Consider the following 70,366-nt stretch of genomic DNA (forward strand, 5'->3'; position numbering starts at 1 on the left):
CCCTCTGCGCCTGGCAGAGCTCCCTTCCTACAATCCAGAGTCCAGCTCACAGATCTTCAACCCTGGAAGTGTTCCCCACCTTCTTGTGGCTCCACCCCACAACATTCACCCTAGGTGGGGGTTCACCTGCCACATGCACAGAACTAGGTTCGGGGTCAAGTCTGTGCATCTCTGTGTTCAGGGGGTGGCACAGGGTGGGCACGGTGACGTCAATGGCTAGATGGTGAGTGGCGAGATTTTCCAGACAGGCTTGCCAGCTGGCCCCACATGTATGCACGTCCCTCCACACAGCAGCTGGTCTAGGAGGGCTGCACTCGCTCTCCCTCCCCCAGGCCTTTGTCTGCACTACTCCGCAGGGCCAGGAGCCAGGAGTCCCTGGCAGATGGAATAGATGGGAGTGGGAAGGAGAAGGAGAGGTTGAGGCTGAAGCCACCACGCATCTGTAGCCTGTCTAAAAAAATGGAGCTCCTTGGGGGTCTGATGGGAGGCCCTGTGATCTGACCAGCTTAGCAGGCCCTTTATCTTCCTCTCCCCTGAGGGTAGGGCAGGGGCTTTTGTCTGAAGTCTTTGATCAGACTGTGTGTCCTTCCCCCACCATGAAAGGAAGCAAAAAATATGATCCCATGATGGTCCTGTGAGGAAGCAGCTGGCTTTGGGAGGTGAGGTAGATATGGAGGGTGTGTCTGCCTTCGCTGGAAGGCTCTTCTGGGCCTAGGTAACTCCATAACTGACTAAGGAGATCGTTCCCTGTCCCCTGCCTTTTGCCTGCTTTATGATGTCACCATTATCGGCTCTACCTTTACCTTACTGGAGAAGCTCCGAGAACTCTTCCTACCTGGCATGAGCTCCTCAAGACGGGAAGAGTCACTGTCCAAGGGGAGGGGTCTCCCTGCCACACTCATTTGAGGAACACAGATGAAAGATAGCCATGGTAGGGCTGACCCATGTCAAACCCAGTGGTCAAACCCAGTGGTCATTAGCACCCTCCGCTCCAGCCAAGGAGGAGGGTTCAGACTTTCTTAACTCATTAACGAAGGTCCATCCGTCTTGTCTCTCTGTGGTGACACGTCCATTGCCCCAGCAGCTGACACATTACCCTCTGTGAAGGGGTGGGGGTCGGTGAGCTAGAGAAGGAAGAATCTGGAAAATTTCCTTATTGTTTCACCCGCTTTGAAATCCCAGAATGCTCTGGGCTGGGTTTGATGTGAATTGCAACACTTCCCTTCTGTAGGACCATAGGCAAGCCACTTCTCCTCTCGTGGGACTTCAGCTTCTGCCAGTGTATAATTGGGACACCAATCTAATCCCTTGATCGGGTGTTTTTAAGGTAAGGTAAGACAATGGAAGGGAACTGTCTACCTTCAAGACACCAGGATTATTACTTGCATGTATAATTGGTGTATGTGTGTGTCCATGTTTCTGTGTGTGCATATGTGCATGGCTCTCAGTACTGGAATTACAGACTCACCACCATGCCTGGTTTTTTTTTTTAGGATGCTGAAGATCCAGCTCTAGCTCAGGCTGACCTGGAATTCACTTGTAACCCAATCTGCCCTCAGTCTGGGCCACTCTCTACCTCAGCCTCCTAAGTGCTGGCCTTATAGGTGTGAGCCATCATGCCCAACATAAGCACGCATTTTTAAGTAAAAACATGTTGTAGAAAATTAAACAAAGGAAGAACCCTCTATTTGCATGTTTATATTTCCCTCTGGCTTCTTCCTCCACGTCTGTTCCAGATGCTCACACGGCGACATATTTCTGAAGATTTTTCCTCCGTTTAATGACATAGGCAGTTTCTATGCTGCTGTATAATATTCACTTCACCTTTTTTTCATCTGTTTATTTTACACCCTGGCTGCAGCCTCCCCCAACTTTACTTTTTAAAATAAAATTTCAAAACTCATACGTTGAGACTGGCTGTGGTGGTACACAGCTCTTCTTCCAGCTGCTCTTGGAATGCAGTTTAAGAATCTTGTTAGCCCAAGAGTTTGAAGCAGTTTGGGCAACAGTGGTGAGTCTTCATTTCAATAACAATAACACATTATGATGATTAAGAAAACTCGCTATTGTGAAACTTCACATTCTCTCCTAAAACACTCTATTAATTCAATTCAAAACCAATCAAAATGCTAATAAGATTTTTCTATTTGGCAGATTGGCACTAAAATTTTTATGGGTGAATAAATGCATAAGGATAGCTAAGGCAATTAGGAAAAAGAAGAATAAAGAGAAGGAAATTGCCTCAAGATGGGGAAAACTGTGTTAATGGTTTAGTAGCTTATTTTATTTATCTTTGAGTCAGGGGCTCTCTGTTATGTTCTGGATGTCCTGGAACTCACTATGTAGACCAGGCTGGCCCTGAACTCACAGAGATCCATCTGTTCTGCCTCTCAAGTGCTGGGATCAAGGGTGTGTGCCACCATGCCCAGCCACTTTAGTAGTTTAAAGCCATAGGAATTGACACAGAACAAACCAGATCAATAAAGAGTTCAGAGATGTATCGTGCAAACATATGTAAAAATGAAGTGTATAAAAAGGAGTTCTTCAGAAATAGTCCGTTTAGAGGCTAGAGAGACAGCTCAAGGGATGAATGGATTGCTGTGTGAGCAATGAGGACCAGAGTTTGGATCCCCAGCTCCCACATGATCACAGGCTGGGCACTATGGCCCTCCTGTAATCTCAGGTTCAGACAGGATCCCTGGAGTGAGATGGCTAGCTAGACTAGCCAAGTCAGGACGCTCTGGGGTCAAGTGAGAGACCAGACGAGGTGGAGAGAGACTGAGGAAGACACCTTACATGTACATGCATGCTCGTGCACATGTGCACATATATGCAAACACACACATGCATTCAGCACCACATATATATGCAAAAATTAATAATGTGTTTATATAATGGCCAAATATTCTAGAACTACACTAATTCCTCTGCCTCTCCTGCTGGCTTAGGAGTGGACCATGACATTATTATGAATGGGTACAAAGCCATTGTTCCCTGCTATGGTATGTTCAGGAGTCTCCTATTTATTTGTGTGTGTGTGTGTGTGTGTGTGTGTGTGTGTGCATGTGTGTGAGATGGGGTGGGAGTGCATATGTCATACCATGCATTTAGAGGTCAGAGGATAGATTTGTAGAGTCAGTCCTCTTTTTCCACTTTTACATGTGTTCTAGGATCAAATCAGGTCATCAGGCTTCAAGGCAAGTGCTCTGATCTGCTGAGCCATCTCACCAGCCCAATTTACCTATAAAACAAAATAAAAAAAACTATTAAAGACCTTGCATAGAGCAGCTATGCCTCTAAAGAACCCCCCACCCCACTCTCCCACTGCACACACACACACCACCTGATTTTAGATTGTTTCCTTAAGAGTGGGATTGCTAGGCCGGAGGGTAGGGACATGAAAAGGCTCTTAGCAAGTAACCCTGAACTGCTCCCCCAAAGGCATGGCTAGGAGCCCCCCCTTCATCATTCCCTGCTTCCTTCTTTCCTTCCTTCCATTGAGCTCATGTGCTAGGCTGCATTTTAGAGCTAGGGATCAAGGTCAGGAATAGAACTTAAAATTCATGGGCAGAGAGACCTGGAAATGATGATCCTAAGGTCAGCAGAGTCCCAAGGAAGGCATCTGAGGGCCAGGGACATTTCCACTGGCTTGCCTTTCAGAGGTGGGCATGGAAAGCGGGCAGAGGCAGATCACAGAGGGCCTTGAATGCCAGACCAAGGAACTAGAACTGTGCCCTGTGGCCATGGAGAGCCACAGACAGTGGAGGAGCTGCTGAATGAATTCTCACCAGATCATAGGACACCAACTGGGGCTGCTGGGAGCAGCTCCTCTAAATGGAGGGCCTGCCTGGCATGTGTGCGTACCACTGTACCTACCTGACACTCTGCAGCAAGACATCCTCCTACATCCAGAAGCCAGCTTGGCTTCAGGCTCAACTCTGCAAGTCTAGAAAAGGACAAGAGCCCTCTCTGTCCCTTTCTTATACCCCGCCCCTACCTCTGAACCTTGTCTCAGAGTCATCATTGTGTTTGGCTGGATCTGTGCCAGGAGAGTATGGTGTCCATGGGGTTCATCACGTCAGTTCTCAGCCTGGTCCTGCTACTATCTGGAACTGACCGTATCATGGGCTAAGTCTGAATGAACCAGTCTGAGCAACATTTGCCTGCATTTACACCCTAAATCCAAGCATCAGCTTTAGCGGGGCAGCCACTGCAATGGGGCAGGCTGAGACCCACCTGACTTGTACGACTTTCTGGGACTGCTCATCCCCACTGCTTCCTCCCAGCTGCTCGAGTTAAGCCTGTTTGTTCTGGATCTATCTGCACAGGTGGGCACAGGCTGCTTTCTTCCCAACACCCGGCCCGAAGTCTGTTCTGGGGCCCACATGTCCCCCAGGCTGCAGAGGCCTAACGACAAGCCTCATTCATCTTCCCCACTCACCCCATAGACAAAGGGCCCGATGTGTGTGCAGATGGGCCTGCCCCTCCATCATCCCTTACAACCAGGAGTCGATAATGTGCCTTCAATGAGTCCCACGTGGCCACTGGCTGACCAAGGGTTGGCCAGGCAACGAGGCATGCAAACTCAGGGACTGGATGACAAAGCGAGCCTCCAGGGGAGGGGAGGGAAGGAGAGGGGAGGGGAGGGGAGGGGAGGGGAGGGAGGATCACAACCCCATGGCGGATCCCATAACTCATTTCTGACTTGGATACATTAGGCCTTTCAAAGACCACTTGCCCCTGGACACTTAGCTGCCAAATTAATTGACAAGGGACCCTTGGAGGCAGCGCTTACAGAGCAGGAACCCCTATGCCCAGAGGCCTGGCTCAAGGAGCCATCATTCCTGGGAAGGCCAAATTATGACTTGCCAGGCCAAAGCCCATGGCCCTCCTAAGCTGACTGAGACCATGGTCACTGCAGGGGCCTCACACATGTGATCAAGAAAACTGGATCTCAGGGACCGCAATGCACTTCAAGTGCACAGGGTTTGGACATTGGAGCTGAGGCTGGAGCCCAAGGCTTTTTCACCCCCTGGTGGCCAAGCTGGCCAGGCCTCTCCATCCTCTGAGGCGGTACCACCGTCTTCAGCCCATTCAATCCCGCAAAATCAGTGAGTCCCTGGTCTTGGTGCAGACATGGGATGGCCTCTTAAAAGATGTAGATTCAGGAAGGATAGGTAGGGAAACCATGGATGTGTTCCAGAGTTTTAGGGTCAGGGCCTGGGCCCTGGCAACCTGTGCCCAATTAAAACATAGTTGTGAATCAGAAAGAATGGAGGTTCATTTACTGGGAGGAGAAACAATTAAAGAGGTCTAGATATTAGCTTCATTTGAGTCTGTCTTTGGGGTCCTGACATGAGGGTTAGCTTTAGATAGAGAGCAAGTGGTATACCTAGCTAAGCCGTCCTGGTGAAGGTGTGGTCCCAGCCATGGGGACCCATCCTTATCTCTGCTCCAGTCTTTCCTGCAAGTGGTCAGGGAAATGGTCAGAACTGTATAAATCCTCTCCCCGGAGAACAAGCTAGTACTGATTGGCACCAGGGTCCTGGTTTTTCTTTCCCAGCATAAGATTCTTGGGAGAATTTTAAGAAACCCTTGAGCCTGGCGGTGGTGGCGCACGCCTTTAATCCCAGCACTCGGGAGGCAGAGGCAGGCGGATCTCTGGGAGTTCGAGGCCTGCCTGGTCTACAAGAGCTAGTTCCAGGACAGGCACCAAAGCTACAGAGAAACCCTGTCGCGGGCGGTGGTGGCGCACGCCTTTAATCCCAGCACTCGGGAGGCAGAGGCAGGCGGATCTCTGGGAGTTCGAGGCCTGCCTGGTCTACAAGAGCTAGTTCCAGGACAGGCACCAAAGCTACAGAGAAACCCTGTCTCGAAAAACCAAAAAAAAAAAAAAAAAAAAAAAGAAACCCTTGAGGTCCATTGTCTCAATATCTGAAGGCTGCAGAGACATGAGTCCTCTTTCTGGAGACTCTCCACTTCTGCCAGGGTGCTTGCAGAGGGAATGCTGCCAACAACCGGGAAATCACAGCTTGAAGGTCACTGAGCCAGGGCCCAGGCTGGAGGGTGAAGAGGGAAGGAGAGATGCCTGGTCACATTCCTGCCCTGTTGTTGGCAGGCTCTCCCATCAGCCACATCTTCTCTTTAGAACTGGGTTTGCATTTAGCAAAATGAAAGATCCCAGACAGGAGCCAGAGACGCCACCACTAAGCCTCCTCTCATGGAGTACTTTCTGTGACCCAAGTGCTGAGCGACATGCTATGGATTCTGGGGAACGAAATCTCACCAGTACCCCAGGGAAAGGAGCTCTCTATTATACAGTGGAGGGAACAGGCTCAAAGAGGTGAAACCACCTGTAAGAGGGCAGGTCAGAAGGCAGCTTTTCTTCCGGCTTATGGACAAAGGTAAGAGAAGACCAGAGAAGAGGGCCCAGGTCCAGCAAGAGAAGGAAAAGTCAGGTGAGTTCCAGAGTGGGGATGCTATTTGGTTAGCCGGCTGTGGAATACAGCGCAAAGGGGAAGCTCATAGCTTCACCAATTCAGAACTGCCAAACTCACTTCCTGCTGAGACAATCCCCCCCCGCCCCCCCCCCGCCCCTGCAAGCTCCTCCTATAGGGCTACACTTTCCCAGGTAGCCTCTGTCTGGTTGCCATAGAAAACTGAACAGAGCTTGGCCCAGAGAGCAGCCTTTTCCGGCCCTGCTCTACTTTCCCCATGAGTCCTTTCCTAGTTGCTTGTTTTGGAGCCATGTCTCGAGGCCAGGTTGCCTACCTTAGGGATCGTCTGCACCCAAAGCCCTTGCTGGTTATCATGAGGGCTTCAAATGGAAGACTGGGGCTAGGGATTCAAGGATTCCTGGCACTACCTGAGCAGAATAGCAGCCTGGATTTGGAGGCTCGGAAGGAAGGCCAAGCATGAAGAGATCGTGTTAGGAAGTCTGTGAACGCTGAGCCAGAGAGAAGGGCCTCATTCCAGACCATAGTCTCGGCTCTGGAATGTTGTCCTCTGAACAGACAGACTACCTCCTTTGGCAGAGCAGCTAGGACTACATGCAAGGGAGCCTCAAGATTGATCTGACCTGTTGACCTCCCCTCATAGAAGGAGGGGCTAGGGAGGGTCATTAGCCCCTACCCGAAGTTCCAGCCCTTTCTTCCTGTGCCTCTCTGCAGGCTGCATGTAATTTTCTGCCCAGTTACAAGTCCTGTGGTCTCAGTACTGAAGTATATGAAGTGTGGTAGGAAAACTGAGGGGAACTCTATACGCAGGTATAGGGAGAGCCTCATCCACACTGGGATGAGACTTCTTGATGGTGCAGCTGTTTTGGGGTCACTCACACTCCTGTGTAACTGCTCTCCCATGCTCGTGTGAGTAAGCCAAACAAACTCTTTGGTTCGCCAAGTGTCACTGGGGTGGAGCTGTTCTTTTGATCTGTTGCTGGTGTCTGTTTGTGGGGACAAGGGACAGATATGCATCTGTGGTTCTCCAAGGATATATATGCCACCGTCCTCACGCTCCAGGGGTAGCTCCCTGATTTTAACAGTTGTGCCCAGCAGGAGGCCCCAGGGCTGGTTGCCGATGGGGAAGGTTATAGGCGAGAGCCTGGTGTGGGCTTGGCAACTGTTCTAAGATGGAATCCAAAGCGCAGAGCCTGTCTGATTCTGAGGCTCCCGCTGTCTTTTGCAGTCCTCGTGACAACAGCTTAGCAATGAGAACAACCTGAAAGCCATGGCAGGAAGTGGTGTGGTGGCAGGAAGGCCGTCTGTACTAGTGTCCACCCTGCTGGTCCTGTGCTTAAGTGTTCAGACGCAGCACATACATTCATCAGGACAAAGTACGGATGAGGCAGCCGCACCCTGGGTAATGCTCCTGCCTGTATTCCTGCACGCCAACGACCTGCTGTGGCTGGTCCCTTGGTCTTGGCCTGCATTGAGGTCAGAGCCCTCATGTACCACATCCCTCCAGCTAGGATCTCTGTGCCTGCTGAGGAGGCTCAGCTCCCATTCAGTCCTGCTTCCTAGGCTCCTGCAAGCAGAGACACTGTAGCTGGTTGGTCTTGGTTTTTCAGTCATTTCTTGGGACTCAACTGTCTTGCCCACATACTGACTTTCTTCTGGGCATACATAGACAGGTTCTTATCTCCTCGTTGAGCAGTCTTGGCAGATGCCTGCAGGCTGGGGGCCTCTCTCCCTATTCCCTGGTCCCCATAAACTCTGCAGAGGTCTAGAACAAAGCCAGTGGAGGACGTAGGTCCATCCCCTCCACATCCAGCTCTGTTCAGGAGAACTTGTTCAGCAGGTCCCCAGTGACAGCAGGGAAAACCAGGGCCAGCCTGCCCCACTTGATCTGCTTTCCCACCTCAGTTAATCCAAAGCAGAAAATCCCTTGCAGGCATGCCTGGCAGTCTGGGCAACTAAAACAGCCGATTCCAGATGGAGTCAGGTTGATGACCAAGATCAGCCATCACAGATACAGAGGCTGCCACTGAGCCAAGAAGTGAAACTGAAAGGCCACAGTGTGGTAACACACAGAAAGCGTCCTGCACCATGAAGAATAATTAATTGACTAGCAGGTGACACGGTCCAGGTGACTATTCTAGTTTGGTTTATATTGCTGTGATAAGACTGATCAAAAGTAAATTGTGGAGGAAAGCGTGTATTTGGCTTATGTCCGGTCACAATCACTGAGGAAAGTCAGGCAGGAACTGAAGTAGAATCCATGGCTGCTAATTGGTTTGTTCACAGGCTCATGCTCAGCTTTCTTCCTTTTTCTTTTCCTTCCCTTCCCTTCCTTCCCCTTCCCTTCCCTTTCCTCCCTCTGCCCCCAGCCCTTTCTTGGTTTTCAAGACAGGATTTCCCCATGTGTAATCCTGACTGTCCTGGAGACCAGGCTGGTCTAGAACTCAGAGATCTGCCTGTTTCTGCCAGCCAAGCACTAGGATTAAGGTGTACGCCACCACTGTTATGCCCAGCCAGCTTTCGTATATAACCAAACCCACCTGCCGAGGGATGGTGCTGCCCACAGTGGGCTGGGCCCTCTCTCACCCACATCCTTCGCCCATCAAGACAATCTATCACAGATGTGGCCACAGGCTAATCTGATTTGAGCAATTCCTCAACTGAGGTTCTTTCTTCCCAGGTGACTCTAAGTTGTGTCAAACTGACAAAAAAATAAAGCTGAGTGGGGGGTGGCATATGCAGGTGGATCTCTGTTACTTTGAGGACAGCCTGGTCTATAAAGCAAGTTCCAGAACAGCCAGGGCTACATAGAGAGCCCGTTTCAAAAATAATAATAATGATAATGATAATAATAAATTAGAAAACCACTAGCCAGGCTATTGACACACCAGTGGAAACATTCAGCTCAGGTGAATTGGATGAAAACCAGAAAGAGCTCAGAGCCCAGGGCCTCTCACTAGACAAAGAACTGAGGAAGCTGAGGCCCACAGAGGGCTCATGTTAAGGCTATCTGCTCCCTTCCAAAGCCATGCAGGGCTCACAGTTAGGGCCCAGAAGTAGAGTGATAGATGACGGCTCTTACAGGAGACTGGCTGCCCTGCCACACAGCCTCCTGGGCTAGCTGGGTGTCACTGAGTCGTGAGGTCTCACAGGATTCCCTGGCCCCACGGCAGCCCAGGAGGGAGTGGGAGGGGCTTTCAGCTCGTGGCACCAGCTAAGCTCACCTGCCACCAGCCTCCCCTGGGTTAGGGTGGGGCTGGGGGGAGCTTTGTGCGGCTCTTTTAAAGCTACCTTTGGTGTCTTAAATTCCCTTTGTCTTTCAGGAGTGCATTTGATATGGTGCTGTGGAACTTTCCCAGGCTTGTTGGCTTGGGGCTGGCAGGAAGGACTACTCAGGAGATGGATTCTCTTCCTTTGCCCACGGTTGCTTGTTCCAGGCTCCTCTGCTCAGTGTCTCAGCCCCGTTGTCCCCACTCTGTCCTTCCCTCCCCCAACTGACCCAGACTCTATGAATAAAACACCCTACATTTTCCAGCTCTCAACCTTTTTTTTCCCAACCTTGTGGTCATCACACCCAGTCTCCTCAGAACACACTACTTCCCAGCAGGCTCCTGAGGGATGCAGCAGAGTCTGAACATTCTGGGTCAACAGGAACACCCTAGGGGTGTAGGAGAAACCATTCAGAGGTGTGCACGAGCCAGCACGTACAGCTCACCGGACCTCCCTGTCGAAATCCATCAGCAGCATCACTGCAGACTCGTCCAAAGGAGCAGTGTTTACACCACAGGAATGGGCAAATACTAGTAACCGGCTTTAAAGTGGTTATTATTGCTGCTGTTGCCCCCTTCCCCAAAGCCTATTCAACATCTGCCAGCCTACCACAGGAACTCTTGCCTCTTTCTCTGTAGCTTTGCGACTCTCATCACTCAGGTAGATTTCTCTCTCTCTCTACTTTCCTCTTCAGATGCGACTAGCAAGGTCTCCTAGCTCATCCCTGGTAGAGTCTGGTACAGGTTCATAGCTCTGATTCGGGGCTGGCAGGCTCATCATGCTGGCTCCCTTGGCCACCTTCCTAGTCTCAGATTCTTATGCAGCTTGGCTTTATTGCTTCCTGTGTTTGTAGATAAATGGTGTGGGCCCCGTTACAGCAGAACTTGATACATTTCGGGGACACCTTCTGCCAACACAAGGCCTGGTCCCTCTAGCTGCACTTGGGCTCCCAGCAAGGGTGAATCCACTCCTGATTGTTGTTTTTTGCTTGTTTGTTTTAAGTTTTACGTGCGTCGGCGTTTTGTCGGCATGTTTCTGTTTTATGTGTGCAGGTGTTTTGACTGCGTGTTTGTGTACCACATGCATGACTGGTACCTGCAGAGGTCAGAAGAGAGCATCTGGTCCCCTGGAGCTGGAGTCTCAGACTTTTGTGAGCTTGCATGTGAATGCTAGGAATCAAACCAGGCCCTCTGGAAGAACAACCAGTACTCTTAACCACTGAGTCATTTCTGGGGCCCCTGTTGCTCATTTTGGAAGGGTATGGACAATGCAGGCTGTGGAGGAAAGGCACAGATCCTAATTTCCTGTCCTGTCTTAGTGGGCTATGCCCACTTCATGCCCAGGAACGGAAAGCCAAACTGTAAGGATACTTAGGGACATGAGTTCTAGTCTCCCCTCTGCGCTGGATTTACTTCCTTCCGTTGTGTTCCAGTTTTACCACATTCTTTTGCTTTTCTATAGAGCAGTGATATATAATTCACAGACCTTGGGTACAATGTGAATCAGGTGAGTGCGACTTTTCCGATCAGACAGTTGATGTCTGTTGAAGATAACCTGGAGTCCTGGATAGGCAGAGCCACCGTGAACTCCTTGGGGACAGGGGTTTTAATTCCCTTGAATGTCCCCAGCTAGCCTTGTATCGGCAGGCCTAGTTAGAAAACAGTGGTAGAGCAGCCATGGGCAGCAGTGAACCTTGAGCCTCTGGCCAGTAGTAGATGAATCTAAAGAATGTGGGGGCTTTGTGGAGAGTCCTCCACATTCCAGAGCTGAGCAAAACTTCTCAGTGGTGCCGGCTCTCTTCCTCCTTTGGTCCAGAGAAATGGTCCTCACATATTGGCCTGTATCATATGCTCCTCACGGGGCCCTCCAACACAGATGACTGGGCCTGCCTCTGCACCTCCTTCCAGGTCTTGAACACCACCTGAGAGTTGGGCCTGGGGTGATGTTTAGACTTTGGTTTAGGACTTTCACACTGGAAACCCCCAGGAGCTAAGCTATGGGATAATGATCTTCCTTTGAAAGTGGGGAACTGAAGCCTGAGAGGCTCTGCTCACGGTCCACGATGACGTGGTAGGAGGCCCTCATTGTCTGTCATGGAGGAAGCGGAAAAGGGCAAATTCCCTGCTACTCTGCAAGCGCTCACCGGCTTTCCACAGGCGGTTACTGCCACCCTCTGGCAAATGGTGGCAAAGCTCCTGGCAGTGATCCCCAGACTAGGTCCTGCAGTCCAGGGATCCTGGCAGCAAACTAGAAGCCAGTCCTAGGAGGTTCCCTACAGAAAGAATCGTTGTATTTTTATGGACTTGGATTTGTGCCCAGACCTCTTTCCCTAGCTCCATGACAGACATGTTCTCAACTTCGTCCACTCCCTTCCTATCTACGACCTCCCTCTCTCCAGCATTGCAATGAGAAGTGAACACGCTCGTGAAGACAAGAGATGGTAAATCCTTTCTGTATGACCCTAGAGGTCAGTGGTAGGGGTCTCGGCTATACGGAATCCCAGTGGTCCTGGCAGTAAGCACAGAGAAAGCCCTTGCAGGGGCAGTTGAGGCCTCTTGCCACACTGCACACATAGGGGACCTGGGAACTTGGGTAGAAAAACAATTATGTTTTTATTTCTCTTAACTACTAGTAGAAATTTAATGTTTTCTGGATCCATATGTACACAATAAATCATGAAATATTAGCAGTAACTGACTTGGTCACTCATACAAAGCACAATTTTTTTTCTATCCTGTTACAGCCATTGAAGATAATTTAAAACATTGTGTATGCTCATTGCTACTTTGAAATCACGGAAGGTATTAGATCTGTTGAGTTCATAAAGGTGCATGTATTATTATTTCACAGATATTTTATGGCTATTTTGATGGAATTCTTTTCCTTTAATCCGATGTGGATTTTGAGCCATTTATAAAATATTACGCTGAGGCAGGATTCGTGTCTTGACGGCATGTTAAAGACATCATGGCCCATAAGAGCGCAGTTATTCTTGTTTCACAGTACCCATGCTAAGACCATGCTAATGATCTCGTATGCTTGGTGCTCAGGGGAGAGAAAAATCAGGCGGTTAATATACCCTTTGAAAATGCAGATCCAGAATTCTTTTTTAAAAAATAATTTATTTTTATTTGTATTGGTGTTTTGCCTGTGTATAAGTCTGTGTGAGTGTGTCAGATCTTGAAGTTACAGACAGTTGTTAGCTGCCATGTGTGTGCCGGGAATTGAACCTGGGTCCTCTGGAAGATGTGCTCTTAACTGCTAAGCCCTGAGATCCGGAATTCTTATCATAACTGTAGGGAGCCTTGCTTCCCAGTCAATCACTGAACAGCGCATGGGTAGTCAAATGTTCAGACTCCACTGAAATTCTCTGGTTCTTTCTTTGGCATCTTAAAACAACATTCTGGGGTTTTCCTTAGGCTTTATGTTTGAATAACAGAGTTATAGCCAGGCCTGCTAGTGCATGCCTGCCATTCTAGCTAGACTGGAGGCCGAGGCAAGAGAAACAGGAATTCAAGGACTATCTTTAACAGAGTAAGTTAAAGATCAGCCTAGGCAACTCAATGAGACTGCGTTTCTAAATAAATAAGTAGATGGCTGCGGATGTAGGTCAATGGTAGAATGCTTGCCTAGCAATATGCAAGGTCCTGGACTTGATTTTCAGATAGGGGATGGCTTAGTGCCTGCCTCCAAGCCTGCTGACCTGGGTTCCATTCTGGGGTCCCACAGGATAGGAAGAGAGCCGAGACCCTCAAGTTGTCTTTTTACCCCTGCCCCCACTCCATGGCATGTGTGTACACCCATACATGCACACAATTTTTTTTCCAAGACAGGGTTTCTCTGTGCAGCCCTGACTGTCCTGGAATTCACTCTGAGAACCAGGCTGACCTCGAACTCACAGAGATCCTCCTGTCTCTGCCTCCCAAGTGCTAGGATTAAAGGCGTGTATCACCGCCACCTGGCTAGATTTTTTTAAATTAAAAATGTAGCATTTGAAAAATTACAGAGCTAGAAAGTTTTTAGAAAACCTTTATTGTCACGATTTTCAAACTTCTGGCCATGACTCACAGCAGGAAACATTAATCTCTACGTGGTTAAAACACAATTTCATAAAACACTCTATAATGTACAAGGCACAATCCATGCTTCTCCATCCTCTTCTATTTTCTGAATTCAATCTATTCCACTTTTATTTTTAGTTATCTCACAACCTAATCTGGAAATTAATAGACGTTAATTTGGAAACAAGAGCGGCCCAAGAAAGCCCACTACAGATGTCTAGAACACACATTTAAAAAGGAAGAAAACAAAGAAAAGACAGAAGGGTGGGGGTCAGTGAGGTGGCTGAGCAGCAGTTCTCAGCCTTCCTCACGCTGTGACCCTTAATATCTCCTCATGCTGTGGTGACCCCAACAATAAAATTATTTTAGTTGCTACTTCATAACTGTAATTTTGCTACTGTTGTGAATCGTAATGTAAATATTTGATATGGGACCCCTGAGAACCACTCACTTTAGGATAAGGGTGCTTGCTGCCATGCCTGATAGCCTACATTTGACCCCAGGACCCACATGATGGAAGGAAAGAATGAACTCCTGCAAGCCATCCTCTGACCTCCACATTCATGTACCTGACCATCTGAGTTCAATCCCTACCAGCCTGATGGAGTAGAGAACCAACCCCAAAGGGTTGTCCTTTGACCTCCACATTCTTGCTGTGCTGCACATGAAATGCACACACAATGAATGTAATAAACAAGAACACTTAAAGAAAAGAGCAAGATGTAGTGGTATATGAATCTGAGTGCTTCTGGAGGCAAAGGCTAGCAGATCTCTGTTTGAAAACAACATGGTCTACATAAGCAAGATCCTGGTGAGTCAGGGCTATGCAGTAAGGCCCTGTCTCAGAAACAAACAAACAAACAAAACAAAAGAAAGAAAGAAATTTATCAGGATCAAATACCTTCTGACTACATATGTTCAAAATGGTTAGAATTGTGACAATCCAGTCTGCTCACCTTGCCACAAGTGTTCTGTTTTTGTTTTTGTTTTTTGTATTTTATTTTTGGCTTGGAAGTTTTTTTTGGGGGGGGGGGTTGGCTGTTTTGTTTCCCTTTTTGCATAGCACTGGTGTTCACATTCAGAACTTTGCATATGCTAAGCAAGCAATCTACCACTGAGCTACATCCCCTAGCCCCACTAAATTTTTCTAAGCCAGTAACACAAGGGTGACCCACTCAGATCCTTACTTAGGACCACAGAATGGGCCTGGGAGATTTGTGATTATGTTGGGAAAATTTATCCAGTTGTTTAACAAAGTTATCTAGCCATCTAATAGTTTTTTGAAATTGCTACCAACTTTTGAGTGGGTCCACTTCCCCTCTTGGAATTGAGGAACCAGCAAGACCAGGTAGCAAGTGAACACTGAAAGGGACTGATTCCGGCCAAAAATAGAGGAAACAGGGGACAAGCCCTAACTTCTTCAGCTGTTGAGGGCCATCAGGCTATATACCCACCTTGTAAAAGGGGAAGCATGGGCTCACAATACTTCAGGGACACTCACATGTTTTCTGGGATTGGACAGAGACTTTCCCCAGAAATTTGGGTCCTGACTCTTCTTGTTCCTTTTGTGGTTCTTTTCCATCCTCAGCACACAATTGCCAACTGCCGTGGTCTAGGGTGACACTTAGCATGCAGATGGAATTACAATGAAGGTAGCCTTAGTCTCGCTGTCTTTCTGAGCCAGGTCAGAGAACCAGTTCCCACTGGCCTACCTGAAAAACAACACCAGGATTGCAGAAATTCAGTAGGTCAAGTACTCCCTTGCATCTCTTTCCTTAACAGTGTTGCTTAACACAGCTCATTCATAGGTCCTAAATGGAGTTTAAGAACCAGCACAGCCGGGTGATGACCTGTAATCCCAGTACTTGGGAGACTGAGGCAGAAGAATTTACAGCAGTTTAAGGCCAATTTGAGGCTACAGAGTAAGATCTTGTCTCAAGAAGAAAGGAGAGGGAAGAAGGGGGACCAGAAAGGGAAGGGAAAAGAGAAAATAGAGGAAGAAGAAAAACAAAGAAGAAAAGAAAAGAAAAACAGAAAAAGAAAAGGAAAAAAAAAACCCATTAAGTCATCAGAGAAACTTTCTGAAGCTGATTAGCAGGTGGCCATCCTGGGTACGGCTGGAGCGTGGCTTCTCCTCTCCCCGCCCACTCTCTAAGCACCTGCCCGAGCGCAGAGGTAGCCGGCGGGAAGGGGCGGGCGCTGTGCCTGCGGGGCCTGGATCAGCGGAGAGGCCACGCCCCTCCATTAGCTCATCCTTGAGCGCCACGGTCGCGCCCCACTGACGTCAGACGTGCTGTGCCGCCGGCTGTGCCGTGGTGAGTTGGGGTGCTCGGCAGTTGGGATGGTGGTCGTTGGGGCTGCTGCCTGCCGGGGCGGGAAGGCGGGCGAACAAGGGAGGCTTGGTGGCCACTGCAGCAGGTTTGTTCACGGAGGCTCCAGGGGTCCCGGGGTGACTTCCGTGACTGTTTACCCTGGCTATCCTGCGAGGCTCGAGTCCCGAGGACAAACCGAAGGCCTGTTGGTGAACTCCTTTCGCATCCAGATAATGTTTTGTGCACCCCTGAAATGAGGGCCAGCTTTTTTTTTTTTTTTTTTTTTTTTTTTTTTTTTTTTTTTTTTTTTTTTTTGCGGGGGAGGCCGTTTTCCTCTAGATAGAGGACTGTCTTAACACGAGTTCTCCAGTATTTACCCACGCTGTTAGGTAGCAAGCTTCACGTCAAGGCACACTTAGAAGTAGAGACTGAGTTATTTTTATTTCAAGTACCGCACGGTATTGTGCGTTACTTACATGCCTGAGGAACTTTCACGGAGATAAAGGTTAGTCTCTGAGAACACCGGGGAATGAGCATTTAATTCTAACTGGGAATTTTTCCTAAAGCGAGAAGGTGGCATAAGAGGCCTCTTGGGGTCTCTTAGTTCTGAAATTACCTGTCATGAGATGTGTCTTAGCATGAACTATATAGCTTGTATTGACCTAAGGGACGCTTCCCTCAACTGCTCTAAGCCTCTCTTACCTTGCCAGGGGAAGGAAGCTGGTAAGAATGCCGACTAGGTTAACGAAGGTTCCGCGACTAATCTGTATAATTTGTAAAATGGACCGGTGCAGTACACCCTCAAAGGCTCTGCCTGACAGAACTGCACACCCTGTTTGGAGGGTAGCTTTTCCAAAGTTGGTTCCCTAGGCTGAGCAAAGTCTGTTCTTGACTCACAAGCTAGCCCACCTGATTCAGGTCTCTTAGGACTGTTTAGGAATCGTGTTTTCCTTTCTTGAAAAGCCTTTGGCAGCCTTTTTGGTTTGCCAGTTTGAGCCTGGATGCCTGAGGGGTATGGCCTGTTAGGCCATCTGATAACGGAGCTGAAGGGATGGTGAATTTGGATTAGAAGAAAAGTTGCACCCTTGTCTTTCTTAACTTCTCATCGAAAATTTAGCATATGATCTCATGGTGAGTGCACACAATGAACATACAACATTAAGCTTTAAAGATCATGGCATTTCCATGTCAGGGTGTTGTGGGATTTTCTTTTGTTGTTGTTCTTTGTTTTGAAACAGGGTTTTAGCTGGGCGGTGGTGGCACACACCTTTAATCCCAGCACTCCGGAGGCAGAGGCAGGTGGATCTCTGTGAGTGCGAGGCCAGCGTGGTCTACAAGAGCTAGTTCCAGGACAGGCTCCAAAGCTACAGAGAAACCCTGTCTAAAAAAAAAAAAAAAAAAAAAAAGAAGAAGAAAGAAAGAAAGAAAAGGAAAAAAAAGAAACAGGGTTTTGTCACACCCAGGATTTGTACTCCAAAGCCAGGATTGCAGCACACCCAGCAGGGTGTGTTTCAGTTGGTCATCGTCTGGCGTCAAGGCATCTCAGACTCCTCAGACTCCGCTGGCTCTTATCACATAATGTACTGATAAAGAGCCATGTGTGTTTTGCTGTCACAAGTTTCCTTTTCATGTTTTGAGGGAGTTATTTTCCATGTGTAGACTCTGCCTGGGCTCTGTTGTGACCTCCTCACTCAATAATGTCTATTTATAATCTTCAGAGGACCTGTGCAGGGCGGTCAGTCTCTTGAGTCCCCTGACAGTGTTTTCTGTCTACACTCGGCCTAGTGTCTACTCTCAGTCTACAAGAAAGCTTTGGTGCCATGCCTTCTGTTTCTGTGTTGTCTGTCTGTCTATTAGAGAGCCAGTGGTGAAAGTAACCTTCTGGCATGTTGGGGGAGTGTTATGCTGGGTTATCCAGTGCAGGAAAGCTGTGCTGAGTCCTACAGAGAAAATACGGATGTTAGGTAGTTTTTCTTTAGACTGAGTTCAATAGTAGTGAATTATTAATGTATGGTCATTCAAACAAAATCACACAGAAAACATGGCTACATATTGAGCAGTTCACAAAAATGTGCCCCAGGGGCTTTCAGTGGCCTGCTTCTGTGTCTCTAGAGGAATGGTTCATTATTGCCCTTTGATGGTTTGTTCCATTGGTGGTGACCGAGAGCATAGCTGCTACAGAGAGTGAGAACATGCTGGGTTTTCTCCTGGAAAACAGCCAGAGAGAGGATTTACAGGTTTAACAAGTCTGCTAGCCATAGTGCTCAAAAATTGTTCAGACCTTGGGCAGGCAGCTCAGTGAGTAAATGCACTCCTGCTAAGCCTGACCCCCGAGTGCAGTACCTGAGAAAGAACTGATCTCAGTTCTTTTGTCCCTTGTGCTCTACAGGCGAATGCACACACGCACACATACATGCAGATACAATGTGTGTATATAGTGTTTAATCTTTAAAACTTTAGATTAATGAAATGAAATCTTCATAAAGTAAGTTAGGCCCATGTTTAGCTAAGTCTTTGAAAACTTTGACCTGTCTGTCTTGTTCCAGTGTTATTTACATATCTGTAGGCTCTTCACGGCATTTTTGATTGAGACCACCCTGTGTCCATGCATGTAAGAACGTTGGACTTCTGTGTTTGCTTTCTATGTTGAACAAAATTAAAATGAAGAGGGCCAATAATTCTGTCTCTGAGAAGTAGAAAGGAGCATATTTGTCGCCCTCTGTAGTCAGAGTTGGGGGAAAGAATCCATGGCTGGAGGCAATGCGTATTACTTGGCTCCCTGGGAGAAAGATCACACACCACATGTTAGTGCTTGTGATGGGACCCCAGGGACTGATCCATAGAGAGGTGTCACAACCTTGGTGAAGTAGAACCCCTGTAGCCTCCTTGTGCTGATAGCATCATCTTACCAAAACCCTGGCATTCTTTTCACAGGGCTGACTGGCCTTCAGATCTTCATCCTTGGTTAAGGAAATGACCAACCAGGTAAGGTCTGAGAGGAAAAACTATAGTTAGTCACCGGCAAGTTCAAGCCCAGTAGATTGCCTGGGTGTATGGTTAGGGAAATTAGTTTTAATTCTTGTTCTGTTCCCAAAGCCGTGGATGACTTTGAGTATCTGCTCCTCTCAGGGCTGGTGCATTAGTAAAATGCACCACATTAAGATTAGTTTATGCGCCTTTGCCACAGTTTAGAGGGGACTGAGGAAGTTTAACAGAATTTATACATAAAAGTAAAAGTTGAAATAGGAGCTAGGACAGTCAGAAAGCACCATTAGGATTAGGGACAAAGCTAACTACATGTATGGGCTGTATAGTCTCCTACAACTGTGAAAAGCAGGCTGCAAACAGAACTCAGCTTCCTCCTGTTCAGAGCTGAAGAAAGCGTAACTTACTGGTCTTACACTGGGTTTGGGCTGGGGAGGGGCTGGTCTGTTGTAGTCGGGTGTGATGCAGGAAGACCGATGCAAGTTTAGTGTGAGCTTAGGCTTCCTAGAGTTTGAAGCCAGTCCTGGCTACCTAGGAAGCCCCCACCTCAACAAACAAGATGAGGAACTGAGTCTTCTCTGCTGTAGCTATACAAGTCTTTCATGAGTAACACCAAGGATTGTGTAGGATGGTCGGGGAAGTAGTGACGGTCTCACATGGAGTGCTGGAGGGAGGGGCTGCAAGAGAATGGAAGTCTGAGTATCCCTGTTCTGTTCTTTTGTAGTACAGTATTCTCTTCAAGCAAGAGCAAGGTAAGGAGGCCACCTCTTCAAGCAAATTCTTTTGTGGGGGAAAAAATGTATCCTTTTTGGTTTAAGATTTTATCATACCAACTAGACAGAGATCTTTGCAGAATTTGCTATGGTAGCCAAAAACAAATACATTCAATCAAAAAGTAAAATAATTATTTGGGTCTGTTGGAGCAGTCCTGTAATCCCAGGTACTAAGGAAGTTAGATAGGAGGATTGTGAGTTCAAGGCCAATGTAGACAGTGTAGTGAGACCTTGTCCTAACATAAAAAGTGAGAAGAAGGCTGGAGTACGGCTTAGTGGTACAGCACTCGCCTCACGTGTACAGGCCAATCCCAGTATAAAGACATAACTAAATATATGAAAAGGAGCTGCAGAGAAAGGGAGGAGTCAGAGGGCATAATGGAGAACTTCCACTGTGCATGGTGTGATGCTGAGCTTCCCGGCTGCCAGGGTAGAAGAGGCAATATTTTGAACCTCAGAACCCTGTTGGTGTCTACACTGCTGGGGAGCTGGGCTTGAGCCTGGCTCTAACTCAGAATTCAGTATGGAGCCTCTACATAGCTTCCTCCACTTACAGGTGCAGGAGCTCTTTTAGAGGGCATTTGTCTCTCTGTAAAAGCAGAGGGTGGGACAGTGACAGCTCTGTTCAGGCACCTGAGTGCGTGATGAGGCAGTGGTGGAAACGGGGGGCAGGGGGCAGGTCGGAGGCCAGCTTGAGGACTGGCTCCCTAGTGAGACAGACATGCACAGGAGCAGCATCTGTGCATGGATGAGGTGACCCTGTCCAATCCGATGGGTTGGAGACAGCCTTGGGGGCTTAGAAGTATCTAATAGAAAAGCTCTTCCACTCCAAATCGGTGACATTTAGGTAGTCTGAAGTTTCAGCCTGAAACATTCCCCGCTAGTTAACTAGTCAGCTGTTGAGGTGTGTCAGGCAATAGCTCTGCATGAAGCTGGCGTCATCCAGGTGGCAATCTTAGCAGGCTTGGGTCTAGTGAGGATTATAAGGAAGCTGTGACAACATGTGAAACTCAGCAGATGTTTAAATTTAATCCTTTAGATTCGTAGTTTGGAAAGGTAGCCTTTAAGAATTGTAACTAGGCATAGATAAAGCTTCTGTGTATACTTATCCTGTTTAATAGATGCATTCCAGCCTTGCAGACTCCACAGTATAGCTCACAAAATATGTAGCTCCCAGACTTAGACTGAATGTGGACTTCAGTTAATATCTTGAGTTTGAATCCTAGCCCTGCCCCCTCTTGGCTTCTTGCCTTTGGGTGAGCTACAAGGCAACTCCAAGCCTCCCATTCCTTATTTGTGAAATGAAAATTATCTTTTGGGGGGGTAGGGGTAGGGGAAGTTCAATACTGGGGATCAAGTCCAGGGCCTTGCCCATTCTAGGCAAGTACTCCACCATTGAGCTGTGTCCAAAGCTCTTGTTTTTTGAAAAAGGATTTCACTTGTAACTCAGGTTGGCCTTGAACTCACTGCCTAGCCTCATGATTCTCCCGCCTCTGTCTAAGTGATGCAGTTATGGTCATAGGTCACCACAGGTATGAGCTTGGCAGGACTTCAAAAAGGCAGTTGTAATTAAGACAACACTTAGGGAAGGATTAATGCAATAAGTGATTCATTAAGTTTATGGTAAGTGACACCTCATACATTTTTAGACCAGTACTGTTTGTAGAACTCTCTTGGTTTTCAAAGGCCTCTGAGCACAGCTCCAGTCAAATTGAGGCCCTCGGGAAGGGGAGATTCCCCACTCACTTAGGTACTTTGATCAACTGATTGCTGTTCTAGTCTGATTGATGGGTCAGACTGATGTGTTTGGAGTCTTGTCCTGCTTTCCTTCTTGAAAACTTGCGTTTTAGGGTAAGAGGCCAAAATGAAACAGGAACCACTAGTTTTCATAGTTTCCCGCACAAGACAGTAAACACTTTTCTGGGGAGTGCCTGGTGGGTGCGTGAAGAGAAGGGCAGAAGTGGACGTTGCTTCAGAGTTATCAGCTTGCTTTATCACATTGAATGTCGGAGTTGTGTGCATGGAAACTAACTGAAGCCCTTTCCGTTCTAGCCCACGATGATGCCATTTGGTCAGTTGCCTGGGGGACAAACAAGAAGGAAAACACTGAAACTGTGGTCACAGGATCCCTGGATGACCTGGTGAAGGTTTGGAAGTGGTGAGCACCTCTCCCTTTTCAAAATTTGGGACAAGGATTTTGCTTCTAGGCTCCCAATTGCTATAAGGAAAGCATTGATTTTCTGGGCAAGAACGCAATAGCAACATAGTAGCTTCAAAACAACAGCTTATTTTTTCTTGTTTGGTTTCCTGTTATTTGGAATTAAAACTCTGTGTGGTGGGGGTCCCCAGAGTTAAACCTGACGACCTTCTGTGTTCAATTCTCAGGTTTCTACATCTCATTGACCATTAGTTGGTAATATTCAGGGTAGAAGTTCTGATGCCAATATAGTATGTTGTGTGTAAAGAATCATTTCTGTCTCTCTCTAGGCGTGAAGAGAGGCTGGAGCTACAGTGGAGCCTGGAGGGACATCAGCTGGGCGTGGTGTCTGTGGACATCAGTCACACCCTTCCCATTGCTGCATCCAGCTCTCTTGATGCTCATATTCGTCTCTGGGACTTGGAGAATGGCAAACAGATAAAGTCTATAGATGCAGGACCCGGTAAGAACTTTACTTTAGGGAAATCAGACCTTTTAGGGATAGAGTATCTCTAGTTCAGGACTGTAGTCACTAATCCAACCCTAATGTCATTGTAATCATGCAGGGGTATTATACTAAGTGATAAGCATATGCCGAAAACAACCTTACATTATTTCAGGCCAAGTTTTGCTGCCAGATGAGTTGTAGTGCTTTACTTAGGGAAAAAACAAAAGAAACCGCTTTCTGGATTTCAGAATTGACAGCTTGGGGTTGTGGTGCTGTGGCGGCTCTGCCAATGCTTCTTACTGCCTCATGGAAGCCTCAGGTCTGAAGAGTAGTTATCTCTGTTAATTGTGGTCAAAGTGCCTGGGCTCTAGGGTGGTACATAGAGAGGAAGAAAAACAAGTTTTTTTTTGTTTTGTTTTGTTTTTGTTTTCGAGACAGGGTTTCTCTGTAGCTTTTGGTTCCTGTCCTGGAACTAGCTCTTCTAGACCAGGCTGGCTTTGAACTCAGAGATCCACCTGCCTCTGCCTCCCCGAGTGCTGGGATTAAAGGCGTGCGCCACCACCGCCCGGCTTGTTTTGTTTTTTTAAAGTACTGCGGAGCAGTGCTCTCAGCCTTATTGAGCATTATCTGAATTGGTAAGGGACAGTTTTACTGGACTAGACTTGGGAAGAACAAACAGTATGACATTTCAGGATTCTTTTTAGCCTCCTGTTCACTTAAAATGCCTGTGTGGTTCTCATAGCAAAGCCTGTTCTGTGCAGTGGGCAGTGATCTCCAGACATGTAGAGAGCTTGACATCGCTCCACGCACTCCTTTGTGGGTGGATTATGAAAGAGCTGCTCAGGTTCTTGGGGGAACTGATTCCCAACAGACTTGCCTTCTTCCAGCTCATCTCCTAACTGCTGTAGACCCTTATATTGCATAGAATGGAGGCTCCAGGGCTCATAAGGAGGCACTGCAGTCTAGGGACTGGGTGCCTTTCTCATCTCTGCATCACGGTGTAAGAGGGTGAGGCTGGAGCTGGAGGGATGGTTCAGCTGTTAAAGGCTAGGCTCACAACCACAAATACAAGAGTATGTGTCTGGGGGACTGGGGAGATGGCTCAGAGGTTAAGAGCACTGACTGTTCTTCCAGAGGTCCTGAGTTCGATTCGCAGCAGCCATGGTGGCTCACAGTCATCTGTAATGAGATCTGGTGCCCTCTTCTGGTGTGCAGGCATACATGTGTACAGAGTACTGTATATATAACATAAATAAATCTTAAAAAAAAAAAATAAGAGTGTGAGACTAAAATGTGTACCTGGAAAAAGCCACTCCAATACTTTCTGATTTCCAAGATGGCTGTCCATACTCTTCTCTGCTTGCAGTATTTGTGGAGAACAGGGATCTCCAGCTGTCCTGCAAAACCTGTTAGCACCCTGAACATAGGGAGCATTAGAAAGAGAGAATTGGATCTATTGCTGCTTTTAAAGAACATTTTTATTACATTATTTATTTTGTGTGGGTGACCGCATGTATGTGTGAAAGTCAGAGGCTTACTTGTGGGAGTCAGTTCTCCCGTGTGGGCCTGGGACTTGAGCTTGGTGGTGGGTGCCTTTGCCCTGCACCCCGTCAGGACAGTGACGCTGGCTACTGTGTAATTGCTGTGTCCTTATGTACATCACATGTGAAGAAACGAGTCTGCATCAGTTCCAAGTAAAACGTTCTATATGTGTCCAGCTTGCTTTTTCTACTGAGTTGTTTTTGTTACATCTTAGGGGTTGCCTTTTTTTGCATTTTGGCGTTTCACGTTTTTGAGACAAAGTCTTACCATGTAACTCAGACTGGCTTCAAAGGCATGGCTGCTGCTTCTGCTCAGCTTCCCAAGTGCCAGAGTGACAAGCATAACTGTTATGACAGATATTGAAAAGAATAAAGAGGGTGGATGTGCTTTGGGGTGGGGGATCGAGTCAAAACTAGATCTATTCAAAACTAGCTGAGTTCTTCAGGTAAGCCTGGGTTTACTGAACCTAGGGAAAGCAGACTTCCTTGAAAATGTCCCCCACAAACAGTACAGAAAGAATGGAGAGAGGAAGTCCTGGTCTTGAAGAAGAAAGTGAAAATGGAAACAGTGAAGCTGGAGAAAGGACCCCGTGATTGGCATTCCACCAAGCTGTGGCTGTCCAGTCACTGACACGGGGAAGAGACCCTGTGCATCACACCCAAAGTGCCCACGGGAAGAGGAAAGCAACCCTTGGTGAGGAGGAACTCAGGGTTTGGAATAGACGTTCACTCTGCAAGTATTAAGGTTAAGGCTTAGAGTGCAGGTTTTGATGCGGGATAAACATGGTTCCTGTTTTGTGCCTGAAGATATCTGGTAAAGGACTGTATTGCAAAGCAATTAATAGAAATGTGTCCAAATAACTTGAAAGAATCATTTTATGAAGCTTTGAGAAATAAAAGTAGGGGTTTCTGCTAACCATTTTCTCTGTAAATAGCTAATTATAATTGGATTTTTAAAAACATACTTCTTGGGGCTGGAGAGATGTCTAGGCAGTTAAGAGCACTGACTGTTCTTCCAGAGGACCCACATGGCACCCAGATGGCGGCTCACAACTGTCTGTAACTCCAGTTCCAGGGGACCTGACACCTTCACACAGACATACATGCAGGCAAAACATCAATGCACATAAAATAAAAATACAGTTTTAAAAATTATCTTTTTTTAAAAAACTGTACTTCTTCTTGGACCTGACATAAGCTGGTGTGTTAGGGTTGTCTAAAGGATATAGTCTTCATTGTTTTTTTTTTCAGAGAGTATCTTAGTTTTATTTTATTTTTGTATTTATGTCTAAATTTATTTATTTTATTATTAAAATTTTTCCGCCTCCCCACATCCCTTTTCCCTCCCCCTCCCCCCACTACCCACCCCCCCACTCCACTCCCCCTCCATCTCCATCCAAAGAGCAGTCAGGGTTCCCTGCCCTGTGGAGTTTCATCCATGTTGTAGCAGAGATTGTTCCCTTTTGTTGACAAGCAGTATTCTCTTATAAGGACGTACCACATTCCCCTCCATGTTGGCCAGTTGGCGTTGTTTGGCTGTTTACAGTTGGAGCTGTGTATGATAGAGCTGCTGTGGAGACGAGTGTGTGCGTCTGTGTGCGTGCTTTCACTCCTCCTGGGGAGCTCCCAGGAGTGGACTTGAGTATCGTGCTGTTTGTTTCTTCCTAAGAAACCGTCAGACTGGTTTTCAGAGTGGCTGTCCCATTTTCCGTTGCCACCAGAGTATGGAGGGTCTGATTTCTCACGTCCTTGTCAGTTGTGGGTGTTGTTCAACTGGTTTTATTTTTAAAAAATATTTGAGAATCTCTTAAACTTGGTAAAAGAATTAGAATCTTTACAGCATGGTTTCCTGACTCAGAACACTTTCTCAAGTTTAAAGACTGGCATTTGATCCCACTATAGTTTGTGAAACTCAGGTCGAATTCTTTCTCACCAGGTATTCTCCTTTGCTTCTTTTCCAGTGGATGCCTGGACTTTGGCCTTCTCCCCTGACTCCCAGTATCTGGCCACCGGAACGCATGTGGGGAAAGTGAACATTTTTGGTGTGGAAAGTGGGAAAAAAGAATATTCTTTGGACACTAGAGGAAAATTCATCCTCAGTATTGCATATGTAAGGAAAACTCACTGTTGGGTCTTTAGCGGTGGTGCTCTGCTCAGACCCTCCCGTGCCCGCTGGGCTGCTGTCTATTGCTGGGCTTTGCTGGCAGCTGGTGAGAATTGAGACCAGCAGGATGATTTGTGTGCAGAAAGGACAGGTTAACCGAATTGTCTCAAACCACCCATCTCTCCTCAACAGAGTCCTGATGGAAAATACCTGGCCAGTGGAGCCATAGACGGAATCATCAATATTTTTGATATTGCAACTGGAAAGCTTCTGCATACGCTGGAAGGTATCCACAACTCCTCATTCTCTTTTGCACTCACTGGATGGATTATCAGGTCACAAAGCAAGAATGCTCCTTTTGTTAAAATATTAATCTAAATTATTTTGATCTCTGTTGGCAAAATGAAGTGCCACCATGTGTTAGACTTAGCACTGTGGTTTCAATCTGGAAACAATAGTTCTTAATACTTTTTAGTGACGTAGGTTACTTTTTATTTATGTGTGTGTTCTCCTTTTTCCTTATGAGCTTTATGATTGGAAAGCTGCTGCTTTTCTGTGTTCGTGTGATGTCATGGTGACAACATTTGTGTCCATCTCCACACTGCGGGGAGGACAGAGCAGGAGACAGACTAGAGACTGCTCCTCTCATGTCTGATTCTGAATTATAACTAAGTGCATCTGTCTCCTCAATTTACCTTTTACCCAACGGCAAAAGATTTGGTAGAGAAATAATGTTACTTTTATTTGTTGGATCTTACAAATCAGATCCAGCCTGTATTTCCATATATAGCCATGTTTGTAGCAGAGGATTTCTGTTGTTTTGTTTGGAGACAGGGTTTCTCTGTGTGGCCCCGAATGTCCAGAAATTCACTATGTAGACCAGGCTGGCCTCAATTTGGAGATCTGCTTGCCTCTGCTTCCCAAGTGCTGGGACGGAAGGCACGCGCCACCACCCAGCTAGTTTTGTTTTTTAAGGTGTGTATGTGTGTGTGCGCGTGTGCACGCACACACTTGTGTACATACAAGCGTACATTACAGTGTACTTACAGTGGCAAGATTTCAGATCCCTTGGAGCCAGAGTTACAGGTAGTTGTGAGCTGCCGCTGTGGATGCTAGGAACTGAGCTTAGGTTCTCCGAGAGTACATGAGCATACATGCTCTTAACCACAGAGACCTCCCTCCAGTCCCCCAAGGATTTTTGTTTTGATTTTTAGCAGTGTATATTGAGGCCCATTGATTAGAGAAGGGAACTAAGAAGAGATGACTCCAGGAAAGAGGTTGGAGTCCTGTGGGAGTGCAAGAAGGGTCTAGTCAGTACCTTCTTCTCTGACTGAAGCCTCAGGGTCATTCCAGCTCAGTGACCAGTGGTCATGAAAAGGGCACAGTTAGCAGGAAGCTAACAGCTTTTCTGAATTTCAGGCCATGCGATGCCCATTCGCTCCTTGACCTTTTCCCCCGACTCCCAGCTCCTCGTCACAGCTTCCGATGATGGCTACATCAAGATCTATGATGTGTGAGTTACCTTTTCAAGAGTAAAGATCTCAGCAACAGTGACAGGAGCCAGTTCTGTCCCCTTACTCTAGGAATTTGCTGCCTGCTCTCATGGCCATAAGTCAGCTCTGATGCTTTGGACTTCCCAGTCATTCCTCCTCCAGCCAGCCCCTCCTGCTGGAGCCTTAGAGTGTGTCCTCAAGGTTTGTGTGGATGAAGTGTGCATCTGTCTAATCCTGGCAGGACTAGACACTGCTGCTCTCAATTTTCTGGGTAGATACTTAGTATACAGCTGAGGAAATGGAGCTCTGGCTGTAGCTGGCCTAGAGTGATGGTCCTGCTTTCAGCAGATATGCAGGCTGGCTTCTGGTTAGGGAAGCCTCCAGCTGTCCCATAGGTCTAGGTGGGGAGCCTTTTGAGATAGGTTCTGGACTGATGGCATAGGACTGGGCAGATTGCTTTTGTGCCCAGCTCCACATTGAGGGCCTGCGCGCCCGTCTGTTGTGTTTCCCCCCCCCCCCCCACATTCTTATTCCACAGCTGTTGCCAGTATGTGCCTTGTACTACCCTGGGTTTCATAATTAGCCTCCTGCTAAGTGTGCCTCTAGTTGATCGTTCTCCAGTTCCTTACACACTTCTCACCCCAACATGTGCTTTGTCATAACTCTATATTCATGTCCTTTCGTGGGCCTCCGTGAGCTGTTTGAGTTTTAATTCTGCAATCAGAAGAGCGTGCTGCTTTTGGCCTTGCTGGTGGGAGCATGCTAGGGCCATGAGAAGAGACTGAAAGTCACGTGTGCTTGTTGGCAGTAGAGTCAGCATAGGAGCAGCACTTTTGGGGTATCTCCCTCTGCCAGCTTTCACTGCTGCTCTTCCATGGCCTCCCAAGAGCTGTTGAGGCAGCATGACGTAGTACCTCCCTAGTAATAATGAATCTCAAGATTTCTTACGTTCTTGGGGGTCCACTGAATCCTGCAAGGGCCGCCTCTGCTTGCTGTAACCGAGGCTTGTTTCTAGGGGCAGAATTGCTGGCCTCAGGCCCAGATCTCCTGTCATAGGCATTGGTTTCCCAGGAGAGGTGGATGGCTCAGCAGTTACGAGCACTTGCCAGTCTTCCAGAGTTTGTTCCCAGCACCCACGCTGATGTTCACAATTCCTTCTAACTCCAGCCCCAGGGGTTTATGTCCCCTTTTGGACTCCATGGGCACCTGCACACAGATGGAACACACACATAAATTTTATTTTTCCAAAATAAAAGAAACATAAAAATGGTTGTAGGAATTGGGCCTAGCTTGGATTTTTTGTTTGTTTGTTTGGCTTTTTAAGGTTTTTTGTTTTGTTTTGTTTTGATATCACCTTATTTTTGGTTTTGACAGGGTCTCACTATATAGTCCTAACTGGCCTGGAACTTGATATGTATAACAAGCTGGCCTCTAAATCTCAGAGCTCTACCTTTTTCTGCTTCTCGAATGCTGGGGTTAAAGGCATGTGTCACCATGCCCAGCTGCTTGCCTTGTTCTTGACTAGGTCACAAGTGTTCTCTGCAGCCACATGCATTATGTGCTTGCTGCTTTCCTGTCACATGGGAAAGGTCCTATTGCAGAGGGTCTAGCTGGCTGAGCACCTCTGCTGCTCAGAGTCCGCATCTGGGAACTGGCTGAGCCATTTCTAGCCTCCAAGCTCTAGATATTTTTAACTTAATGCTGCTGTAGAAATGTGTCTGGTGTTTGATGCTACTTCACTGAAAATGGAATTTATTACATATGGTCATCCTGAGCAGAGCCAATAATTCACTAACAAATTCAGCAATTAGAGCAAATTAACATCTCCATTCTGTTTGAATCTTTCTTCTTCCAGACAACATGCCAACTTGGCTGGCACACTGAGTGGCCACGCATCCTGGGTGCTGAACGTTGCCTTCTGCCCTGATGACACTCACTTTGTCTCCAGGTACGTAGGAGTCTTACGTTTCTAAAACGCTTGCCGGGGAAGGCAGTCTTCTGGTAATGTATCTTAACACTGAGAGAGTACATTACATGACTTTTTAACATCGGGGGCTGGAGGGATGACTCAGCAGTTTAAGAGCACTGACCCTTTGGTTTCCAGCTCACAACGATCTGAAACTCCACTTCCAAGTGATCCCATGCCCTGTTCTGGCCTACTAACATACATTCAGACAAAATACGCAAAGAAAATTTAAACCTATTTAAAATAATAAAATAAAATTCAAGTTGCCCAGGCCAGGCATGGAGGCACAGTCCTTAATCCCAGCCCTGGAGAGGCCAGAGGCAAGTGGATCTGTCTTGGTGAATTCAAGGCTAGACTAGTCTACATAGTAAGCTCATAGAGAGCTAGAATTATGTAGTAAGGTGCTGTCCAAAAGTCGTCTTTGTTTACTTTAGCTTTTAAAGGGCTTCACTGTTTTTTTTAAGCAATGAATAAAGATACTCTTTTAAACTATTGAAATCTTAGATTTTTTTTTAAAAAGTCTAGATTCTACTTACTGTCTTGACATATCCCTGTGTTCCAAGAGGAACTTAGAATCTGCTGATCTGCCTATAAAATGTGTTTATGGATGCCAGTAATATCTAGGGCCCTAGAGGCCGAGGAGGTTCAGAAGGGTATTTGACACCTCACCAGACCTCCCTCCTATCCAGAAAAGGGTAGATAAGCTTGAAGCGCCTAACAGTGGTGAGGAGACGGTCATCTGGTCACACCTGTACTGAGCTCTTGTTTAGCAATAAGGGGTCCTCTAAAGGCAGAGGTGTTGGTCTGCAAAAGAGTGTAGACTATGTCAGTTTCTGATTCTAACATTTGCTTTCCAAACAGTTCATCTGACAAAAGTGTAAAGGTTTGGGATGTTGGAACAAGGACCTGTGTTCACACCTTCTTTGATCACCAGGATCAGGTATGGAATAAGAAGCGTGTCAGTGCCCTTGTGTTCAGCTTACTGGCCACACTCCTTTACTAGCCTTTCTGTTGGAGTTAAGACTGGTAGAACCCTGGGACATATTAGCCTTGTGACCATGAGGCATGTCTGCTATACATACATGGTAAACACAGAACTGACCACACCCCTTCTTTGAAATTATACACCTAAGCCTGGAACCCTTTTCTGGGCGCTTCTAAAAGAGCCTCTCTCTTTGGAAAGTTCCATTGCTTAACATAATCATCATTTACATTTTTGGGATTATCCAGGGATGTAATTTTTTTTAAATATAGAGGCTACAGCTTGTAATGATAGTGTTAAGCCTGATTTCCCTCTTTATCTTTGTAAGGTGAATAGGAAATAGTAACATTGTTGTAGGTCCTTCTTGATCTTTACTGTTCCTAAGACTGCCCTGGGGAACCTTAAAGTGCCACCGGTGAGCTGAGGGCCATGATCCGTGCCTGTCATCCACTGGCAGCTTTCTTGCCTGGTCACAGTCTCAACTGTGAAAGAAGTGGATTCTGATTTAGTCAGTGTCACGTGGGCCTGAGACTCCTTTCCTTTTTCCCTTTCTTGAACAAGGGGAAGGGATTTTTTAAAACAATCTCTCACTTTAGCCCAGACTGGACTTGAACTTTCTGCAGTTCTCCTGCTGGGATTACAGGTGTGAACCACCTTGCCTGGCTAAGGGTACTTTTCTCTCCTGCACATTGTCATCATTGCTGTCTCAGCAGCTCCAAGTAGCAAGGGTTTAGACTCTAGAGGAAGGAGAAACTACTAGACAACATGAGAATTCAAATGCTCTGAGCAACAAATCAGCAAATATTTGAATGCTTTTAGAGGTCTTACACAGTCTTTCTTTTTGAGTACATCTTACGGTTAACTAACAATTATTCGTGCTGCTTTGTATTTATCTTAAATTATTGTAGTGAAGCCAGGTGGTGGTGGCACACGCCATTAATCCCAGCACCTGGGAGGCAGAGGCAGGTGGATCTCTGAGTTCAAGGCCAGCCTGGTCTACAAAAGCTAGTTTCCAGGACAGGCTCCAAAGCTACAGAGAAACCTTGTCTCAAAAAAAAAACCCATATCTCAGTGAGGTTAAAGAGTTGAGTCTCAGTAGTCCACTATTGGCTTTAAGCATTTTAAGTCCTAACTCTGTTGCTTATTGTGTGAGGTTCTTGTTATGGTGTTTCTGAGAAAGATGTTTAGAATGGAAGTGAGGCCCTTCTATGGACTGAAACCAAGGCTAGCCTCCAATCTCAAGGTGAGGGTGACAGTCTGACCACACAGACTATGATTCCTAGTAATCACAAAGTTAACTCACCACATCCATTCTAAGAGGAAATATGAAGCTGCTAATTCAAGCACAGTCAAAAAAAAAAAAAATCAGTGATGCTCAGTACCATGTTGTCTGGTTCCCAGGTCTTTGAGCAAGGGGTAATGGTTGACCGGGTGGGGGTAGGCACAGGAGGTAGGTGAGTGGTTTGCAGTTTTGACTACAGGCTTCTCCTGGGAGCATAGTGCTGGGCCTAGGCAGAATCACTTCATGGCATTAGGTAGCCTTTGAAAGGACAGCAGATTGTTGCATTTTAGAGAGGGAGGATAGGCTAGGCTCCATCACTTCTGGCCTCGTGCTAGTCTAGATGCAGAGAAGAAAAGAACAGTGTCCATCCTTTTAGCATTCCTTACCAAAATTACAGGAATTAGAATGCTTTTTGTTTCTATTTGCAGGTTTGGGGAGTAAAATATAGTGGAAATGGATCAAAAATTGTGTCTGTTGGAGATGACCAGGAAATTCACGTCTATGACTGCCCAATTTAAACACCAGCATCTTCAGGGCCAGTGCCAGAGTATGCAGGGTTGATTGACATTCCTTGCCTTCTTAGGCACACTTAAAATACAGCATATATTGTAGTAAATTTTGTAGCTACAGTATAAAGTTTTTCCTGTTTTATTGGAAATGTTGCTCATATTTTAATGTAAATAAAGCATTCTTAATGCAAGCACCTGCATTTGTGAACATGCTGCTTGCTCTTTTCCTGCTCCTGTCCCTGGAGAAGAGTGAACCGGCATTGTTAGTGACAGGAGCAGAGATCCAGGTGCTCGCTGTTCCTGGGTGACTCGTGACGTGCCACGAGCTCCCTGAGGCTGTCCTAAACATGCCACCCTGCATCAGAATGGAGTTCTGCCTGCCTGGGGATCCTTCAGTGTGACAGACTTAAAATGCTTTCTTGGCCACACCCTCATTTCCCCGTTCTTCCTGAGAGGTCTGCCCTACTGGCAGCAGGCTGAACACTGCCCTGCCTCAGACTAGAGTTCCAGCACCTTTGCCGCTTCTGCAGTCTCCTCCAGACGGGGTCTGCGGGGTAATGGGGAAGGCTTAAGGGTGAACATCCTGGTGAAACTGCCTGCTTGCGCTGCGCTCATCCTCAGGCCCAGCTCTCTAGAGCAGTCTATGATTATTATAATGCTGGATTATTTCCCATCTCCACCCTGTTTCCTCTGTGTCCTCAGACAGCTCTCACCCTCACGGTTCAGAGGCTCCTCAGAGCCCTTGTCCCCCATTCCCTTCTGCTCTTCCCCACTTCTCTAGCCCTCCATTGCAGTTTACCCCGACTTCTGCACTCATCCCATTCCCCAAATGAAAGCTCCCCAGGAGAAAGATCATTCCTTCTGTCTACCAGTGTGAGACAGGCTGGCACTTAACACTGTTGATAGTCAAGAAAAGAAAAAGCAAAGCCATTTGTCTCTCATAGCAGCTCAATTTTAATTTTAAATTGACAAATGTACAGGTGGGAAGGTTAAGAGACACCCTGCAGATCTGAACAAGGGAGAGCTGAACACAGTCGTGTCCCATCACTAGCTAAACAAGCTCTCCAGCAGTGACTAGGGCTCACAGCACAGGAACGGCAGCCGGAGTTGTGGTCTGGTTATAAACTGGATTAGCTGAATTCAATTTTAAGTCTGTCTTGGCCAGTGGTCAAGTGGGCATAGGTGGACTTTCTGTGCTTTGAACAAATTATGTTCCCCTAGCCAGCAAAGTTTTGGGGAGCCTGGTCCGGCTAGCTGGCTTCCCAAGCAGCCACAAGTCTGGTCTGTCATTGGACCCTCCTAGGGGAGGTGCCTGGTCTGCATCCAACTCTCTGGTGACATAGAAACAAAATAAGGGTGGATCTGGCAGGTGAGCCCAGCAGCTTCAGAAGCAGGGTGTTTAACGTTTGTAGAAAAGAAAGGAGTAGTAACAGCTAGAGGCTGAGGTAGCCTTAAAGTGCAGTCTGCCTGCCAGGAACAAAGGAGTAACTACCTGTCCCAAGCAGCTGTCACTGTCAGTGGTATTCATGCCAGCTAACTAGAAGAACTTGGTTAGTTCCGTTCTCACCAAGCATCGCAAACAGGAAGCCCTTTGTAGTATGGCTGTGCAGTGAGTGGAACGGTCTGGAGAAGAAGGTGAAGACACTGAGGGTTCTGTGCTGTTGCATACCCTTACGTCATCCGGAGACCCCAGACTGCTGTGCTGGGGGCTGAGCCTTCAGCATTCTCCCTTGGGTGCTTCTACATCGAGGCTGCCAGGAACACGGGAGGGTTTAGCCTTCTGAGGGTAAGCACTTTGGTGGGACAACATTGCAAAGGTTATCAGCAGATACTCATTAAAACCACACGAACAAGGTATGGGGTCACAGGCAGATGGCTTTATTGGCTTATTTAAAATGGGTTTGTCATCACAAGGCTTGGAAAGTTCAGAAAACTTCCTAGACAGATGGTTAGACAAACCCCTTTGTAACCACTCACGGGACAGACAGTGGGAGCTAGACTGGCCCTGCAGCTCTGAATGCAGCCTACTCAGTATGAACAGGCATGCTGGGCCAAGTGCAAGCCATGTATGTGCTTTGTATTGTCTAAGAGTGCTAGAGTCTAGATTCAGAAATATTAGCAGACCTGAGCTCATACTTCGGTGACTTTGCCAAGGGAGGAAAGGGAGAAAAACCACAGATTAGAGATGGACCAGACCTTCTTGGCCTTTGTTAGGGGCCAAGCGTTGCTATCTGGGCCGACTGTGGAACTGAACCATGGCAAAGCCACTAAGAAGCACAAAGGGTCAATGTGGTACTAGCATCTCCAGAGTATGTCCTGAAAGTACAAATGAACAGATTCCATATGCAGACTAGACACGATTGAACTTAAAACATTTAAATATAAATCAAGCTATAACTTAAGTTACAACTAGAAGAGAAACAAGAAAACCCAAAGACAACTCAGCAATGAGGACTGCTGAACACATACACAGGACACCCCAAACATGAGGCTATTAAAGCGATGCCATTTTCATTGTGCCACGTTTACATTCATCGTGTACTAGTCCGAGCAGGCCGTGCCACACCGCGCCATCATGCCGTCTGGCACTGCACACCAGCGCGGGGCCCTTCGTCGTCCTCCTCATAGGCCTCCCTGTGCTGGCGCCAGTTCTGCTCATTGGGATTGAACTCCTTCAGCTCCACCTGATCCATGTCCTCTGTGATCCTCACCTTCTGCCGCGCAGGGAGCAGAGCCTCCAGCTGAGAAAGCTTCTCCTGAGGAAGCCAGTGTTTCTCGGGGAAGACGACCTGCGGAGGTGAGCACACAGGGACATGGGGTTTCTTGGCTTTCCGTCAAGGCAGTTGATGGTGTGACTCAGAGAAAAGGCTGCACTTACTAAAAACTGTATGATCAGCATCCCTTTCTCCAGTGGGGCCTTGTAGATGGGCATTCCCTCGTTGCGCACACACTTCAGGTCTCCATGCTTTATCACCTCACCTGCACAGAGAAGATTCCTTTATGAGAAAGGAAGACAGGGAGCCTGGAGAGGCTGACTCCTCAGGACAGTGACGGTGGGCTCTACTGGCTCCGCACTGATGATGGGCAGACTACCCGGCTGGCCCACATCAGGAAGGCAGCAAGCACACTAAGACCTCTACCATAATGTGGAATGGTTTAAAATCAGGCCCCCTCACCTGGCCTTCAATAGGGCCAGAACCTGCCCAGCTGTCTCTTCAAGCGACTGTGGATGTCCCTAACACAGAGAGGGCGCCTGTGCTGCTCACGGGTTCAGGCAGAGCTTAGAAAGGGGTTCACAGGAGCCTCCCAGCTCCCTGCTCAAGGAACAGCTTCCTGAGTGATGCCAGGTGGCCCCTTGCCTGTTCACAAAGCATGTGCTCTGCTTCAGGCTGGTGAGCTGGCATATCCCGCACCACACGCTCTGCCTTATCCATGCTGGCAATATCTCTAAAGGCAACATGGAAGCTTAGAACCTGGGGCACTTAAGATGCTCCCCTAAGACTAAAAGTGTCATCTCTCGGCAGGCACGGAAGACATCCGGGATAGAGAGGTGTCTGGAAAATGTGCCCATGAAAATGGACAAAGGCTGGGCTGTAGCTCAGTTGTTCAGGGCCTTCCTAGTATGCACAAGAGCCTATGTTCAGTCTGCAGTACCACAAAACGTAAGAGATAAAAACGGACAAGAAAAAAGAATGTTGAGAGAAAAAGGGGAAGGGATAAAGGAAGCTAAGGACATCTTATTCAGCAGTTCCTCCCCAGGGGAACAGCACTCTACAGAAAGTGGTACGTCTTTCACAGGAACTTTTCAAGGTCATCAGTAGTTTTAAAATCTACAGTGTGCCAGTGCACTCTCCTTGGGGTCATCCCTGCCCATGGAGGATGGTAAGGTGACTGCGTGGCTGAACAGGCACAGGTTGTTGAGCTTTTGTGCTGTTAGCGGGGATGTTTTCTGCACCCTTTCTGTTTGTTTCCTCAGGTGCCACTTAATACTGTCCCCAGCCCAGCTCCCAAGAGCTATAGCCAAGAGTGGAAAACCATAAGGGAGAAAAGGGAAAAGCCCTGGCCACCTCTGCCAGAGGTAGCCCCTGCTTTAAAATCAACCATGAGTTCTCAAGAGATTCAACAGTGAAGGAAGGGGGAGAGAAACCAATACCAAAGGAGAAAGGAAAAGAGCAACACACACACACACACACACACACACACACGTACACACACACACACACACACACACGCACACACAAAATCCCCCAAAGAAATTCCTGTCAGGTTTTTTAGATGCCCTGCCCTTTTCCTACCTGAGCAAGGAAAAGGATTTCAAAGAGTCTGTTTCCCCTCCCTTTGGGATTCCTTCCCCAGATCCCTACTTCTATCCTTGACTCCCACCTTCCCCAGGCTGGGGCAGGAAAGGCAGAGGTTGGCCCTGCTCAGGGAATTCTGCCAGGACGCCCTGAGCTTGTCATGTCTCCACCCTTGGTGAGGAACGGACTTTTCCAAAGAAGCCATTCAAATGCTGCAAGCCCTGGCTCTAAGAACGGCTACAGTCTGGGGTCTGAGACACACAACCAGGCGGGTCCTGTTCACAGCAATGACCTGAGGCCTTGTGTGAGCCACAGGTCCTTAAACTTTCTACTTCAAGTGACAGGAGGAACTGGGCAGCTGGGAGGGTTGTGGCTCGGAGCCCGTAGAAAGGCGTCGGCTTTTAAAACGGTACAGACTGCATCACGGTGCAGTGCTTGCCAATGACCCTGGATGAAGTACGCATGCACACCACACACAGAAGAGCAAATTGGGTAAAGGGTTAGTGACAAATCTCATACTGGTGGGCCTTGTATGTTTTTATTTCTACAACATTTTGTAAGCTTGAGAAATGTTTTGTTTTTGAGACAGTCTCACTCTACCCGCTGAGCTTACAAGCCTGCTCGCACACCTGGTCTGCATGGAGCTGGGGACTGAACCTAGAGCTTTGCTCTATCCACTGAGCTACATCCCTGCACATACATACATCGTCTCCACCGAAAGAGCATCTTTCAGACTCAGCCCAGGCTGGCTTCAGTCTTGCAATCTCTGACTCCAGCATACTGAGTACTAGGATTATGTGCATATACCAACATGCATGTAAGTTTGAAACTCAGATTTTTAAAAATCACCATAAATTGATGAGTTTAGAAACGCAATCTCATTTCCCATCACCTCCAGCAAAGGAGTCAGAGGGAGGCAGCAGACAAGACTGAAGAAGGGAAGGCAGGAAGGGATTTGGGCAGAGGCAGGGGTGGTCCTGGAGGCTGGCCACAGACACAGGTACTCGCCTGCCCCACAGGACTTGGGTCTTATCACCAGCTCCCACCGCTTGTGCTGCAGGCTTATCAGCCAGTTACAACCCCCCAACCTCCTTATTGGAAACCCCTGCCTGTGCCAAGACCCCAGAGCACCTAGATTGCTCAGCTTCTTCCATATTATGCAGACACCTTGGCTGTGCACAGCTGCCTTTGCCACTAGCCCAGCCTCAACCTCAGTCCCTTCTAGGCAGGTGTTCTAGAGCCTGCATGGATCCATGACGTGTGTGAATCAGCCTTCCTGGATGCTGAGAGCCTGGGGTCCTAGGACCCCTTTTCAGCCCAGAGACAGCTCCCATGGGTGTGTGCAGTCAGTTCCTGTGGAAGCCTCTGAAGATAAGCTCACAGCTAATGTCTTCCCCCCACCGCAGGAAAATGCTATTTGAAAACGTTCTCATAGGTAACAGCTCAGAAACCAGAGGAACATACAAGAATCAGCACAGACCCTACTTGATAGAAAAGGCTTGTGATCAGCTGTGGCCACTACCAAATGTGTAAATTTTAAGCAGATCTGGAAGAGTCTAGATAAAACTTCAGGCTCAGGAGATTTTTACTTAAGAGCCCCCTTCCTACCCCAGGAAAATAGTAAAGAAATTCATCACATTCTCCAGTCATGCGTGGTAACTTCATAGCCTGAGGCCGACAAGATGCGCAGTGGGTATAGGCTCTGGCTGCACAAACGGCTACCAGAGTGGACCCAGAATCTGCAGCAGAGGACAGGATCAACTCCCCAAAGTTGTCCTCTGACCTACACACACACACAGTATATTGTAAGAAATTAAATTTAGGGGCTTGAAAGATTGTTTAGCAATTAAGAATAGGTTCTGTTATAGTTCAGGAGCAGAGTTCAGGTCCCATGTCAGGTGACTGCTTGTATGTAACGCTAGCTCCAGGAAGATCCTCTGGCCTCCACAGGTACATTTACACTGCGCACACACCCACACAAGGGCATATACACATATGCATAATTAAAAATAAAATATATCCTTAAAAGAATAAGATGACTTCATTATTTTAAAATATTTAGAGTATGGGGAGGGCGGTACCTACCTGACCTGGATGTGATAACAAGGACTCGATCATCCAGTGTTTTTATTGTCTTCTTGAAGCCACAAAGAGCTTCAGAAAGCTGAATTTTCATTTTCATGATCAAATCATGGCCTCGTCTCTGAAAGACACTATGATCCTTCTGATCAAGCACAATTATGACATCACCAGGCTCCAGCTCAGGCTCCTGATCTCCTTCTCCATGAAACAGTATCTTTTGCCCATCCTTCATACCTATGAAACATCACCCTTCGGATTAGCCACTTCTCACAGCAGACCTCAGCGCTGTTGAAGGGACCGAGATCTTTGGGGCTCTTAACTCATTACACCTCCACCTCCCGTGGGCACGGTGTTGGAGTAGCTGGGATAACTGCCTAGCAAAGGCTTTACTTCCACCACTGGCTGAGTCAAAGGCGAAGCAGGAAGAGGGCGAATAAGATCCCACATCTGACCAGATCACACTCCTAGGCCACGTGCACTCAAGTGTGTGGAGGTCACAACCCACTTCAGGCTCTGTGGCCTGAAGCCAAGAGAATGCTGGTTACAGACACAAGGTCAAGGCAGGTTTAAGTTCTTGTAGCAGCTCATGGCTTGACTTGGTCTCGTCTGATATATGACATATTTGCTGGATCAGAAATTCAGAATCAGGATCTTTGGAAAAACAGAAGGGACTGAAATGTGCCTTAAGATGATGGTACCAGATGAGACAGCAAGGAGAGGCGCTGCATTTGGGAGAATCTGGAGCAGCAGGGGGGAAGGGATGGTGCGTGCGTGCGTGTGTGTGTGTGTGTGTGTGTGTGTGTGTGTGTGTGTGTGTGTGTAGGGGGAGACAGGTCCAAAAACCTTAAAAAGCTCTGGTACCCAGTGAGCAATAAAAGCTGTTGGGAAGAATACTTTAAAAGATTCCAAAGGACACTGAGAAGGACAGGTGAGGGCAGTTGAACAATCCTGAAGTCAAGGCTTCATTGGGAAAACTTTTTAAAGTTTTTCTGTGACCTCATTGGTCCTTCCTCAGGCCTGGGAAGGTCATAGGAAGATGCCATGGAAAGGGACTCCTGGCAGTCCTTGTCTGGTAAACATGCTGCCACAAAGCCACATCTCTGACACCCCATGGATGCCATGACTAGCGCGTGAGCCCTACAGCGCTAAGTGCGCATCCTCACCTTTCTCCACGTGTACCTCGATAATCTTCTTCTCGCGGATAACTTTGGCACCGCTGCAGTTCTCACAACGGTCCTTGGGGTTGATGCGCTCGCCCTGGCCCTTGCACTCGATGCACACAGTCTGGATCTGCTGCACCATGCCCGGCCCGATCTGCTGAATATGAATCTGCATCCCCCGCCCCTTGCACAGGGGGCACTTCTCCACGGACCCCTTCTTCCCGCCAATGCCTGCAGAGGGAGATGGGAGACAACAAGCAGGAGAGCTGCATTCCTTTCAGCGGGGAGCCGCCTATCCTGCTGGGCACCGCCTTGGGGCTGTGTGGAAGGGAACAGGCAGGCAGAGCCTCTCAAGATGTTAACATCTAAACCCCAGGGCGCTCACACCCACGCCACATACTACAGGACCCAAGTCATTAGTGCAGGCTGTCACAGTTGGACTAGCTCTCTGTGGGACGACATTTGTGTGAATTATATTAACCTAAATAAGGCTTTACTGGGACACAGGCACATTCCCTCACGTGCTGTGATGGCAGAAGAAAGCCGACGATGTTTGCTGCTGCACCCTTCACAGGGAAACCGCCAACCCCCACATTAGGAGAAATGTCCAGATTTTGAAACTTTTAGGATAAATATCAACACACTGAATAGCTGTTCAACCCAGAAAAATAGAAACATTCAAACAGGTGCAGTCCCAGGTGGGACTGCAGGGTTCCCTGTTTCCAAACCCTGCTTGGCCCCCACATTTGAAAAGATGGATTATTTTTCTCTGAGCTAGGAAACAAGTAGAAACAAGAGATCTTAGTGTGAGAGTCGTTCCAAAATCAGTTTTTACCTTCACATTTCTCACAGATCATATTTTTCTGGAGGGCCAGTTTCTTAGTGATTCCATTATATAAGTCTTCCAGCGTTACCGACAGCTGGTGCACAACATTCTTGCCTGCCGAGGGAGAAAGAGCCAGTTATGGACTGATCCGACCGTGGCCTTACTATACATCATGACCCTTGCGGAGTCCCTATTGCACAATATTAGTTGAAGATGTGTTACATTTGTTTAATGCTGTGGAACATTTGTTTAATGATGCAAGGATGTGTTGCATTCTTTGTGCTGTATTTGTTTAACTCAGTGAAGCTGTGTTACTTTGCCTGTCTAACACTGATTGGTCTAATAAAGAGCTGGATGGCCAATAGCAGGGCTGGATGGCAGAGAAAATAAATAGGAGAACTATGAGAAGATCAAGGAGTGAGAAAAGAGGAGGCCTGCTACCCAGCCAGCCTCTGAGTAAGAAGTAAAACAAGATAGGCAGAAACAGAGGAAAGTAAAAGTCCAAAGGCAAAAGGTAGACGGGATAATTTAAGTTTAAAAAAAGCTGGCTAGAAACAAGCCAAGCTAAGGCCAGGCATTCATAAGAAAGAAATAGACTGTGTGTGTGATTTATTTGGGACCTGGGTGGTGGGCCCAAAAAGAGCCCAGAGAATAAAAAACAAGTCCCCAATACTCAGAGCTGGGGCCAAGCCCCTCCTCCCCCAGAGAAGTAAGGCTTCAGCATCCAACCAACCCATCCTCCAGGTGCCCTGCCAAGATGGAGAACTTCCACCTGTCAAAAAGCCTCCACCTGTTTTCTGAGAGCACATCTGAGGGCAGGGAGACATGAAGTCCTCCACGGGACAAGCCCTTTCCTCAGATGAAGGTCTGAGTCTCCTCCACTGACTCTTGCACGGGCACCAGGCCTCTTACTCTCCAAGCCCTCCTGCATACATGGCCAAGCAGCAGTGCTTTCTCTGACCAAATCTTATACCCGCATGCAGGATGGGGGAGGGGAGCCTAGCCCGCAGGGTGCAGTACACCTGCTTCCGGGGACCAACACAGCAACACCTTCCTTGCTGCCCAGGTGTTCTGGGCGTCACTAGGACAAGGTGTCCTGGTTTATTGGCTGCCAACTTTGAGAGATGACTTAATTAAGGGCGTGAAGCTTTTTATTTCAGGACAGCTAGGGAGCTGGGCAAGAGAATGCCCGGAGTTTTAATCATGTCCACACTGTCAATTACACGAGCAGGCAGAACACCCAGAGGCGGGGACAGATTTTCCCTCATAAGCACTGTGATTTTCAGAACACTGTGTGCACAGAATCGACACCCATGCTTTTTAAAGTTCAAGGCCAATTATAATGTGAGAACAAATACACTCACCCAGGGTTTCTCACGGACCAAAGTCACACGTCTTAAAACTAATGAAGGACACATTTCTCCTGATTTTATCTAGCAGTGTAGTGGGCCTGGCTGTAAATGGCTTTAGGATCCAAAGTGGATTATCAGCAGTGAACTGGCAGGGGAGGGGCTGTGGGCCAGGGAGAATTCGACAACACAGCAGGCACTGCTGGCAGGCAGGGGATGAGGAGGAGAGGATGGAGCACAGTGGGCAGGGTGATTTATCTAGCGTGCACCAAGCTCTGGGAGGCAGAAGCAGGAGGATCACAAGTTCAAGATCATCCCCCAGCTACACAGGGAATTTGAGGGCAGCCCAGGACACATGGAACCCTAACTCAAAAAGAAAGGAGGTATGGGGGAGGAAGAGGATAAGGGGAAGATGAACCCAAGGCAGCAGGGGGTTGGGCTCATTTACCTCCCGGGGTTGAAGCTGTTAACCAGAATGGATTTTGAAACGGTTATTTATTTTACAAAGATTTTAAAACAGAGGTCAACTCTGTCTCTTAGAAAATCTGATGTTGGCTGGGTATGAGGCCACCCTGAACAGGGCAGTGTCCCATCACAGTAATGAGAGAGCCTACAGGCCCTGGCTGGGATGGGGCCCAAGAGTTGGTGAGAAGTAGTGGTGGGAGGGAAGAGGGAAGAGGGCCACTCTTGACAGATTTGTTAAGCACTGAGGGGTCAATTTTGTCCCTTTGGACACCTTTGGTGCCTGATCCAAAACAGACTGACTTGACCTTCCAAGGGTATCACTATGCAACTCCAGCTGGCCTAGAACTCAGTAATACTCCTACCCCGGCCTCCTGGATGCTAGCAGTACACGTGTTCCTCTATTCTGTCTATAATCCCATCCCCTCTTTTTATGTGGAACACTGGAAAGGTACACACAAGAGCTTCCAGCAGCCTGAATACTAAAATTCAGAACTATTTTAAAAATCCCCAAATACCACAAGCACACCCTTTTAAAGCATACATCTCGATTCCTGCATCATGTACAATATAAAGCTTGCTTACATGTTCACAAACATTACAGGCTAGGAAGACAGCTCAGAGGGTGAGGGCATTTACCACCAAGCACACACACACACACACACACACACACACACACACACAAATAAATGGGAAAAATTAAGTTAAAACCATTTACCTCTTCTCTCTCTAGTCATCCGTCCTCCACCACCAAAGAACATGTCAAAGATGTCCATGGGCGAAGAGAAGCTGGGGCTACCCGAGCCCCCTTCTTTAATTGCCTGTTCTCCACCTTGGTCATAGATGTCTCTTTTCTTTGGATCTGAAAGTACTTCATATGCCTGGGATATAAGTTTAAACTTTGGGAAAAAAAATGAGAGATTTAAATGAGTCCCAGAGAGGTTTGAGATATTTTCCTATATGCAAGCCTACCTCCAAATGTAATCACAAAAGCCTGTCCCTCCAGCCATTAGTCTACATATTTGCTGTCTTTTTTAAGTGGGACGGAAGGGACAAACATCATAAAGAAATTTGTTCCGGGAACAGGGTTAGAAATAGGAAGGGGGAAAAAACTTGTTTCCACGCAGGCAGAACCAGCTAGAAGACATGGGGTACCCCTGGAGATAGGAGACCCAGCAAGGCTTCACCTATAAATGGCTGCAGCCCAGGGCTCCAGGTGCCCCAGGGTTTCCAGCTACCGGGACCACTTTCCTAGTTTACAGGTGTGAAATTCAACCACAGCCATCTGTGAGCACCTGCTGGCATGCCAGCTGCTGCGTGTAGACCTACACTGCCCCTCGCGGTCCTGCCCGACAATCCTGGTGGGCATGGGGGAGATGTCCACCTGCCTTACCTGTCAACAATTCCTGTGGCGCTATTCCCCCAGCCGCCACTCCTGAACTTGGTGACAGATAGAGTACCCCATGTGTGGCACACCTGCCAAAAATTTATCACCAGAAGCCAACTGTAAGGAAAGAACTAGTAGATGGGCAGTGGTGGTGAACGCCTTTAATCTCGGCACTAGGGAGGCAGAGAGGCAAGAGGATCTCTGAGTTCGAGGCCAACCTGGTCTACAGAGTGAGTTCCAGGACAGCCAGGGCTACACAGAGAAACCCTGTCTCAAAACCCAAAAAATTAACAAACAACAAAAAGAACTAGGAAACCCAAATTGAGGGAGAGACATTCTGTAAATCTAAAAGACAGGACAACTAAATAAACCAAACACAGAGGTTCGTTCTGGGATGTATTACACACAGGGAAAGATGGTTAGAAAGGATGCTCTTGGAACAAATGGGGAAATATTAAACATGTTACCATGTGAAAGTCATACGTTTGCTAATTACTGTGGTGTCCTTTCTCCCAGGGAGAGTATGCTGCAAGCAGTATTTAACTGCATATTATTCACAAAAGCTCTAGCATGGACAGCTATGTGACCATTTATTTGTCGTTGTGGAGGGTATGTTTCCAGTCACGTTCTTCTCTTAAGTATACGCACCTTCCTAAAATAAGACATACACTAAAACATGCAGTTCTGTCCTCTGCCACCTTGTGGCCTGGCTCCTTTCAGCCTGTTCCGCACCAAGCCTGTGAACTGTGACCCTACCAGGCCACCATCCTTGCTGCCAACTACAACCCAACTCTGCCTTCCTCTCCTCTCCGGCCTCTGCTGTTTTTGTTTTGTTTTTATATATGGTCTCACTTTGTAGCACAGGCTAGCCTAGAACTCACTGTCACCCAGGATGATTTCAAACTCACAAGTCTTCCTGCCTCCATCTTCCAAGTTCCTGATCCCAATTCTGGCTCTGGTCCACTGCCTTGTTGCTCTTTCTGAAACTGAACCATGTGCCCCAGGGGTCCCTGTGACAAGCACAGGTCTTCCTGTCTCTGCTGGAAGCCTCCTTTCCCAGCCCACCCACAAGTCCCAGCTTTCACGCTGCAAGCCCACCTGCGGTCTCTCAGCCCCACCAAGGCAATATTTTCTATCAAGCTATACCATCTATCTTTTATTCTGTTTTATTTTTTATTTTTTTTATTTTTTATTTTATTTTATTTTATTTTTTTTTTTGAGACTGGGTTTCTCTGTGTAACAGTTCTGAATATCCTGGAACTCTCTTTGTAGACCAGGCTGGCCTCTAACTTACAGAGATCTGCTGCCTCTGCCTCCTGGGTGCTGGGATTAAAAGGCGTGCGCCACCACCGCCCTGCCTCACTGTACCATCTACTACTCTTGCTATGGCCCACTGTGAGAGAAGCCCCATGAAGACAGGGTTTCTGTCAACTTGGGAGTACTAAGGGCATCCCTAAGCCTACAACTGTGTCTGCCATTTGGATGATATTTGGCAAATATTTACTAAATGAAGAGCTCAATTCTGGAAGTTCAGAGATGAATAAATGAGGTTGACTCTTGGCCCTCCTGAGGCTGATTTTTTACTCTGAAGGACAGAAGTGTGTGTGTGTGTGTGTATGTGTGTGTGTGTGTATTACATATCCCTATGTGCGTGTAGGCTCCCCTGGAGGACAGAAGGGGACATAAGAATCCCCCTGGTGCTGGAGTTACAGGGGGCTGTGAGCCACCTGACCTGGGTGCCAGGGACCCGTGCATGGTAAGCGCTCTTAACTTCTCAGCCATTTCTGCAGCCCCCAGGAGGGAATGCTTACCATGCAAACCTGATGACCCAAGTTCAGATCCCCAGAGCACACACAAAAGCTGTTGTGGTGTGCATCTGTAATCCTCCAGTACTATGGGAAGAGACAGGGGTTGCTCTAGGGCCAACTAGCCTGGAGTACTCTGCAGAGTAGCAGAAACAAGAAAGACGCAGCTTCAAAAGCAAGGCAGAAGGCAAGTACTGACTCCAAAAATTGTCTCCCCTCCACCAGAGGCTGTGGCATGCTGCACCTCCATGCTAACACACACAGAACCATCAGCATCATAACCCAGCAATTAGATCTTTAGACAAATTAATTCCTATAATTTTTTTTCAAGGAAGTATCATCCACTACCATTGCTTTCCTCAGCAAAACAAAACCATAAAACACACCAACCTGAGACAGGGGTTCTGTAAACAGTTTGGAAGGTCAGGAAGTAACTAGGCTGCCTGCCCCTGGGGCTTCTGGGCTCTTTGAAAGCAAGGATGCTCCAGGAGAGGGCCTACTAAAACACTCACCAAATACCCAGAATGCCCCCAAAGAGGCTTGGACCTAACAGACAGACTGAAGAATGAACAGAACTGCCCTGTTACTTGGTGGACTTCAACTGCAGGTCAGACCTGATGGGACAGAGGCCCCAAATGCTGGTAAGAGGTCCTCCTACCTCTGGGGACCCCGTACTCCAGGGTCTAACTCAGCTCCTATGAAGGTCTCCTTTCTTCCCAGTTGGGATTAGGGTTCTCTGATCTTTACCATAGACCCTTCATGTAATTCAGCTAAGAAATGGCTCTGAGAACCACATAGCTTATGATAAGTTATTAAGTGAAGAAAAAAGAAAGCCAGGTATATTAGCTCATCCTATAGTCCCTGCACCCGAGGAGGCTGAGGCAGGAGGGTTGCCATGAAGCCACCTGCACTGCTAGATGAGACTGTAACAAAGTGAGATCAGAAACAAAAGGAAGGGTGAGTGGGGGTGGGGGTGATTGGAGAGACACCCAGTCGGACCAGGCATGCTCTGAGTGGCTTTTCTTCTATACTCTGAAACTTCCTAGATTTTCCTTTTTCTTTAAGGCAGCGTCTAACAAATCCCAGGTTGCCCAAGAACTTACTATATAGCAAAAATAGCCTTGAACTTCAGATCCACTTGCTTTTATCTCCCAAATACTAGGATTGCAGGCATATACCATGACACCTGGCTGTTGTGGCACTGGGCACCAAACCCTGGGGCCCTGTGCATGCTGGGTAAGCACTTTACCAACTGAGCTATAGCCCAGCTCATACTCTGAAACTCTGTACTGTTACAGTCTGCCAAGAGCTTTATCTTGAAAACCTGTCACTCAAACTAAAATTTACAATGGAACTGGCCAAAGGACCAGACACGTCTCAATAAATGATGTCCTCTCGCTATTCCTGAAAGGGACTATTGCTGGCCTGCCCCTCTGGGTCTTGCAGAAAACCAACTGCAGCTAGAACAAGCACAGACTCCATGCAGGGCAGAGTGACGACAAACACAAGACTGCCCACTGCTTAGCAACACAGGACAACAGAGCAGAAAACAAAGACCAACACTGAGGGCTTCCCAGCTGTCCCAGGACAAGGTGGGAAAGCACAGAGTCTAGTTGTGAGGACGACCTTAATAATCTAGTGACAAACTTAGGTGAAAAAAACCCAGCAAATTCCCACCCACAGCATATAAAGGAGTCTAAAACTACACACAAAATCCTCACAAAAACCTGGGGAAAAGACCTGGAAAAGCCGGCATGGTGTGCCCAGCACATCTCAGGACAGGAGAAGCTATGTGATGAGTGATGGAGTGAAGGAGCCTCCTGGGATCTCTCTAGCAGTTTCTACAGATTGCGATTGCGTCCCCAGTCTCCTCACCCCCGCTGCTCCGCAATCCACAGTTCCCCCAGTCCTCCTCCACTCTGGCTTTCCCCCTACTTCTGGAAACGCTCCTGCATACATGTGGAATTACAGAATTAAAGTCTTTCTTCTCCTGACCTCAGGCATGAATAGACCCCACCCACCCACCCACTCATGCGGAACGTGCACAAGACTAATAAGGTCCATCACGGTAGGATAGGGATGAGGGTTGGTCGGCCAGTCTGTGGTCAGGAGCAACCTCTGCCAAGATGTCTTAGAAAAGAAGTAAAAGAAATGGATCACCTCCTCGTGGGAAGTAGAGAGGGAGATGCATTTCCAAAAGTGGGTACACACTGCCCCACTCCCCGCAAAAAAGATGGACCTGCCCCTTCTCACTGTGTAAAAGATTTATTTAATACTAACTTGGATACCTGGCTATAAACAAATATTCGTTTCAAACAAAGGGCAAATGACCTGCCCAGGCAGGTAGGTACTATGTGAAGAGGGCAAATGTAACCACACCAAATGCACCCTCATCTCAAACAGTATGCAAATGGGGAACTGCTTGGTGAAGGTGATGTGACTGGAGCCAGAGTGGAAGGCTTTCCCCCACGCTGCCTGCTGAACATGATGTCAGAAGCCTAGCAGCTCTCCTTAAAGGAGACTGCCCGCAGGGCTGGAGAGATGGCTCAGCAGTTAAGAGCACTGGCCACTCTTGCAGAGAACTAGGGTTCAATTCCCAGCACCAATATGGTAGCTCACAACCGTCTATAACTCCAGTTCCAGAGGACCCAACACCTGACCTCCAAGGGCACCACAGGCAGGCACATGGTGCACAAATACACACTCGGGCAAAGCACCCATACACACAGAAATATCAAAAAGAAAATGGCAGCGACAGACAACCAGGAACTGAGGGAATACCTGTGCGAATCCCCGACACAATGCCGGTGATGTTAAAAGCTACAGTAAGCCACCTAAATATAGACCCGAGCACACAAACGGGTAGAACGGGCTTACAGCGAAGTGCCTGAAACTTGTGACAGCCACGTTCGGCACATGTGGCTAAATATAAATATTCTATCATTGCCACCACCAGCCAGCCTTCCTTAAGAAGTTTGCCTGCTCCAGCTTGGAATTACAAAGACAGACAGGCATTTTGATCCAAGTGTCATTTCCACAGGTCTAAATGCTAGATGGGATGGATGACTGTGGCCCCAAAAGCGGTCCAGACGCCACTGCTATCAGCTTCTACCACGGCACTCACCCCCAGACCCCCAAACTCATCTGGGACATCCAAAAGTTTTTTTGCTCCCCCTTTTGGTTTGCTTGTTTTCTTTTTTAAATAGCAAATGTGAAGGGAAAAACAAAAACAAACAAACAAAAAAAACGGGATAGCTAGCCAGCTCTCCTTACAATGGCTGGTACACTTAGTCGCCTATTCAGGTGGGGCATGTCCTCTTTGGGAACAAAATGAATGTTTTATTTCTGTAAACAGGATGAAAGGTTTAATTTAGGTCATTAATACGCAGGGCATTTTAGCCTATTATCTGTAGGTACTTATGGTCAACTGCGGGTCATTTGTCACAGGAAACCCGGAGTTCTCACTATAAACAGATGTGTCAAGTTACAGACTTCTGCATCCCTGTTTAACAGCAACCAAAAAAGTGACAATTCAGTGTCCTAAAACTGGATACAGGCAGGAGGTGGCCTCACAGATCACATCCACTCATTTCCTCTCAAAAGGGACACTGAGTTTGTCTAGGGTACAACTGAGATCACAGAAACTCATCCCTAGGGCTTATGCAACAAATGGAATATAAACACAAAAGTAGTTCGCTACCAGCCGTGCCCTCCAAGCACAAGCACGCAGCTTCTGTTCACCCGTGCCGGGGTTTCTGGTTTGCTGGCGTCCTCTCCCACAGGAATGCCAGCAGGAGCTGTGAGAGCTGGGCTCGCACAGGTCAGTGCCGGAGCCCACCAGGGTCCTCACAGCCGGGAGGCAGAGGCTCCAAAAACACTTGTAGAGTGGCTGCTGGGGCTCGCAGCCCGCACCAGTCGCACCCGGCTAGGTGTCCCCCACTGACCGCGCCCCGCGGCCTCCCTCGGACTGGCGCGGCGCCTGCAGACAGCCTCCGCGTCGCCGTCAATAATTCACAGCCCGGGTCCTCCCGTGACCCCGGCGCCCCGCGCAGCCCCGCACCTTCTCGCCCTCATCCGGGTTCTTGTCCGGGTGGTACTTGAGCGCCAGCTTCCTATAGGCCTTCTTGATCTCCTCCGGGGACGCGCTGGGCTTTACCCCCAAGATGTCATAGTACTCGGTTTCCTTCACCATCTTGTTTCTGCGGGGTGGGGCGGGCGAGGCGGGTCAGCGCGTCCCCGACGCCCCCGGGGCCCCCGGCCCGCGCCCCCGCCGCCGGCCTGCGCGTCACCGTCTCGGTCGCCGCCGCTCCCGGGGCTTCGTCCCGAGCGTGCGCCCGGGACCCACTTGCGCGCCCGGCACAGCCGCACTCGAGCCGCCGGCGCCTCCGCCGCGGGCTTTTATTCGGCGCCGGCGGAAGGTTCCGCTAGGAGGCGTGACGCCACAAAGACCCAGAACCTTCGCGGAGGTTCCGGCGGCTCCTGGGGCTCGGTTCTCTGGCCAGCCCGGCGCGCGCGCGCTCACCCGCTCTCCTCGGATGTCTGCTCCTCCGGCTGGCCGTCCGACTCCCCGGAGCTCCAGTTCTGACTGCCGCCGCGGGCCATGGTGGGGGGCTCCGGTTTCGGGGTGGAGGGTGCCCGCTGCCGACTGTCACGCCGCCCCGAGGCCGGCCCCTTGCCCTTGCGTGGGTCCGCGGGGTTGACCCTCTCTGGGATCCGCTGGCCTGCAGGAGGACCTCGTGTGCGCGAACCCTGGGCGGGGAGCTTGGACTGGAAGGGTTGTGAGAGTGCAGCCGGCCCCACCCGGCCTCTGCCCCGGGGTGTGGCTGCCTTCTGTTCGGTCACTGCAGGGGTGTGCTCTGGGGCCTGCCTCGGATTGTTGCATTTTTGAGGGGGTTGGGGATGGCTGCCCTCTGTGGTGGTGTCGAGATCCTGCGGTTGCTGTTTCCCCCTAGGCATCTTGAAGGCTGGATGACCCTTAGCCTTTGCAGGTGTGAACAGTGGTCTTCAAGTGGCCCGAGTTTGGGCCCTGGTCTTTCTACTGCCCACACCTGGAAACCTCATAACTACCCCAAGGGTGAGGAGTGACGTCTCCCAGCTGTAAGCAGTGTTGACGTCTGTCACGTGTGAGCAGTGACATCTCCCAAGTCTCTCAAGGATGGGCAGTGATCCTTCTTTTCTCAGGAGTGGGTATCCCCTTCCCCAACATATCAGTGCACAAAACGACCGAGGTAGAACCACACTTGGTGGGTCCAGTAGTCCGGATGTAACGGGTGCCGAAGCGGACAAGGAAGGCCAGGCGGTCCAATCTTCAACTTCTCTAGGCTGCTCTCAACGGGTGTCATGATCGTGACTACTGAAATTTGTGGGCGTGGAACGGTCGTTGTAGCGCTATCAGAAGACTGCAGGCCCCTCTGGCCTAAGCTACCTAGGGTTCTGTTGGTGCAATACTACCTAGGAGAGGAAGCCGCCCTGCCAGCTCCCTGGAATCCTCTGACCTAGGTTTTGATCTGGCGGCTGAAGCTCCTCTCTCATGCGTGCCATAGGGATACAAACGACTTAATACCCATGAGAAATTAAGCCAGACCACTAGCTTCTGTTCCTAGGAACATGGCTCAGGAACATGGCTTTTCTACCTCTCGATCTTGCTCCTGGAGAGCAGTAGCCGCCTTTGACTGTTTCAGAGCTGGAGGTCAGGAATGTGGGGACCCAGTCCCATATCTTCTCTCCTACACGAACCTCTGCCTCTGGGCTTAGTTCTCCACTACTGGGACGTGTTCATTGTAGAGTGCTCAAATCCCTCAAGGACACCTACAAGGATCAAACAGGATGATGTCTATAGAGCTAGTCAGAACCTGCCTGGCTCATAGGGATCACTTGGAAACTTTTCCTCCTGTATTTTTCTTTTTTTCCTGTTTTTTGTTACTGCTGTTGCTTTTGAGACAGGGTCTTACAACATAGCCTAGACCACCCTTAAACTCAGGATCCTTCAACCTCAGTCTCCAGTGCTGGGATTACAGGCATGAGGCATTATGTTAGCTCATCTGAAAACTTCTAAAACTCTAACCTACATCCAGACATTGCAGAGCTTCCAGGTGGAGTGCAGGTGCCCTGTCAGGTGGGCCCAGGGTTGAAGCCAGAGCTGGGAACAGACAGCCTCACATTCTTGTGTGGATGAATTATTGGTAGGATGGATATGGGTGGAAAGTGTCTCACTGAGCAGAACTTGGGCACGGAACTGGACTGTGAATTCGGGTAGCAGGGATGCCTGGTTACAAATCCAGCATTACTTTTGTCTTTTTTAAGACAGGGTCTTTAAGACAGGGTCTTAGTTTATCTTAGTTTATAGCCCAGACTGGTCTCAAACTTATGGTCTTAAGCTTCCAAGTGTTGAGATTACAGGTGCCCAGCACCTTCCTAACTGTGTTCTTAGGCAGGTGAGTCTTTCTGAGTTTACCACCCACCTGCTTCAGCCATTATGTGCTGATGCTCTTTTTTTTTTTTTTTTTTTTTGACAAGGTTTCTCACTGTGTATCCCTGACTGTCCCAGAACTCATCATGTAGACCAGGCTGGTCTTGAACTCACAGAGATCCACCTGTCTTTTTCCTCTCAAGTTCTGTTTAAAACTTGGACTCTTTTTTTTAAAAAAATCTAAGCTAAATGCAGATAAAAATGTTCTTCATGAACCTCTAGACTTTCCTCTGAGCCTAGATCTGAAAAGGCTGTGTCTCTAAGATGACCCCAGCCTCCCTTAAAATTCCTGCCTGAAAAACTCAGGCTGGCAGAGAAGCATTAGCTCACATCTGTGATTAGGGACTCCCAGTCTCCTTCAGAGGGTGGACCCCTGACTGGTCCCTGTGCACACAGCCACCCAGGTTCCTTTATACCACCCTGGCCCCATAGAAGCCCTTCTCGTCCCTCTCCCTCCACCCTCATCCTTTCTGTAAAAGTCCAGGTACTTTCATGCAAATAGAAGTTGAAATCTATTCCCACAGGATTCTTGCAAAAATTATTACTGACCAAAATCTGTCCTTAACACTTTTTTGAATGTTAGCTTTGTTTATCTTGGTTTTGGCCTTTGTCTTTTGAGACGAGGTCTCATGGAGTCCAGCTGAAACTGGCTGTAATACCAGAAATGACATTGACCGGCAGGGCTGATCCTTCTGCCTCTGCTTCTGTCTTTGACAAAGACTTTGATGATCTGAACTGTTTCCTAGAATTCCACCTATGAGGATTTGATGTTATAGATGCAAACTTTATCAGTTACATGTTTATCTTCATGGTTGCCCCCCCCAAAAAAAAAAACTGTTGCCGATGGCATTGGTTTCCCAGTCTCAGAGAACAATGCAGTTTCCTTAGCGAGAATAAGGACGATAGTACTGACTTGCAAGAATAAAGTGAGCCTGGTGGTACATAAAGCAGTGGGAAATGTGGGCCCAGTTCCACTACCTTCTCTTCCAAATGGGGAAATTTTTAAACAACATGTCCAAGCAGAAGGCACAGGATGAGCCTTGTTCCCCACTCCTGATGTCGGGCTATCTGACCGGGCAGGAGGGAAGTCAAGCATGGTAGCTCTCGTCCAGGGAATCTGGCCCGAGTCCTCTACAGACTGACAAGGAAGAGCCATGTCTGGTAGGGAAAGGGACAAGAAGGACTTGGTGGCGAAGGGGCAAAGGCCAGACACCAAGGAGTAGGAAGTACCTTGAAGAGAGGTGGGAAGGAAGGAGCCATGTTTACAATGGCGACCCAGAGCTCAGAGAAAACAGATCCCTGGTGTCTTAGGCGCTTGTTGCTTCTCCTCTGATGGGCCCTGGGGAACAAGGGTTACTTTCTGGGAGGAGTAACAACAATAAGCAGTGGCTATGAGAGCTGGGTGTGCCCCCCCTGGAGAAGGCTGAGCTTGGCAAACAGGTTTGAGTGGCTGGCTCAAAGAAAGTGGGGAGAGAAAAGGAGGGTCAAGGAAAGGCCTTGGGGAGCACCTCCCTGGAGGAGATGGAAAGAGGATGAATAGCCATTAGTGAGGCCACACACACACACACTCCAGAAAATGGAAAGCAGCTGAGGCTCAGCGAGAAGGGCAGAGAAGACCGCTCCATCCTCCAGAACCTAGGGCGGCAGGGCTGGTACTTGGCAGGGGAAGACCCGGGCCCTTTCCAATGACGGGGGTGTTAATTTATTGTCTTACACAGTAGTTGCCATCCACACCATTGTTTCACTATCACAAGGAACTTCTTGTGTTAGCATTTGACTCTGGGCAAGCAATTAACTCTCTGCCTGGGCCACTCCTTTCTCTCCTTAACAAAATAAGAAGAGCCCCTAGTTCAGGAGCACCTCGTTCAGCCTGATGGCAGACTCCTATTCCAGGGGCTGAGAATCCTGCTTGGTGCTCTGCTGAGTACGACCAAGGCTGACCTGGACACCTTTGTGCATCTCTGTCTCCAAAAGTAAGAAGAGGGCTTTGACTATAGCATCCTCCTATGCATGCATGAAGACCCGAGTTTGACTTCCAGCACCCACATGAAAGCTGGGCATGGCAACACCAGCCAATAATCCTAGCATGAGGGAGACACAGGAGGATCCCTGGGGCACACTGGCCAAACACTAATCAGTGAGCTTCCAGGTTCAAAAGATGCCTTGTCTCAAAAAATAAGACGGAGAGCGATTGAGGAAGACCCTTTATGTCCACCTCCAACAAGCATAAAAATAGCTGCAAGGATGACAGTGTTTGGCTAGCATTCAGATGCCCTAGGTTCAATCCTCAGCATTAACTATGGAAGGAAGGGAAGGAAGAATGGGGGAAGGAATAGAAGAGGAAGGAGAAGAGAAAAGGGAAGAGGGAACACTGAAAGGGTAGAGGGGAAGGCCAGAGGCAGCTGTCTCAATGGCTGTTGTAAATTGAATGGAGAATGTATAAAGGGCTCAGCATACACAATAGATGGAGCAGGTGATCATGCCGTGGTTGTGTGTTCCTGGTCTGTGGTGACACCTGGGTCCTTGAGTAGCTCACAGGCTCGCAATGCCTGAGTATCTGGGTGACCCATGGAGCACTCACACCATAGGAATTTAAAAGAACTCATTGAAAGAGCCACTTTTTACTTCTAGGTTAAATTTTAACTTCAGGAAACTCACCATGTTGTCATAACATCCATCTTTTCATTCTTCTAATTTTCGTAGTGAGAAGTTATAAAACATTTTATTCTTGTTTTTTGTTGTTGTTTTGTTGTGTCCCCCCCCCCCCCCGCCAAAACAGGATTTCTGTGTGTAACCTTGACAGTGTGTCTTATTCATAAACACCATTTAAGTGTTTGGTGGTGGGGTCTCTTAAAACAGCTGCAAGGTTTTTGCAGCTAAAGCTGAGTCAGGAAGCCTCCCTTAAATAAGACACACTTGCCTCTAGCAAAAAGAGCCTACCTACTCTTTTCTGCTACCAAAAAGCGGTGCTTAACTCTGTTCTTTTGTGTTTAAAATTACTTTCCAAGCTCTTTCAGGTTTTATGTGGATGTAGTTGTCCATGTTGGCACCATTCTGTTGGCAGAGGTTTCTGTCTCACTTGGTCCCACAGCCATTCAGTCCCAAAGAAATACACAGAGGTCTACATTAATTATAAACTGGTTGGCCTATTAGCTCAGTCTTTCTTATTAACTAACTCTTATATCTTAAATTAGCCCATGGATTCTTGTCTGTGTTAGTCACGTGGCTTGGTACCTTTTATCAGTGAGGCATTCTCATCTTGTACTCTCTGTGTCTGGGTGACAACTGCAGACTGAGCCTTTCCTCTTCCCAGAGTTCTCCTGTGCCACGCCAACATGGCAACTGTCATTCTTCTGAGCAAGGCATGTCGGGATTAACACACAACACAGTTTCAGGTTCTGCAGACAAGCCTTTATTCCACTTTCTCACACAGTATATATAGCCCTCAGAAGGGGAGGCCAAGCCAGCAAAAGCAGGAAGCTCATCACCATAACTCAATGGCTTAGGGGTAAACATCCTTAGAAACATGGCTGAAAACAACAGATTGTTCCTGTTTTCAACCAACCACAAGAGTGCAAAACAGATCAAGTGGGGGTGCAAAGGCCTGTCCTCTAGGGACCCAACACTCCTGTTCTGGTTGCCCCACCTATACTTCCTGCCTGGCTACTGGCCAATCAGTGTTTTATTAAACCAGTACAAGTGAGAAATCTCTATAGGGTACAAGACCATTGTCCTACAGCAAGGCTGCACCACCACTGACCAGCTATAAAACATTTTTTGAGTTATTGTGTCTTTTAGATTTTAATTTGGAGACAGTTTGTTCTTCTGAAGCGTAGATAGATTCTTAATTGTCAAGAAAATGTTAGATTCAAAATGACCATGGATTTTATGCATCAGACTTGCATTGTAATGAAATCATATATGAAAAATGACAGTCACTATAGAAAAACTACAAATATTTTCTTCTGTTATACACTTGTGATTGATTTTTTAAAATGCCTTTATTGAGAAATAATTGGCACACAACAAATTGCACATAAAATACACCATTTAATACATTTAGGTATCCTTAAATACCTCCATTAAACCATCCCCTTAATTGAGATAGTGAACATAGTCACAACTTCCAAAATCTCCTCCTGTGTGGTTTCAAGATGGCCTGCCCGAGCTTGTAGCTGAACTGGAGCCACACCCTGTTTTAGTCTTTGAAGAATAAACCCCTCAGTACTTGGTGCTATGCTGACTCTGTCAGTTCCTGGCTGGGTAACCAAGTTACTTCATTGCTTAGGTTGTTTTGTTTTGATCTGTGAAAAAGTACCTGCCTCACAGGGTTGTAAGGAATGCCGATAGATAATAAAGCCAGTCGATGCTGGCCATTGTTACTCGCTACAAAGCACTGGACCTTGATGTAAAAAAGCCATACGGGGGTGGGGTAGGGGTGGGAGTCATAGGTAGTTCAGTAGGTAAAAGTGTTTGCTGCACTAAGTCCTGAGGATTCTCCTAAAAGCCAGAGGTGTGGCAAGAGCTTGTGTAATGTTTGGGAAGATGAGAAGCAAACACAGGAGTCTGTCGCTGGAAGCTCAAAGACCAGCCAGCCTGGTGGAAGAAAGGAACAACAAAGATGGGGAAGGTAAGGCTTGACATGGTGGCTCATGCCTTCAGTTGCAGGAGGCAGAGGCAGAGGCAGAGGCAGAGGCAGAGGCAGAGGCAGAGGCAGAGGCAGAGGCAGAGGCAGAGGCAGAGGCAGAGGCCAGAGGCCAGAGGCCAGAGGCCAGAGGCAGAGGCAGAGGCAGAGGCAGAGGCAGAGGCAGATCTCTGAGATTGAGGCCAGCCTTGTGTACAGAGAGAGGTAAGTTCCAGGACAGCCAGGATTACACAGAGAAACCCTGTCTTGAAACAAAAAAGGCAGAAAGAACCAAGACAACCCCACACACATGCTGTGACATGTGCACACCCACATTTGCCCACAGGAATGTGTGTACATACACATACATGTACACTTACACAAAACCAAATAGGACAGAAGTTTGGAAAACCACTCCCTTCTCCAGGGGAATCAGCTTCTTATCACCTCCATTCTTCCACATGTCCTAGGATGGGAAATGTGTATGTCCAGATGATTGGTCATCTTGTCAGTCACTTGAGACACCTCTGCACAGGTCTCTGAGGGTGCTTCCAGAGAGGGAAGGCTCACCTTCAGTGAACTGGGATGCTGGACTGAATAAGAGAGACAAAGATCCAGTTGAGCATCTAGCTGCCTTGTGCTCCTGTTCACATGCCTTCCCGGCCCCTGCTGGACTGTGCCTTCAAATTATAAGCCAAATAAGCTCTCCTTGTGAAGTAAGTTCTTGCCATAGCAATGACAAAAGTCACATTCTCCCTCCTGATCAGCTGGCACAGCCCTAGAGAATGTCAGACTCTGAACAAAGAAATTGCAAAGGTTCATCACTAGAGAAATACACGTTAAGTGATGAGATGCAGGGGCTTTTGTTTGGTTTTCGAGTTTTGGTTTTGTCAGTAAGGAATAATGAGAGACTGGGTCAGTCATCTCCTGCGCAGTAGAGAGAATGCCTGCCCACCGCAGTTCTCAAGGAGGAAGTCCTCAGGGCTTGAGCACACTGGACAACAGGCACCATGGGCCCAGCATCCAGCAAGGAGGAGGAAATTCTCCGCATCCCTAGAAGCTAGTGACTGACATGGAGGTGAACATTGCCTAAGGACTTGGTGTAGCTCCTCTGACCAGGGAGCATACTTTTTTAACTTTTAAATTTCTCAGCACTTGATTACAGCATAAGATACACAAAACTTTTTTTTTTTTTTTGCACATGTATATACATAGCCATGTGGTCACCTGAGTCTGGTATAGAACAGGTCTGTTGCCCTGTGTGTTTGCTCATTCTGAATTCCATCGCTCAGACTTCCATTTAAATGCAATACTATTTTAGTTGGCCAGCTTTTGCTCATCATACATTTTTGGCATTTTTCCCCTTGATGTTGGGGATCAAATGCAAGGCTTCATGTCTCATGTCTGCTAGGCAAACACTCTACCACTAAACACTTTTTATTTTTTTTAAGATAAGGTCTCACTACATTGCCCAACTTAGCCTTGACATTTTGATCCTCCAGCCTCAGCCTCTGAAGTAACTGGGATTACAGGCCTGGGTGATTAGGTCCCCCACCTGCCTGTGAACTTAATGATTCATCGGCTGAGTGTGTACAACTGTGACGGTGGCTTGTGCATGTGTGTGGAGGGGCGTTCTCCCTACCAACAGCCTAGCAAGCAGTTGTGCTGCTGAGTGCCCTGTTTCATGCCCTGACCCTGTCCACTCGGAGACAGCGAAGACCCTTCAGGGGAGGGACTCAGTCCCGTGAGACTGCCCTTCACTTGAGGTGCCAGGCGTGGGTTTGTGAGCAGTACCTCTGACCCACTGGCTGTAAGCAGAGGATCCCTTCCTTGGATGAGTTGGTGAGAGCTGCTCATGTAACTGAGTAAGACGGGCAGTGCAAAGGACACAGCTAAATCCGGAGATGGAAGAGATATGCTGGGCTCAACATCTGGGGAAGTGCAACAAGCTGATGTGCCCTTTGGGAGTGTCACCTTCCAGGTCCTTCACAGGCTTGGCTCTCCAGGAACACTCAGAATCTTGTTCTTAGGTCTCATGGAGGCTTTGATAAGTGGGCAGTATTGATTCCATCATTGGCAATGAACTTGCCTTTAGACCTTTTCCTGGTAATCAGGAGGTGGGGCTGGAGTTAATGTCATCTTGAGGGCCTACTCTTATAACTTCATCTAATACTAAGTATGTCCCAAAGCCCCCACCTCCACAAACTACTAACATGGGGATTGGGGTATTCAGTTTCCATCACGTGAACTTTTGGGGGGGGGGACCTACAAACCACAGCTCATCTCGCTTCCCAGCAATGATGACTGTTATGAGCATCACATGAGCAAGAAATACATTTGTGTGGCATAAAACTGTTATCATTTGAGGATTTTCCCAGTAGAGCAGTTAATTATGCCTTAAGTGATAGTTAGCTAGAACCAGTTTATTGTGCCTTCAGTCAAGACTGGAAGGACCGAATCTGCATGGTGACCAACGCCTGTGGATCTGAAGGACACACAGAAACATTAGAGGAATGATGCATTGAATATGATTCCGCTTTTTCATGGGCTTCAGTTTTTTGCATATATATATATGTGTATATATATATCACAATTAGTATACACAACATTTTGTACTACACAAATTATAACAGCTTTGGATATTTTGAGAGTCAGGATCAGAGAAACACTAGTTGCTATATAAAAGGCCAAGAAACTCAATCAATTGGATTTGTGAAAAGCAGTGTCCCAGGACTCTTGAGTCTCCTCTGAGCTGCCCTGCTCCCACTCAGACTATCCAGCTGTGTGTCAGACAGGCTCTCAGAGCACTGCCCAGGCCCTTCCTGGTTTTCAGAGCAGCTTTTCACCCTGTGAGGCCTCTGTTCCTGCCCTCCAGAGACTGGCAGCAGTGGCAGGCTCCCACAGTAGGGTGAGACAGAGTCTCCCACAGTAGGTGGGACTAGACGGCTGGAGCAAAGTCTTGGTGACTATAAAGGAGACATCTGCTCTCTGGAGGTCCTCCAGCCTCAGAGGAGGCAGTAGGCAGCATCTTTGTTTAGTTTGGTCAGAGATCAAATGTATTCATTGCCCCTCTCCCAGCAGGGAAGCCACATAGCCCAGAGGCCTCACCATGAAGGTGACTGGGCACTTTTCTGATAACTAGCATGTCTGCCAGTACCGTGGCCATGGTCACCACAGTTGAGTGATGAGGAGACAGAAACTTGCCCAAGTTCACACAGTTGAAATGAGACCCCACCAGACTTCTAACCCAGACAAAAGGATCCTAAAGCCCACCGTGTTCTTTCCACTTCACCACACACCTGTCTCCATGGCCAAGGGCCAGGCGTCCAGCTAACAGTAATGGAGACAATTTGCCCTGTGACCCCTTTAACAGGGAAGCAGGAAAGCAGTTCCTGCTCCAACAGCACTCTCTCTCCATCCCTCCGAAGCCCCCGCCTTCCTTTTCTTTAGTCAAGTTAGCTATAGCACCAGCGTTTTGTTGAACTTCTGCAAAAGTCCTACAGTCCACATACAGCGTAAAATGATGGTACTGTTTTATTTAAAAAAAATAATTTCATGACGTGTGTGTGTGTACACGCTTACCTAGGTACCCAGATGATACTGCTCAGGGAGGTCAGAGGGAGCCTTCGGGAGTTGGGTCCCAGCAAACAGATCATCTGGCTTGGTGGCAGCCTCACCAGCCTCTCATTCTGCTTTTAAAGAAAATTTTAAAATCAGTTTGTTCTTGGCCAAATATGAGTAATCATGACCTGCAAGCACATTCAGGTTATCTTGAGTAGCATATCCGCTGTGGGAGTGGGCATATGAATTTCCATAGCAACAGAACAAAAACAGATCAATCCACCTACCAGCTACATTGGTGATGGGGGTGAGGAGGAATGTGGGGCAGATACAGCAAGGTGGGCAAATGTCTTCCCAGGTGTCAGACGCTACCCTGCTGCTTTAGGTAGGTAGAGGCCAGAGATCTGCTTTTGTGATGCATTCTGGTACATTTACCTAGTAGTCATGGCCTTAATCAGACACAAAAATTAAGTTAATAGCTGTTAAATGGCCCAAGATAATTTTGGTTCTGGCTCTAGAGCCTGTCCTCTCTTTGTAACCATGATGTCCTAGTCAGTCAAGGGCCAGCAGCTCGAGACTTTTTGATGCAAAGGAAGTTCCTCTCTGTTTACCTTCACCACTGGGGTCAAACCCAGGACTCTGTGCATGTGTGAATGCACGGTAAGCATTCTACCACTGAACTACACCCCAGGCCCACAGACACAGCCTCTTTAGCGAATGTTCATTCTCATTACGCACAACAGATTAACATAACAAACCTGGGCTTTCTAGCTCCAAGACAATATCACTCACATCACACAGGCCCCTAAAAATGCCTAAGTACCTTCATTAGTACTTTGTGGGGACTCGGGGATCCTGATAGTAGTAGTAGAGCACTTACTAAGCAAGTACAAGCCCTAGGTTCAATCTCTCCCCCTGCAGAAAGAGAAAATGTTCTCAGTAGATGTACAGGATACACTGTACACAAAGGAAACACACAGATTGTAGGCATACATTGTAGCAAACCATCAAGGAATGACTGCTCCTATTTAACTCCACCACGAGATGGGAAGAGAACATTGCCAGTGCCACAGATCTCCTGTGCTCCTCCTGACCACTGTTCTCTCCACTCACCCCAAGGGACTTGGATGCTGACTCTTTTCTGTGTATGTGACATTGGGGGTTTTAATTTTATTTTATGTGCCTGAGTGTTTTGCCTGCATGTATGTCTGTGCACTACATGCATGCCCAGTGCCTGGAGGGCATCAGATTCCCTAGGACTAGAGTTACAAATGGTTACGAGCTGCCATATGGGTGCTGGAAATTGAACCTGGATCCTCTGAAAGAAGAGCCAATGCTTGTATGTCTTTTCCTGGATGCCTGACCCAGGACCGAAATTGCTGGATGGTTTGGGGGATGACACTTAGATGCTCTTCTTGTTCTCTCTCGGTATACTCCCCTTAGCAGTGAAGCCCCCTGCTTGCAGCCTTGAGGAAATCCCCAGCTCCCTGTCCTATGTTGTACAGAAGCTCTCAGGCTGTCAGGCTGTCCAGTTGAGAGAGGGCAGAGGACAGCTGGGACACAAATTTGTCACAGTAAGTGGCTGCTAACAGACACTGGCACGTCTGTAAAGTGCTTCCCTCTGTTTGTGTCAGATAAGCCCCCTTCCGACTACATAAGGCCCTGTGCTGCTGGGAGGACCCAGGCTCTGTCCAGGCTGCTAGTCACTGCTAGTCTCCCAGCTTATAGCCCTAGTCCTCTGTGGCAGCTGGCATGCCCACCATGACACCATGGTCCCTCCGAGAGGAGGAGCTGCATCTTTTCTTGCTACATTCCCCTGGCCTAGCCTGTAGCCTGATATATAGAAGGTGCTTGGTAAATATCTGTAGAGTAAACCTAGCATTCTGAAATGCCGATTGGAGAATGCAGCTGGTGGCTTTTGGGAAGGATTAGGAAGTATAGCATTGTTGGGGGAGGACTGTCTTTCAAGCAAAGTTTAAGTTTTTAAAAGCCTCCCACCATCCCCAGTGCACTCTCTCTTCCCATTTGTGGGTCCGGATGCCTGCTCTCAGCTGCTGCTCCAGTGCCGCGCCCTCCAGCCTGCTGCTGTGTTCCCTGCCATGATAGTGAGGGACTCCCGTCCCTCTGCAACTGTAGGCACAAAACAAACTCTTCCTTTTATGAGTTGTTTTGGTCATGGTATTTTCTTACAGTGATAGAAAAGTAACTAGGACATCCATGAGTCTGTCCCTTGCTCTTGTCATTCCATACTCATGCTGCCTTCTCCCAGCCAGCACATGACTTCTTGGCCACCCTTGCTTGCACTTTTATACCTTGTTTTTAGAATTTCTTTCTGTAATGATATGTCCTGTCCCTTTAAGAGACAAGCCACGCCCATCCCCCACCTCCACCCGCTTCTGCTGAGGCAGGCAGATCTTCCTTCCTGCTTGCAGCCTGAGTTCCTTCCTTTTTGTCTCCCTCGAAGAGGCAGCTTCTGCCTCTCCCCACTTCTCTCCTCCCCTTCTCCCCTCCCCCTCAAAAATTATGGCTCTTCCATACAACATGTGACAGCTGCCATTTTGACTGAGGTCAGGCAACCTTACCACCATCTTACCTGAGGTCTGGTGACTTCGCCACCATCTTGGCTGAGAGCCAGGTTAGGTGACCAAGTTCTGCCAACTTTACTGAGGTATTCCCTGCCTGGCTCCCCAGTGTTAATCTTGTTACATGGGTGACCTTACTGCCATTTTAACTGAGGGCAGGTGACCTTACCGCCATCTTAACTGAGAGCCAGGTCAGGTGACCAAGTCCCGCCATCTTTACTGAGGTATACCTTGCCTGGTCCCCGATTTACTTATGTTTTTGTCTCTAAATTCCTCTTGCTGACTCTGTTGCATGTGTGTTTTGTGCAGTGGCGTGCCTTTGGTAGGGCCCACCAAGAGCATCCACTTCAACCAATTCCTGTTTACTCTGTGTGTGTTCATACATGTAACTTAAATGCACCTATGTTTACTGTTAAATGTTATAATTGTCTGCCCATTATATCTCATTCCAGACTGCAAAGCAGTAAGTCTTGTGTTTTAAACTGGTATGTACTTTTATGTCTCTTACAAAAATACTTTATATTTAATCCAACCCTGCTTTACCTGTTGAGTGCCAGTACAGTCAAGCTTGGACTCAGCTCTCCAGGCAGATACTATACTGTAGCTGTACCTGATAAACAGCCCTCAACTGCTCAGAGATCTGGGGAATATGGCATTTAAATATTTAATTATTAAAAACTTTTGATAACAAAAAGAGACAGTTTGGCTCCTAGCAGCAGCACTCTACTTCCTCCAAAGAAGACAGAAGACAAATGGGCACAGAACAACGTCCATCCACAGTTCACTTCAATTGCCAAGCGCTGACCACTAAGAAAAACTATCTTTCATCTAAACTGAAGATCTCCAGATGTGGACAGGATCACTGGAATCAACAGCCTAACTGCTCAGGTCAGGGTAGGCTTGTCTTCCTACAGATTTCTTAGCCCACAAGCTCTGGAACCTGGGAGGCCCTGAGCTAAACAGAAAAAGGCAAATATGACCTTCAGTGACCATGGAGGACCCTGAGGAGTAGTTCTGGGTGCCAACCAAGTAAGTTCTCTGTCGTTTTTAATCAATGACTCAAGTAAAATTTTATCCTCCTCAAAGATCTCTGATGCAGTTTGACAGCTGAGAGGTTTTGTCAGTTTAAAAGGACAACCTCACCAAACAAATTTCAGTAAAATACAAATACAAGACCTGCAAGTTATAAAGGTGTGAGGACAAATACAAGTTATCAAATTTCTATCTCCCATTCCCACTCTCTTTCATAGTCTTAAACATACTTTTCATTGCGCAAAAATATCTGTCACAGTCATTCTGACATAAATATGCTACTGTTTATACTGTTTATATGTCTAAAACTTCTGTCTTCACAAACCCAACAATTCTTGAGAGTTCCAGGGAGCAGCATTGAAGGATCCACCTTAAACAGGTCAGATACATCCCCCTCAATTCCCTGGTCCTAATTTTTTTTCCCTTAACTTAACTTTGTCCTCTGTTCTGCCAATACCTTAAATGGTGTAAGAGACACCAGACTTTTCTATACCACAAACACCAGACAGGAGCAAAGAGACCAGCTACCCCAGGATGTGACCAGCACCCAGCTTTCTCAGGTTCCCCCCCAAAAAACAAGGTCTACAAATAAGCAGGAAGCAGTTTTGAGAATTCGTCACACCAATTCCTTTAACCTGTGGTGCCTGACCTCCCGCTTTTTTATTATATAAAAGAGATGGGAATGTAATGATCTGTCCTGTCCCTTTAAGAGATAAACCCCGCCCACTCCCCCCAGTCTGCTGAGGCAGGCAGATCTTCCTTCCTGCTTGCAGCCTGAGTTCCTTCCTTTTCTGTCTCCCTCTCTAAGAGGCAGCTTCTGCCTCTCTCCACTTATCCCTTTCTCCCCCCCTCCTCTCTCCTCTTCTTTCCCCTCCACAACCCACTAAATAAATACCCAACCTCACTCTGCATGGCGTGCCTATCTGTCTGTCTCTCCCCTGCTGCATGGCTCCCTGCCCAAGACCAGCCGCCTTCAGAGACCAGTGGCGTGGTCTCATGGCGTGCCCATCTGTCTGTCTCTCCTCGTAGCCTGCTGCAGCCATTTGGGAAACTGTGCTGACCCAGCCTGGGACTGGCTGCTCTCGAGACCCACTGTTCACTGCTTGCCACCACATGATCCGCTGCCCACTGCTGCCACTTGGGGACCTGCAGCATTTTTTATTTATCCATTACACTTTCCCCACATTCAGTACCTTCAATCACGCACTTCCGTCAAAGTTCCCCTGAAAAGTCACCTGCACCAGGAAGCCACTCTTGCCCCCACATGAAAGTGGCCTCCTCTCTTGTCTCAGGTGTGACTGGTGGCCCTGTCAACTCTCTGAATCTGTGGTGTGCAGCCCATGTAAAGTTTTAGACAAACTGGTGTCTGTGTTGTCCTGTCTTCCTCTACAAAGCAGTAATAATAGTGATTGGATAAAATTGTGTAAGACCACATGGGTGTGTGTAAGGTGAAAAAATGTGCATAAAGTGCTGTAGCACAGGACTGGAGAGATGGCTCAGTGCTTAAGAGTGCTTACTGCTTTTTGCAAAGACCCTGGGTTCAATTCCCAGCACCCATGTGGCAGCTTACAACTTTCTGTAACTCCAATTCCAAGGGATATGATGCCTTCTTCTGGCCTCTACTGGCAAGTACTCAGTGCAGAAACATGCACAGATGCAAAATATGCATAAAATAATTTTTTAAATGCCGTAGCACAGAGTCCTATGTACAGGAAAAGCAGGAATTTAAAACAGTATTGTCTGGAGCTGGGGATATAGCTCAATGGTAAAATGACTGCCCAAAATGCAGGAGACCCTTGGTTCATCCTCAGTACCATACACACACACACACACACACACACACACACACACACACACACACCCGTCACCATTTCCATTGTATCAGAGGCTTCTGCCTTGTGTCTTGCGGCTTGGTCCTGGAACCCTCACTGGGGCAGTGAGAGAATAAAGAACGAATAGACACAGAGACATGTATACAGGAAAGCTGGAATCAGGTGGGGTTGTACTCACTGACAGAGGAGCAAGGGGTAGGCCTACCTAGCTAGTCTCAGTAGAAGGCTTCTTCTGTAGGTGAGCTTTCTTAGGCTGTAAATGTCTGGGGGGGGGGGAGGAGAAAGCTGCAATTGCTAGTTTCTGCGCACATTGACCACCCCCCCACACACACACAGTGACTCCTCCCACACACTCAGATCTGGCAGGAAAGCTTTGCTATCTCTCTTGAGCCTGGCCCAAATGGGGAATAGGCTATGTCAACTTCCTGTGGGTCTATGGCCTTGGTCTTTGTCATGACAACAATACACATTGACTGAGGATGTCAGTCAGGGCTTCCTCCATTCCCTACAATGCCCCATTTCTTATTTCTTAGATGCTCAGGGTAAATCTTCATGCTTAGTCTAGGGATGGCTCCCTGCAATGCTCCACACTGGACTGTAATCATGAACGAGGAAAGAACAAAGCAGCTGCTATGCCCAAGGAAAACAAAAGGACTTTCTAACAGGGTAAAGGGTTAAAGCCTCGGAGCTCATTAAGGATCATTTTTGCAATATTAGCAGGAGAAGCAGTCTGATTATAAACCTTTTGCCTTTCTGGGATGTGTTGACATAATTGGGCCACATTCTTGGCATTATTATTTTGGGTCCAAATGCCAAAGAGGTCAGCCCCAATTAATTCCCAATTATATGTGTTCTAATTCTCAGGAGGTGCCATCATACATGTGTGTTGGTAATTCGTATGACAATTAAGTCTTGTCTAAGTCAAAAGGCTATCGCCTACCCTGACTGCTTGAACAGTGCCCATGGGACTCCAGGTGATGAGAACACTGCCCCACCTCCCGACAAAGGAGGGAGTTATTAGTATAAACAGGTATTGAAGGATGTGACCAAGTCACGGGACCAAAAGGACATAAGTCCAGGATGCGCTCCTCTAACAAGACTTAACCAGCACAAATATGACATAGACTCATCAGAAATGCAGCTACTGTGTTATTTCTGGTTCCCCAAATTCATAAGGTGTTGCCACTCCTGTGGGGCTGGGACCTTGATGTGACTTCCTTCGTGTCAGGAACACACATCCACGTGGGACTTCACTCACTCAGATCTGGTCCTTACAGGCGCCCCAGCTGATACATAACTTTTGCAAGTGGGAGGTGCCACTCACGCCTGGACCTCCGAGGAGGAGAAATCACAATGTAATCACAGGTGACTATTGGTTTTTAATGGGGGCACACGGGCATTGTCACATCTGATGGCACTTCATGGACCCAGCAACAAGACCTGTCTCTTATGCCCCAGGCCAAGCAGGATCAGAAATGTCCATTTGTGTAACAGTAGCCAAAGGAAGTGGTTTTAGGGGTCATATAAGGGGACCAGCAAAGTAGGGGCTTCCAGAAAGGCTTGTTAGAGGAGGTTAAGTGTGAGACGCTGCAGTAGACACCTCGAGGTACTGTCATTCCTTAAAGATGGCAGCTCCCAGGCTCCCCCGACCCCGACCTTCTGTATCACCTCCTTCCACAGACTCAAATGTGGGCTTTCTTTATAAATGGTGGTAAAGTCACTCCTACTTGTTGGGAAGGTTCCTAGGGATGAGCTGACTTTTCTATGTCCCAGAGTTCCTCAGAATAGGCCGATGAAGGCTGGTTCCACCCGACCCAGCCACGGCAGATGCTCTCTGTCCTCTTAACGAGCAGGCAGTCTGTCTGGATTTTGCCTTGGAGAGTCCCCATAAAGAAAGCATCTTCATAATGGATCCTATTCTACTTGGGAAAAAAGGAAAAGAAAATGACCTTTAGACTCTTGAGTAACATTAGAGAAAAGAACAAGTCATCCATGTGTGACTGTGTTCCGTAAGCGCCACTGGACTTCTTAAGGCTCCATGCCTGGGCTGCTGTCAACACCGCAATTGCTTACCCACAGCCGACTGCAGAGTTATACACCGCCACCACTCAACACAGAGGCCTTGGTCTCAGAGAGCGAGGCCTGGCTTGCATGGAGCTCGCGCGTGAGCCGAACCCCTCACAGTATCCCCACCGGTGTGAGGGTGACATTCTAAGGCTTCCTGCCAGTGTTGCCAAAGGCACACATGAAGCCTTGGCTGTGAGTGTCTGGTGTGGGACTAGGCATGTCGGCCCCAGTGTGACCACCATCCTTTGCTACCTCCTTTGGGAAGACCAAGAAGCAGCAGCCAGTCCTGACGGGGTGGAGCATTAACTGATCTCTTTTCCCCTCCATGTGAAGTAGCACACCTGGGGCCCCGGCCCCCACTCAGCCTCCTCTTGCCGCTCTCAAAAGTTTGTCATTAAGTGGGACGTGAAACTTGAATGAGGAAGTGAATTCTCCATGCTTAGGTGTCTAGGTAAGGGCACCTAAGGTGTGGACCAACGGGTGAGCAATGTTGTTCTGCCAACCTTGGTCCTGGCCCCTGGTTCCCAGGCCACTTGCCAGGACTCTTGAGTCTTGCTATACACCCCTTCTCTAGTTCTTAGCCACAGCCTAGGCAGAGACTAGAGAGGGCACAGATTTAGGGTGGACATGCCCTTCCCAGATCTGGGGAGCCTGCATCACAGGTGCTGTTCTCTCTCCCTCTCTCTATCCTTTCTTCCCTTCTTCCTCCCCACCTCCATTCTGCCCCCTGTTTCCTCATCTGTTTTGAATGCACGGGGTTGGAAGAACTCTCTTCAAATCTTTCCAGGCCTGGCACTCTCAGACCCCACAGGTAAGTGCCCACTGGGCTTCTGTTCAGTCTATATAGCCACTTGACTGAGGAGGAAACAATATTGAGATGTGGCAGTCTCTCCCAGGATCATGGCTGGACCCCAGTCCCTGCCTCTGTGGGTACGCTCCTTCCTCAGCCTCGGGACACTCTCTCAGTTTCAGACACAACTAGTCTAGTGGGATACAGCCTATGGGAGCACCCTGAGCCCCAGCCTAGTGGGATATAGCCTATGGGAGCACCCTGAGCCCCAGACTATGAGTGCCAGGCTCTAAAGAAGGTCTTCCCTACCTCCAGGCTCCTCTTGATGACCAGTTTCAACCCAAGCTCAAGCCACAGAGTGCTAGAACAAATACTAACTCTATTGCTTTTTTTTTTTTTTACATATGTGCTTGTGATCCTGTATAAGTATCTATGTGCCACGTACATACATGGGCCTTTGGAGGCTAGAAAGAGAGGTCTGATCCCCTTGCACTGGAGCTAGAGATGGTTGTGAGCTGCCATGTGCATGCTGGGAAATGAACCCATGTCTTTTATAAGAACAGTAAACACTCTTTTTAAAAAAATATAAATTTATTTTTATTTGACTTTTTAAAATGTCTGCTTTGCCTATGTGTATGTCTGTGTACCACCTGCAGGCCTGGTGCCAGAGAAGACCAGAAGATCCTCTGGAATTGGAATTCTAGACAGTTGTCAGCCATGTAGGTGCTGGGAACTGAATCCAGGCTCTCTTCAAGAGCAGCCAGTTTTCTTAACTGCTGAGTCATCTTTCCAACATCCCTTTTGGTTATTCATTCATTCGTTCATTTGTTTATTTTAACAAGTTCTCTCTATATTGCCCAGGCTGACCTGGAACTCCTAGGCTCAAGCCTCAGGAGCGGCTAGGGTATACCTCTGGGCCCAGCAACGCTCCCTTTTGTTGAAAAAATATCAGGCTGCTCTCAGTGTTTCCTGGGTATTTAGCTTGTGTGACCTCATAAGTTATGACTCCATCTTACACAGCTGGCTTAGGTTCCTAGAAAACAAAGCTCATGACCGGAGACGGCAGGAGAAGGTGTGGACCAGTGAAGAAGAAAGGAAGTGGGGAGGGAAACACAGGGCATCATAGGTGGCAATGAGTCGCGCTCTGAGCTCCCTGGCATTGCCCAAGAAAACACAGAAAGCTCCCTGCCAAGTGAGGCGTCTAGACAGGTCCTGGATCTGCACTGTGGACTATCCTTTTGAAAGAAGGGAGTGGCTGGGTGGGCAGAGAATTTCCTGGGTTTTCTCCCCATTCCCTGTGTGGAAGTGCAGGGCAGGCGATGGGAAGAAAAGAGGTCCCAGTGAAGGGGGTTGGGCATCAGACAAAATGTCAGCACCCTGCTTAATGGTTCACACTGTCTGGAATCTGTGGGCCATGTTGTCCTTTCTGCTTAAGCTGGTTTCCGACAGGATTTCTGCACCTCGCAACCATGAGTCCCCATTTCACAGTCAAAGACAAAGTGGCCTGGAAAGCAGGTGTCTTGGCCTTGGTCATGTGCCAAAGCCAGACATCCATATTCCTGAGGACAATGTGTGTGGTCCTCCATCCAGGCCCTTCCAGGTGAGGAAAGCAGCTGTCTCTTCCTTCTGCCAACGTCAGGCAGGTATCTGTGCTTGCTTCCT

General features: G+C 47.9%; 2 protein-coding genes across 5 annotated transcripts; one reads left to right on the forward strand and one right to left on the reverse strand.

The window, feature by feature from the left end:
• Nucleotides 1-16,046: 16,046 nt before the first annotated feature.
• Nucleotides 16,047-32,578, forward strand: Skic8 (SKI8 subunit of superkiller complex). Of its 3 annotated transcripts, none has more exons than XM_050119489.1 (11): nt 16,047-16,101; nt 19,033-19,083; nt 19,808-19,835; nt 21,909-22,014; nt 22,344-22,516; nt 26,004-26,152; nt 26,339-26,432; nt 27,566-27,659; nt 29,495-29,587; nt 30,467-30,545; nt 32,298-32,578. In XM_050119489.1, exons 2-11 carry the CDS (start codon nt 19,072-19,074, stop codon nt 32,385-32,387), a joined length of 918 nt encoding a protein of 305 aa, XP_049975446.1. In that variant the 5' UTR covers nt 16,047-16,101; nt 19,033-19,071; the 3' UTR covers nt 32,388-32,578. The 3 variants fall into 3 exon arrangements, with proteins under 3 accessions (XP_049975446.1, XP_049975447.1, XP_049975445.1); XM_050119490.1 differs by lacking the exon at nt 16,047-16,101 and adding an exon at nt 16,438-16,603; XM_050119488.1 differs by lacking the exon at nt 16,047-16,101 and adding an exon at nt 17,082-17,229.
• Nucleotides 32,579-34,235: 1,657 nt separating this feature from the next.
• Dnaja4 (DnaJ heat shock protein family (Hsp40) member A4) lies at nt 34,236-50,703 on the reverse strand. Of its 2 annotated transcripts, none has more exons than XM_050119486.1 (8): nt 50,270-50,703; nt 49,808-49,946; nt 43,274-43,454; nt 40,754-40,858; nt 39,922-40,149; nt 38,762-38,992; nt 35,257-35,357; nt 34,236-35,167 (listed from the first exon to the last, which is right to left on the reverse strand). In XM_050119486.1, exons 1-8 carry the CDS (start codon nt 50,701-50,703, stop codon nt 34,952-34,954), a joined length of 1,635 nt encoding a protein of 544 aa, XP_049975443.1. In that variant the 3' UTR covers nt 34,236-34,951. The 2 variants fall into 2 exon arrangements, with proteins under 2 accessions (XP_049975443.1, XP_049975444.1); XM_050119487.1 differs by lacking the exon at nt 50,270-50,703 and adding an exon at nt 50,037-50,189.
• Nucleotides 50,704-70,366: the final 19,663 nt, after the last annotated feature.

Source organism: Alexandromys fortis, unplaced genomic scaffold (assembly GCF_014885135.2).
Source record: "Alexandromys fortis isolate MF-2015 unplaced genomic scaffold, M_Fortis_MF-2015_v1.1 scaffold_167, whole genome shotgun sequence".
Lineage (NCBI taxonomy): Eukaryota > Metazoa > Chordata > Mammalia > Rodentia > Cricetidae > Alexandromys > Alexandromys fortis.

Excerpts from the sequence above, each read along its gene's own strand:
- Skic8 (XM_050119489.1), top strand. Across the intron at positions 22,015-22,343 it reads CTGGTGAAGGTTTGGAAGTG|GCGTGAAGAGAGGCTGGAGC; the intron begins GTGAGCACCTCT and ends GTCTCTCTCTAG. Across the intron at positions 27,660-29,494 it reads TACATCAAGATCTATGATGT|ACAACATGCCAACTTGGCTG; the intron begins GTGAGTTACCTT and ends TTCTTCTTCCAG.
- Dnaja4 (XM_050119486.1), bottom strand. The coding sequence starts at position 50,703 with ATGCCTAGGGGGAAACAGCAACCGCAGGATCTCGACACCACCACAGAG. Across the intron at positions 49,947-50,269 it reads CAGACATCCGAGGAGAGCGG|AAACAAGATGGTGAAGGAAA; the intron begins GTGAGCGCGCGC and ends CCCACCCCGCAG. Across the intron at positions 35,358-38,761 it reads TGTTATCACATCCAGGTCAG|GTGAGGTGATAAAGCATGGA; the intron begins GTAGGTACCGCC and ends TTCTCTGTGCAG.